Source organism: Muscardinus avellanarius (genome assembly GCF_963383645.1).
Source record: "Muscardinus avellanarius genome assembly, chromosome: 4".
Classification (NCBI taxonomy): domain Eukaryota; kingdom Metazoa; phylum Chordata; class Mammalia; order Rodentia; family Gliridae; genus Muscardinus; species Muscardinus avellanarius.
The window spans coordinates 142520132-142591980 of record NC_137789.1 but is presented as its reverse complement, the minus strand read 5'-3'; the positions used below and the strand labels follow the sequence as shown (position 1 = coordinate 142591980).

Below are 71849 nucleotides of genomic sequence, written 5' to 3'. Positions count from 1 at the left end.
CCTGCCATCCTCCTGTCTCATCCTCCCAAGTACTGCTTTACAGGCATGCGTCACCATGCCTGGCTCTTCAACAATATTCCTTAAAACTGTCTCCAAGCCCCCTCTTCCCAGGACACTAATTCCCCCAACACTGTGCCCTCTCAGCTGTTACCCACTTCCATGACCATCAGAATCAACAGAAACATAGGGGAAAGGAAACAATTTCCTTGACTGTAGAGGGATCTATTAAATCATAATTCTTTTCAAAAAATTATAAAATGTAAACCAGGTATGATGACACATACCTGTAATCTCAGTATTTGGGAGGCTGAGACAGGAGGATCACAGACTGGAGAAAAGCCTTAGCAATTTAGCAGGACTTTCAACAACCTAGCACGACTCTGTTTCAAAACAAAACAAAACAAAACAAAACAAAACAAAAAAAGCCAGGCGTGGTGGCTCACACTTGTTATGCCAGCATTTGGGAGGCTGAGATGGGAGGATCTGGGTTCGAGGACAGCCTCAGCTACTTAGGCCCTTTGCAACTCAGTGAGACCCTGTTTCAAAATAAAGAATAAAAATTAGGGCTTGGGGTCTAGCTTGGAGGTAGAATGCCCCTGAGTTCCATCCCCAGTACCATATACAAAAAAAAAAAAAAATTCTTTATAAAGGGGCTAGTAATATAACGTAGAGGCAGAATGCCTCTGAGTTCAATCCCCAGTATCTCCTACATACACATTTTTTTTTTTTTCTCGCAGTACTAGGGATGGAACCCAGGGGCATTCTACCACTGAGCTATACCCCCAGCCCTATTTTTTATTCTTTATTTTGAAACAGTGTCTCATTGAGTTGCAAAGGGCCTCACTAAGTAGCTGAGGCTGGCTGTGAACCCGGATCCTCTTGTCTGCTGAGCAGCCTCCCAAATGCTGGGGTTACAGGCTTGCGCCACCACACACAAATTTTAAAAATAGTTTAATAATAAGCATAAAGTAATAATAAGAACCATCTTTTTTTCTTTTTGTTTTTATGCCAAGCTCCCTTTTAAGTGCTTTCCATAGAATACCTTTAAATATTCATCGTACAATATTCTCAACATACATGGGAGATTCTTCTGCAGCTCCTGTCTCTCAAGGTGTCCCCTGGGTTTCCAGTGGCTCTGCTAAGGCCCAACAGCATGGGGCGGCTTGTGCCTGAGTAGGGGTTCAGTCATAGGCCGGGATAAGAAGTGTGAGTAGGCAAATACTCCAGGTGGTGGGGGGGCCAAGGAGCCAGACACATTCGGTGAGGTTGTCCACATCTTCCTGAGGGAGCACCTGCCCCCGGCTTGTATCTGATTCCTCCGGTTTCAGTATTGGCCTGAGGGTAGTTAGCCACATCCAGTGTCCAGTCTGAAACCCTTGGGGGACATTCTCATGCTGGTGGGTTCTGCACCACCCTTCCACCCACGCTACACTCCGTCCTGGTCACTCACCACTTCCTCCCTTGGCTTCTGACCTTGTTTCTCTTACAATGACAAGCTCCACTGCAATTTTCCCCCATAAACCCGCTGTGTCATACAGCTGCCTTCTGTACAGCTCCTGCCCTGCTCTGAAGGCTTCCCTCGGACAGCTTGTGCCTGAGGACATCCAGGGAGAAGCCAACAGATCCTCCAGCTCTATCTCCCAAGACTACACTGGGAGTCCCTTCAAACAGGGACTGCTGAGCGTTGTGGCACACTCCTGTAATCCCAGTGCTTGGGAGGCTGATACAGGAGGATCACAGGTTCAAGGACAGCCTCAGCAAGTTGTGAGACTCTCATCAACCTAGTGAGACCCTATTTCCAAATAAAAATCTAAAAATAGGGCTGGGGGTGTAGTTTAGAGGTAAAATGCTCCTGGGTTCAATCCCCAGTACCACAAACAAACAAACAAGGACTGGGATTTAGTCTTAAGAAAACTTCATTTAAGCTGGGCGTGGTGGTGCACGCTTGTAACCCCAGCATTCAGGAGGCTGAGACCGGAGGATCGCGGTTTATGGACAGCCTCAGCTACTTAGTGAAGCCCTCTGCAACTCAGTAAGACCCAGTTTCAAAATAAAGAATAAAAAGTAGGGCAGGGGGTGTAGCCTGGAGGTCGAATGCCCCTGGGTTCCATCCCCAGACCCGACAAAAAAAACAAAACTTCATTTACAAAAATAGGTTGTAAGTCTGTGAGCCGTAGTTTGTCAATTTGATTTTTTACACTTTACATTCAAATATTATTTATCTCTCTTTTTTTTCAGTACTGAGGTTTGAACCCCGGGGTATTCTACCTCTGGGATAGACCCCCAGCCCTATTTTTTATTCTTTATTCTGAAACAGGGTCTCACCGAGTTGCAAAGGGCCTCACTAAGTAGCTGAGGCTGTCCTTTAACCGAGATCCTCCTATCTCAGCCTCCCAAATGCTGGGATTACAAGCATGGCCACCATACCCGGCTCAGAAGCTTTCAATTATATCCCAAGCCTTCTCAAAACTTGAACATGAACTTGCTGTTATCATTTTATAAACCAGTTAACAGAAGTACTCACACCACGCACTGATGCTGGGCTGTGGAGAGCCACTGGGCACCAGGATTTCCACCCTAACTGGCATTTACTAGCTCTGTGTCCCTGGGCAGGTTACTGGGCCTCTTAGGACCTCCCTGACCTCCTCTGCTGAGTGGTAATGACAGCTAACAGCTCCCCTACCTCACCGCACTATTGTGAAGGTGACTGGAGATTGCAGGACAAGTCCTTTTAATATTGATGACTGCCTGCTTAGAGAGCCCATGGGGATGTGGCCCCTGAGGGCTCATGTGCTCTCCTTCCTGCCCCCACCCTACACCGTTTCCCCAAAAGGAATAGCAACTACTAACTGCCTTGGACAGTGAGCCCTGCCAGGGGAAGCTTTACTTTCAGTTGACGTCACAGCCTTAAAGTTAAGTGAGGAGGAATTTCAGGTGCTGGGGAACAGGAAAATGTGGGGTGGGAGAGAGGCTCTCTGAGCCATTGAAATCACAGCCAATACACACAGCACAGCCGATACACCTAGTTACGCTGTGGTATGCAAAGCGTGTCCAAAAGCTCCAGCTACTCTCCTCTTTGGGTTACTGCTCAGAAACTCAGGTAGACCAGTTCACTTTCCTTGGGCCTCAGTTTCCTTCTTCACAATGTGAGGGAGATGGACAATTAGACCCCTGAGCCCCTCTTTCTTTTTCCTTTTCTTTCTTTCTCTTTTTGTGTGTGGTACTGGGGATTGAACCCAAGGGCTTTCTATCTCCGAGCTGCACCCCCCCCCAAGCCTCTTTTTATTTTTTGTTTTGAAACAGGGTCACTCTAGGTTCCTGAGTCTCACTGCTTTGCTAAGGCTATCCTGGAACCCGTGAGCATCCTGTCTCAGCCTCCTAAGCTGTGTTGCTAAGCTTGTCCTTGAACCTGCAATCCTCCTATCTCAGCCTCCTAAGTACTGGGATTACAGGTGTGGGCCTCCAAGCCCGACTACCCTCAAGATCTTTCAAGTTCTAATGATTCTTTGGAAGGTGAGGGCCTGAGAAGAGACGGTCTCATCCCACCCACCCCCAGGTGCCCTTCTCCCACACCAGCGACCTGGGCAGAGCTTAGACACCCAGTGCCAGGCCTTGGGGCAGGTTAGGGTAGTTTCAGGACCACGTGGGTGTCCCTTGCAGGAGACTGGGGGTGCGGGTAAAGATTGGTGCTCCGCCCCACTGTTGAGTTTGAACACGGGACTAGACTGGGAGCATCCTCTGCCTGTCCCGCCCTGGTGAGCAGGTCCTGTGGCACAATCACCGCTGAGGGAATGCAGCTGGGGCAGTTCCTGCAGGGGCCCCCGGCTCAGGGTGGGATCCCCTCCTTGGCAGGGCAATTGGAATCACACCCGGCAAAGTATTAATTATTGTTGCTTCCAAAGCCCCACCAGCGGTGGTGGCAGCCCTGCCCAGGAAGTCCTAATACTCGGCATCCCTGGCCTTTTAGTCACCCGGTGGGGAGCTGGCACCTGACTTCCTACATGCAGAGCCACTTCCAGGAGCGTGTCAGGGAGGAGGAGAAGGGAACTTGGGACTCTAAAAGAAGACTGAAAGGAAAAACTTGCTATCTAGATGCCTTTACATGGGTCTCCCTGATCCTAGAAGACAGACACAGCTCATTTGACAGAAGAGGTTGAGAAATGTAAGAAAATTGCCCCAAGTCCCAAACCTGGGGCACTTTTCACTATACTAATGGCAGGTCATTTCACAGGCAGGAAAAACTGCCCCGGCCTAATCAGTGGTTGAGTGTATTGAGACCGTGAGAAAGTAGTGGGCAGAGGAGAGGTGTCAAAATGACAGTGGAAGCCGGGCGTGGTGGCGCACACTTGTAATCCCAGCATTCGGGAGGCTGAGACCGGAGGATCATGGTTCGTGGCCAGCCTCAGCTACATAGTGAGGCCCTCTGCAACTCAGTGAGACCCTGTTTCAAAATAAAGAATAAAAAATAGGGTGGAGGGTGTAGCTCGGAGGTTGAATGCCCCTGGGTTCCATCCCCAGACCCGTGGGGGAAAAAAAAAAACAACAGTGGATGGACGCGGCTTTCGTGCTCCTTCCTGGTTATATGTAAATACCTCTGCAAGGCTCAGAGCTTGGTGTGGAGGCGCACGCTGGGAGGCTGAAACAGGAGGAGGGCAGGTTCCTGGCCAGCCTTAGCAACTTAGTGAGACCCCATTTCAAGATAAAAAGTAATAAAATAGGGCTGGGCACGTAGCTCAGGGTGCCCCTGGGTTCCATCCCTTGTACCACAAAACAAAATAAAACAAAACACACTGAGTTGTGTACATCCCTATATGCAATGCCCCTCCCCACCTGCATCAGAATTGTAGGAATTCTAGAAAACAGTTTTCTAAAAGTCCCAGAAGTGAGTGCTTTACTGATATCCATTAAGCATCCATGATTATGTCTTTCTTTTTTGGTATGTGTGGTGCAGGGGATGGGACTCAGGGGCATTCTACCTCCGAGCTACATTCCCAACTCTATTTCCTGTTCTTTGTTTTGAAACAGGGTCTCATCTCACTGAGTTGCAGAGGGCTTCACTAAATAGCTGAGGCTGTCCACAAACTTGCAATCATCCTGTCTCAGCCTCCCACGTATTGGGATTACAAGTGTGCTCCACCATGCCCGGCTATCAATTATTATTTCAAAGAAGCATTCCAGAATCTGAAAAGGGGTGTTGTTGTTGTTGTTGTTATTTACAATATTGTTGTTGTTATTCACAGGGGCCTTTTACCTCAAAGCTATACCCCTAGCCTTTTTAATTTTTTGTTTTCAAACAGGGTCTCGGAGGCTGACCTGGAACCTGAAATTCTCCTGTCTCAGCCTCCAATGTCCTGGGATTATATAGGCGCTTGCCACCATGTTTGGTTTTAGAAGTTCTTGGAAAAATGTTCATAATTTATAAATACATGTCCCCTTCCCCCAAAAAACCATAGGATATTTTGTAGCTGTTAAGAGTGATCACAAAGTCTCTGTGATAAAATAAGGAAATGTATATGTACACAGCTAGATACACAGGACTGGTCACAGCTGGTCAAGAGAAGAAGAAAAAAGAAAGAAAGAGAGAGAGAGAGAGAGAGAGAGAGAGAAAGAAAGAAAGAAAGAAAGAAAGAAAGAAAGAAAGAAAGGACCAAAGCCAATACATAACTGATACTTGGAAAACAGATTGTTGGGAACACGAAAATATTGACAGTGGTTTTCTGTGGGTGGAAGATATTTCCTTTTTCTTTAAACTTTTCTGTATTTTTAATCTTTTCTAGGTATGACATATATCACATTTAAAGTGAAAACTATATTTTATTTTAAAAGGAAGAAAGTGGGAGATACTAGTAACAACAGATAACAATAAAGTAATATTTACTGAGTATCAAGCACAGTGCCAAATGCTTTACTTTTTTTTAAGGAGAAGGGTACTGGGGATTGAACCCAGGGGCATTCTACCTCCTAGCTACACCTCTGGCCCTATTTTATTTTATTTTTATTTTGAAACAGTCTCACTAAGTTGATTAAGACCTCGCTGAGCTGCTGAGGTTGGTCTTGAACCTGCGATCCTCCTGCTTCTCAGTCTCCCAAGTACTGGGATTACAGGGCTGCACCCGTAATCCTTTTCTTAAGTCTTTATGCTGATACTTCATACTGCATACTGTGAGGTGGATATTGCTTTTGCCTCTATTTTACAAAGACTCACAAATGTTAGGGCATGTCTTGGACATCAAGGTGTTGGTTGTCCAGAAATCAAAGCCCCTGTTCAGAGGAAGGACTTTCCCTTGTACATAGGCATGCAGGAAGGGAATCCCCTCCTCCTACCACTGAGGGCCAAGGGCACATCCACCCCCTCCAGCTTCCTGGAATGGGCGTGGGCACATGACCAGGGCTCAGCCAGTCAGTTGCTTGAGCCTGGACCCCTGAGGTACAACCCTACTTGATGTGCTATTTGGCAGCAATATCCTAACTGTGCTATTCTAGGTCAAGTGATGGGTTTTTGGCCCTGTTGCTTTGGGCCTCAGTGGCTGCCTTAATTTCTGCCCCTTTATCAAGATTACCCCCTCTTGAATCCCTGCCAACTGTATGATAGTGGATTCCCTTCTATAAGATAGTCAGGGTCAGCTGGGCACAATGGCACACACTTGTAATCCCAGCACTAGAAAGCCAAGAAGGAGGATGGCAAGTTGGACAGCCTCAGCAAGTAGTGAGACTCTCACCAACTTAGCAAGACCCTGTTTCAAAAAAATAAAATAAAATAAAGCCGGGTGTGGTGGCACATACTTGTAATCCCTGTGCTTGGGAGGCTGAGACAGGAGGATCGTACAGGTTTGAAGCTAGTCTCAGCTACTTAGTGAGGCTATCAGCACTTAATGAGACCTGGTTTCCAAATAAAATATAAAATAGGTCTGGGAATATAGCCCGGAAGTAGAAAGCCTCTCAGTTCCACCCCCAGTACCACAAAAAATTAAAAAAATAAAAAATAAAAAAATAAAGCTGGGTGTGATGGCGCACGCTTGTAATCCCAGCATTTGGGAGGTTGAGACAGGAGGATCATGTTTTGGGGACAGCCTCAGCTACTTAGTGAGGCCCTTTGCAACTCAGTGAGACCCTGTTTCAAAATAAAGAATAAAAAATAGGGCTGGGGGTATATAGTCAGGGTCCGTTCTGTGGCTCGTCACTGAGAGCCCTGACTCTTAGCGGTTGTGTTCAATATCCCAAAGCAAGTGGTGGATGCAGGACTGTGATCTGATCTGTCCATCAACCCCAGGCTCTTACCCAGTCTTCAGTGCTGCTGCCTATTCTCCCCCACAGATGTGATAAACATTTCTTGATCTCAAGAAAACAAACCAGAATTATTTTACTGAAAATATTCTCAGAAGCTGCTGGCCCACCACCCACTCCCTGCCGTGGGAACCTACAAAGCCGTGTGTGAGGGCAGGAAGCTGGGGCAGAGCCAGGTCAGGGAGGAGCCAGCCAGGCCTCCAGTGCATGGGCGCAGGCCGCCCAGGGAGAGAGAGGCAGAGGCGGCTTGGCCTCCTTGGCGCTTCCTGGCTGGTGCCAGAGAACCGACTCAGCACGGCCCTCCTCCTCCTCCTTCTCCTCCAGGAAGCCTTCCTTGACCTTTGGAGTCTGGGAGAGGAAGCTGTGAACCCCCATAGCACCTTGCATGTCCCTCTCCCAAGCCAGTGGTGACAGTTTGTTGACACGTTTGACTCCATGTGACTATGAACTTCTAGAGGACAAGTACTGGGTCTTTTCCACCCGAAGTGTGATACCTAGCACACACTTGTATATTAGAGCGAATGAGGGAAGGAAAGAAGGAAGGAAGGAAGGAAGGAAGGAAGGAAGGAAGGGGCTCTCCCATTCCCAGCCAAACAGTATGTAATCATAACCTGGGCCGGGAGCTGTGACACATACCTGTAATCCCAGTACTTGGGAGGCTGAGGTGGGAGAATCGCAGGTTCGAAGCCAGCCTCAGCAACTTAGTGAGACACTCAGTAACTTAGCGAGACCCTGTTTCAAATCAAAAAAATAAAATAGGACTGGGGGTATAGCTTAGAGGTTGAATGCCCCTGGGTTCAATCTCTAGTACCAAAAAAACTAATAAATAATAAATAAATATAAATATGCTGACTAACTGACTAACCCTGGAACTTCTCCAGGACATCTTGGCATCTTGGCAAAACAGAAAAGCCACGGGCTTTGAAGTTGATCTTGCTTCAACCCCTGGCTCTCTTAGCTATAAGCAAAGTTCTCTTAAGCTCTGTGAGCCTCAGTATCCTCATCTGCAGAATGGGATGGTGCTTAGTTCTTACCCTGAGAGGTACAGCTATGAACACGGCCAGCATACAGAAGGCCCTCAGTTTACCTACCCTAGCTTGCTTCCTCCTCCCCATACTTCCTTGACTCAGTTCCTTCTTCCTGCCCCTCACCTGAGTGAACGTCCAACAACAGGTAAACTAGAGCATATCAGTAAGGTAAAATGTAGACAGTCGATCCAAACAGTTTAGCCAGTGACTTTTAATGACATGGGAAATGTTCACGTATTCATGTGAAGTGAAGGAAAGACTGGATTTTTCACCCAGTATGACTTCAGTCATGTCAAATATGCATGCACGGCTGAGCGTGGTGGCGAATGCTTATGATCCCAGTACTTGTGGTGAGGCTGAGACAAAGGATCTCAAGTTCAAGGCCAGCCTCAGCAACTTGGGGGAGCCCTAAGCAACTTAGTGAGAACCTACTTATTTTAAAATAAAATATAAAAAAGACTGAGGGTATAGCTCAGAGGAAGAGCACCCTTAGGTTCAATATATAGTATTACATATATGTGCATACACATGCTTGTTCATGCAAAAGACAATTTCTGGAAGAATACACAAGAAGCTCTGAGCAGTGGTTTCCTTCTGGGTGGGAGTGGAAAGTTGGGGTGCACTCTAACTTTTCTTTCACTTTATAGCTTTCGTGTGTGTGTGTGTGTATGTGTGTGTGTGTGTGTATAATTGCATTTTGCCATGAGTAGATATTAATATTTAAATGAAAACTCAAAAACACAGACAAATATAAAGGATTGTCATAAGATTTCAGCAGTGATTATTTTTGGAAGTATTGAAATCATGGGATTTAAAACATATTTCTCTTTATACTTTCCTTCATTTTCTAAGCTGTCTACGATGAGATTCTATTTCTTCTATAATGACATTTAAGCCGAGCATGGTGGCACATACTTATAATCCCAGTACTTAGGAGGCTGAGATAGGAGGATTACAGGTTCACAGCCAGTTTCAGCTACTTAGTGAGGCCCTTCACAATTTAGTGAGACCCTGTTTCAAAATAAAGAATAAAAAATAGGGCTGGGAGCCGGGTCATGCTCCTAGTATTTGGGAGGCTGAGACAGGAAGGATTACAGGTTCTCAGCCAGCGTTGGCTACTTAGTGAGGCCCTTTGCAACTTAATGAGACCCTTTTTCAATGTAAAGAAAAAAAAAATAGGGCTGGGGGTGTAGCTCCAAGGTAATATGTCTCTGTGTTCCATCCCCAGTATCACACACACACACAAAAATAGGGCTGGATATAGTGTGTAGCTCAGAGGTAGAATGAATGCCCCTGGGTTCAATCCCTAGTATTGCAAAAAAAATATTATATATATATATATATATATATATATATATATATATATATATTACAAATTATATATATTGACATTTAAAGGTTATATAATTATATATATATATATATATATTTAAAGGTAAAAGTCATTTCAAGCTCCCCTCCGTGCAGGGTGGGGCAGGGCAGGTGACCACGTCCAAAGGGCCAGCGCCAGGCTCTACCTGGCAGAGGCTTCTGTATTTTGGAGCTTGTGGCTTCTGCTGAGTCAGCCAACTGATTGTTTGGTCCCAGCCTGCCGGTGGAGGCCGGAAATGCTCCCACTCTGCCTGGTTCATTCTTAGTCACCCTCTGGGAGAACAGGGTGGGGGGCAAGGGGAGGAGACCAGGCGGGAGGAGTCTCCCTCTGGCTCTGGAACCTTCTAGGCAGAGGTCCTGGGAAGCAGTGGAAGGCCCAGGCGCCCTATCCGGCTTGGCATCAGCCCCTGGGGGCTGGCAGGGGCTGGGGGCAGCAGCAAGGGCTGGGCACGGGCGCTGGGAATGGCCCCCGGCCCTTGGCAGGCACCATCTCCTGTGGAAGCTGCTGTGAACATTAATTACCATTTGTCCAGGGCTTTGAGATTCCCCAGATGAAAGAGCCGGCTGAAGGACAGTCATGATGAATATGTGTTTATGGTATTGACTTTCATCCCAAACACCGTCGTGACAATCACGTGCCCCTCCCTAACCTCCCACTGCCTCGGCATCCTGGCCCCAAAGTGCCAAAAGCTGAGCCTCAGGATTGAAGGGGTTGAATCGGCACTGACAGGGAGGAGGGAAGGGGAGGACAGGGAGGAGGGAGGGGGAGGACGCACAGGCCATCTCCATCCTTCTGCATTTCAGATGGGTAAACGGAGGTGCTCTCAGCCTCCCAAGTACTGGGATTACAGGTGTGCACCACCACACCGGGCTTGCTTCTGAGCACTTGATTAGAACTGAATTCTGTTGTCTCCCGGCTCCAGGAGCACTCTTTTGTTTTCTATGCTCTTTTCATTTTGTCTTGCCTTCTCCATCTCATACAAGAGGTGGCTGTATGTCTTTATTTCATAGCTGATCTGTAAGGCCACTTCAGTAGTGCAGAACAAATCCAACTAGAGACCTTGAAGGGCCAGCCCCTCCCTCAGGGACGATGTGTTCCCTACAGAGTTTGGCCTCTGCCTATGGGACATATAAACCACTAAGAGGAGCCGGGCATGGTGGCACACACTTATAATCCCAGTACTTGGGAGGTTAAGATAGGAGGATCCGAATTCACAGACAGCCTCAGCTACTTAGTGAGGCCCTTTGCAACTCAGTGAGACCCTGTTTTAAAATAAAGAATAAGAAAATAGGGATGGGGCATAGCTTGGAGGTAAAATGCCCCTGGGTTCCAACCCCAGTACTGCCAAAATAAATGAATAAATAAATAAACCACCTAAGCGGGCATACAGTAAGAGAAAAGGCCAAGCCCAGAAGGGCACCTGTGGGCCAGAGAGCTCAGGAAACTTCCTTAGGACCCAGGTATAGAGGTGCAAAGGGACCAGATGATAAGGAGACAGAGAAGAGCCCATCAGAATCAGAATGGAAGGTTCCCCTGAGGACAGGGGCAGGCAGACAGCCAGGCTGGCCAAGGTCGTGAAGGTCCTTCAGTGCCAAGATAAAGAACTGGCATTTTGTCCAGAGGGCAGTTGAAACCCACCGGAAGTTTCTGAGCCAGAGAAGGATATGAGGTCAACTTTGAGAAGAACATGAAATCTTGTACCAGGAGGCGAATCTTGGCACCTCTGAATCAGCAGCTCTGCCAAGGAGCTCACCATCCTCCTCCTGAGACCAGCTCTGACTTCTGTTTCAGCTAATCAGCACGGACGTCACCTCCCCTGGCGCTCACTGACACTACAGAGCTTTATTCTCCTCGTGGCCCTTCAGAAACGATCTTGTTTACATACTTGTTTACCTCCTCTTCCTCTTTCTCCCATACAACGTAAGCACACTGGGGTAAGTGAGGATCCTTATCTTGTTTTGTCCACTGTTGTAGCCCCAGCACCTGTGGCAGAAGAGCCCAGTGGCAAATGCTTGCTGTGTATTTGCACAATGAATGAACAGATGGATTGATGAATGGAGTGACGGCACCACTATTTCTCTTGTCCAGGTCCCAAGCCCCACGATAGCTTGTCCTTCCTCCTCTGAAGATGCTGCTCACTCCTGGGTCCCGGAACTTTGTCCCTCTCCTCTCCTGCCTTCCCCATGTGCACTTGGTCTCTATCCTTTCCCAAAACTCCAACCTCCTTAGGGCCAAGACTCTTCCTCATCGTTCCTACACAGGGCTCTGGGGCCTAGGCCAAGGCAAGTCCCACAGACGATCTTTATGATTTCTTGAGAACTTTTCATCCTGGAATACTTAGAGCAAATTCAGAACTCAAAGCTCAATCTTTAATTCTAACAGCACATTTAATCCATTCATGTTCTGAGTTACGCGTAATTTATGACGAATGAATGAACTCTGGGGTGTGCTCAAGATTGATTATAGTGGGAGAAACTGGACATGGGATGAGAAGTTGGGGGAAATGGCCCACGTTGGCACAAAAGTTCAGGAAAGCAAGTCACTGGGGTGAGGGACGTGGGGGCGAGTCGATAGCAGGGGCGGGAGAGGGCTGACTCCCCAGAGATTAGGTGGCCCTGTCCATGGGCATGTCATGCCCTCCTACCACAGCCTTGTTATTTCAGAGAGAAAGATATAGACAACCCAGGAGAAGAGGCCAGAGGCGATGCTAAAGGGGCACAGATTCTGAATTTAAAGAAGAAATTCTTTATTGGTTTGTGAGCTCCTCTTTCTTTCTTTCTTTCTTTCTTTCTTTCTTTCTTTCTTTCTTTCTTTCTTTCTTTCTTTCTTGGTGGTGGTACTGGGGATGAAACCCAGGGATAATCTATTTCCAAGGTCTACCCCAGGCCTTTTACTTTTTATTTGGAAACAGGGTCTCACTAAGTTGCTAAGGGTGTCACTAAATTGCTGAGTCTGGCTTTGAACTTGTGATCCTCCTCCCAAGTACTGGCATTACCAAATATGTGCAACCATATTTGGCTTGTGAGCTAACTATTTCTAAGCAATAAATACTAAAAATATAAGCATTTTATTTGAGCAAAATTTACAATGACAAAAGATAATGAAAGATAAACTAAATGTAGGCATGGTGGTGGTACCTGTAATTTTGACTACAAGGGAGGCTGAGGCAGGAAGATCACTTGAGCTCAGGAGTTCAAGGAGAGCCTGGACTTCTATCAAGACTGTGTCACAAACACAAAACAAAAAGAAAAAAGAAAATAATAACAAAACATAAATCATCGGTTATTTTAGCATTTAGGGAAAGACATTCTAAGCCAGGTGTGGTGGCACAGGCCTATAATCCCAGTATTTAAAAGGCTGAGACAGAAGCCGGGCATGGTGGTTCATGCTTGTAATCCCCGCGCTTGGGAGGCTGAGACAGGAGGAGCGCACAGGTTCAAAGCCAGCCTCAGCTACTTAGTAAGGCTTTCAGCAACTTAGTGAGACCCTGTTTCAAAATAAAATATAAAATAGGAGTATATCCCGGAGGTAGAAAGCTCCTGGGTTCTACCCCCAGTACCACCAAAATTAAATAAATAAATAAATAAATAGCCGAGACAGGAGGATCACAGATACAAAGCCAGCCTCAGCAATTTAGTGAGGCTCTCAGCAACATAGAAAGACTCTGTTTCCACACAATACAATAGGGCTAATGTTATAACTCAGAGGTAGAATGCCCCTGGGTCCAGTCACATATGTGCACGCGTGCACGTGTGCACGCGCGCGCGCGTGCGCACACACACACACACACATATTCTAAACCAGGCATGATGGCTGGTGACTATAATCCTAGTACTTGGGAGTCTGAGACAGAAAAATCTCATGAGGCCCTCAGCAACTGAGTGAAACCCTGTTTCAAAATAAAATAGAGTTGGGGGTATAGCTCAGAGGTAGAATGCCCCTGGGTTCAATCCCCAGTACCACACACACACACACACACACACACGCACACATACACACAATTATTCTAATATTTTTATGTAGATCTTTTCAGATTATATAAACATAATCATAAATACAATCATATTTTATAAGTTATATTTATATTAAGATACTTATATGTTATATGTACTTGCATATTAAGAATATAATATATCATATCTAGAGAGATATATACATTTGCTGTTATTAATAAAATGGGTTACATAGAGTTTTGTAACCTGATTTTTATTCCCTTAATAATATGTAGTGAACACAAAGATTTTGTAAGCCCAAAGGGCAGTTTAAAAAGATAACCTTTGGGATAAACAGGAAGCCAGGGAAGATATATGAGCCTAAAGTGAGTGGGTAAGCTCTGTGGTTTTGATAAATATTATGAAAGTAAATAAATCTTAGCTGTCCTGCCAGGGTAGGTAATTATTAGCTCTCTATCAGCAAAGCCACTAATTTGTAGACTCAGAGGATGTTGAAGGTGCAGAGGACCTGACGGAGCCTTTGAGGCTATCTAATTCAATCCCCTTCCCTTCCTATTGAGAAACTACAAGCTCAGCAACATTAAATAACATGCTAAAGAGATATGACTGGAAAGGCGCAGAGCTGGAAGGAGAACAGAGACCCCTGACTCCCGGTCCAGGGCTCTTGCCGCTAAACCACACGGAGCCCTTCAGCCACACACGCTGACTTGCAGACAGGAACAGGGAGAGGTAAGGCGCAAACCCAGTCAGTTCCCTCGGTGAGTAACATCAGTAGAAGTGTGGGTGCTGAGAGGACATCAAAATGTCTCTGGGCCAGCAATTGGAGAGACAGTAGAGCTCAGTGGGTGGCTCAGAGGTCTGACCACCGAGAACCGAGTATTGGTTCCCTTGTCAACCTTGCTGTAGGACTTTGGACAGTTGACTTAAATTTCTGTGTCTCCACTTTCTCATCTGTAAAAAGGGCTAGCAGCTACACCTACCTTATCAGGTTGCAGTGAGAATTAAGAGTGTCCACAGATGGCTCAGCAAGGTGTTTGGCTTATAAGAAGCGCATGAAAAATGTGAGCCGTTGTAATTACTAAAGCTCTGACACTGAGGCCAATGTCCTCGTAATCTTTTGTTATTGTTATGGTGGTGGTAGTGGGGATTGAATTCAGGGGCGTCTGCCTCTGAGCTACACCCCCATTCCTATTTGACTTTTTAGTTTGAAACAGAGTTTCACTAAGTTCGGATTCTCTCACCTCAGCCTCCCAAGTCTTTGGTTTACAAGCATGTACCACTATGCCAGGCTCCTTGTAACCTTTAAAAGGAGCTTAAGGTCATGTCACAATTCTTGTTGGCTCTGTTAAGGAGAGGGGATTAAGGAAGAAGCCCTTCTGTGAAGCTGCATCAGCCTGTGCATGGTGACGGCAGTCGCTAAGAGATCACTGCTGAAAATGACATGTGGTCCAGAGCAGAGCTGTAGGCAGCTAGAAACTCAGGGACCGTCTCATGTTCTGACCAGAGTAACCCCCAGATGCAGAAGTGGAGGCCATCCCCAAGTTCCTTGGGCCAGCCACTTATTATACAGATCAAGGGTCTAGAAAAGTTTTGGTTTTTTTTTGTGGTACTGAGAATTGAACTCAGGGGCATTCTAACTGTGAGCTATACTCCCAGCATACTTTATTTTTTAAAAAGGTCTCATTAAATTGCAGAGGGCCTCAGTAAGTGACTGAGATCCTCCTGTGATCCTCCTGTCTCAGCCTCCCAAGTACTGGAATTACAAGTAAACACCATCATACCCCATCTCATTTTTTATTTTACTTAAAAGATAAGGGCTGGGGCTCCGTGTCAGAGTAAATTAATTACAGCAGCAGCACAAAGATGAGGAAGGGGAACCCACAAGTATACCATTAATATTTCTTTCACTGTACAAAGGGTAAAATAAGAGGTATTGTTTGAAAGTAATAAAACAATGACAAAAGAGGTATAAAAATAAACCAGTCATGGAGAAAATATAAAATTATTTTTAAAAAATAATTTATCCAAAAGAAGGCAGGTAAAAAGGGAAAAGGGTGCAGAAGGAATGAATAAAGAGAAAAAAAACCATTAAATCGGGCGTTTTGGTGCACACCTGTAATCCCAATACTTGGGAGGCTGAGACTGGAGGATCACAGGTTCAAGGACAGCTTCCGCAAGTAGTGAGACTCTCATCAACCTAGCAAGACCCTGTTTCAAAATAAAAATATGGGGGTGTAGTTAAGAGGTAGAATGCCTTTGGGCTCAATACCCAGTATTGAGAAGGAAGGAAGGAAGGAAGGAAGGAAGGAAGGAAGGAAGGAAGGAAGGAGGTAGCTAAATAGAGTACAGCTCAGCAGTATCAATTGTTACCTTAAAGGTCACCTTAAAGACAAATGTATAGCCAGGCGTGATGGTGCATGCCTGTAATCCCAGTACTTGGGAGGAGGGTCACATGCTTGCAGGTTCACAAGTTCAAAGACAGCTTCAGCAAATAGTGAGATTCTCATCAACCTAGCAAGACTCTGTTTAAAAAAAAAAGAAAAGAGAGAGAGATAGAGAGAGGGTCAAAGGCAGATTGGATCAGATACGCTGAAGTTGGGCTCTGGGATGCTGTCCAGAGGCTGGTGTACTGCACAAAGGCTTGGTCCCCAGTGCCGCAGAGTGCAAGGTAGGGCTCTGGGGAAGGGATGGGATGAGGAGAAGGTGAATTCATCTGCTGAAGGACTAGCAGCTGGACAGACTGCTGCAGGAGAAGGGACCCAGCTGGAGGGAATGGTCCTGAAGGCGTGACGGGGGCCACCCTTCTCCCCAGGAGGCTGTTCCTCACCACAGTCCACAGCAACAGGGCTGGCCCATCAGGACTGAGACCACGAGCCAAAATACGTCTTTCCTCCTTTAAAGCTGTTTTTCTCGGCTGTTTTGTCACAGGGATGAAAAGCTGACTAACACACCTACCATATGCTGTTTATAAGAAAACAACTCTAAATATAATTAGACTAAAAGTAAAACGCAAGGAATGCCATGTTGACACTAATCAAAAGAAAGGCAGAATTGCAATGTTGATGCTAGACAACACGGCGTCCTATCAAAGAATGTGACCAGGGACAAAGAGCGACCTTTCGCAGTATTACAGGGGTCAGTTTATCAAGAGAACATGCCAGTCCTAACAGAACTTCAGAATGCATGAAGCAAAAACTGATAGGTCTGAAAAGAGAGAGAGGCAAATGCTCGTTTTTGTTGAATATACTCCTTTTACAGTAATTGAGAGAATGGTAGACAGAAAGTCAATAAGGGTGAAGAAAACTTGAACAACATTATCAATCAACTTGACCCCACTGACATTTCCTAACACTCCACCTCAAAGCAGCAGATTACACATTTGGTTTTTTGTGCACATTAAACATTCACAAAAATAGATATTAAATATATATATATGTGTGTGTGTGTGTGTGTGTGTGTGTGTGTGTGTGTGTGTGTGTTACTGGGGTTTCTGGAAACCCTTCTACCTCTGGGCTACACTCCCAGACCTATTTTTATACTTTTTTTAAAATTGGAAACAGGGTCTCTTAAGCCAGCGGCAGCTGGCTTCAAACCTACACGATCCTCCTGTCTCCACCTCCCAAGCGTGCGCCACCATGCCCGGCCTAGACTATATTTTTGATCATCAAATCTCAGTAATTTTGGGGGGGATATTACTGGAGATATGCTCCTAGCCATTTCATTTTTATATTTTGATACTAGAGATTGAACCCAAGAGTATTCTATCCTTAAGATAAACCCTCCAGCCCTTTATATTTATATTATGAAACAGGCTCTCTCTTTTTTGCTGAAGGTTTCCTAAGGCTGACCTGGAACATGACATCCTCCTTGTCTCAGCCTCCCAAGTACTGGGATTATAGGCATGTACTACCACACCCAGCTAATCTCAGTAAAATTAAAGAGGTTGAAATCACACAAAATATATTCCCTAACCACTACAGAATTAAGTTAAAAATCAATAACAGAATGATATCTGGAAAATCTTCAATTTAAAAATTAATGTCAGCGCTGGGCGTGGTGGCGCACGCTTGTAATCCCAGAGTTTGGGAGGCGAGGCAGAGACAGGAGGATCACACAGGTTCGAAGCCAGCCACACTGGCTTAAGAGACCCTGTTTCCAAATAAAAATAATATAAAATAGGTCTGGGAGGTAGAAGGGCTTCCAGAAACCCCAGTAACACACACACACACACACATACACACACACACACACACACACACACACACACAAATTAATCAGTCAGGTAGGCATGCTAGGACATGCCTGTAATCCCAGTACCTGGGACGCTGAGACAAGAGGGTGGATTATGGATTCAGGGCCACCCTTGACAATGTAGCAAGACCTTCAGCAATTTAGGGAGACCCTGTTTCAAAATAAAAGATTTTAAAAAGGGCTGGGAGCTAGGCATGGTGGCATACGCTTGTAATCCCAGTACTTGGGAGGCTGAGTTAGGAAGATCCGGGTCTGTAGCCAGGCTTAGCAACTTAGTGAGGCCCTCTGCGACTTAATGAGACCCTCCCTGTTTCAAAATAAAGGATAAAAAAAAAATAAGGATGGAGGTGTAGCTCAGAGGTAGAATGCCTCTGGGTTCAATCCCTAGTACTGCAAAATAATAAATAAATAAATAAATAAATAAATAAATAAATAAATAGCTAGGGATGTACGGGTAAAGTGCACCTGGGTCCAATGCCTAGTATCAGAAAAAGAAAGGAAGGAAGAAACAAACAAACAAACAAACAAACGAACAAACAAACAAGCAATCAAACTATGAATTGCTTGTGCTTGTCCAGATGCCGAATGGCCAAGGACACTCCCTGTATCCCTGAGCCTGTCCGCCCTGTGTGAGATCTGTATGAGGCTCCGAGGCTCCTGGTCTCCCTTGTCACAGGGCCTTTCCCACCGGGTCTCCCTTGGACGATGCTCTCTTGCCCACCCTCCAGCTCTTATTACAAAGCGATGGTAATCTAGAGAGTATGGTAATCTAGAGAGTATGGTCATCTAGAGAGTATGGTAACCTAGAGAGTATGGTAACCTAGAGAGTATGGTAAGACTTTAAGGATAGAGATCAATGGAATATGTTCAGTGGAACACCATGAGGAGAAGGGCATACATCTGGATCAATGGAATGACTCATGAAACTTAATAATAAAACAAACTAAAGAAAAATATCAACAATGCTTTACCAAAGAAGATATATGAATGGCCAATAAGTATATGGGATAATTCTGAATACAGCATTGGTAATAACTAAATGCAAACTTTAAAAAATTCATAAAGTACTGCACAAATACTGAAACAGCTAAAATTAAAAATAAACAGAGATAACCTGGGCGTGGTGGCACACGCTTGTAATCCCAGTACTTGGGAGGCTGAGACAGGAGGATAGTGCAGGTTCAGAGCCAGCTTTAGCTACTTCATGAGGCTTTCAGCAACTTAGTGAGATGCTGTTTCCAGATAAAATATAAAATAGGTAGCCAGGTGTGGTGGCGCACGCTTGTAATCCCAGCATTCGGGAGGCTGAGACCGGAGGATTGCGGTTCACAGCCAGCCTCAGCTACTTAGTGAAGCCCTTTGCAACTCAGTGAGACCCAGTTTCAAAATAAAGAATAAAAAATAGGGCAGGGGGTGTAGCTCAGAGGTCGAATGCCCCTGGGTTCCATCCCCAGACCCGCAAAAAAAAAAAAAAAAAAAAAAAAAAAATATATATATATATATATATATATATATATATATATATATATATGAAATAGGTTGGGGATGTAGCCCGGAGGTAGAAGGCCCCTGGGTTCCGTCCTCAGTACCACACACACACACACACTCACTCACTAAATAAATAAATAAAAATAAAAGTAAAAGTAAAAAAATAAAAAAAGCTAATCCCAGTATGAGCTATGATACAAAGCAACTGAAACACTCATTTCATTACTCATGGGAATGCAAAATGTTGTAGCCACTCTGAAAACTAGCGTGGCAGTTTCTTATAAAATTAGACATATGCTCACCACATGACCAAAAATATGTCCGTGGAACATCCATCACAGTTCACCCACTAACCAAAAACTGTAAAAAAAAAATGTTCATCACAGGAGAATTGATAAGTGCTGTGGCATGCGCCTGCCATGAATACGATCACAGCAATAAAAGAGGGATGCAATATTAGAGTCTCAAGGTGTTTCGCTATGTGAAACAAACCAGACTCAAAATCAGCCGGGCGTGGTGGCGCACGCTTGCAATCCCCGCGCTTGGGAGGCAGAGACAGGAGGATCGCACAGGCTCGAAGCCAGCCGCGTGCGCTGGCTTAGGAGACCCTGTTTCCAAATAAAAATGTAAAAAAATAGGTCTGGGAGTGTAGCCCGGAGGTAGAAGGGCTTCCAGGAACCCCAGTACCACACACACAAAAAAAATCTATGTGCTATATGATCTCATTTACATGAAATTCTAGAAAAGGCTCGGTTACAATAGAGGAAAACAGATCAGTGATAGCCTAAGGCTGGGGTGGAAAGGGAAGGGAATGCACAGGAACACGTGGACATGTTTAAGGCGAAGAAAATAGTCTCCATCTCGATTGTGGTGGCGTTACATGACTGCATTTGGCATTTGCCAGAACTCAACTACAAATTTAAAGCAAGAAAATTGACTGCAATGGCGAAGTAGCTCAGTGGTAGAATGCTTGCCTAGCATGTATAAGGTATAAGGCCCTGGGTTTGATGCCCAGCACCACAAAAAGAAAAAAAAAAAGTGGGTCAATTTTTATGGTATGTAAATTACATCTCAATAAAAATGTTTTTTTCTTTGTGTGTGTGTGTGTGTGTGTGTGTGTGTGTGTGTGTGTTGCTGGGGATTGAACCCAGGAACATTCTACCTCCAAGGTACCCCCCCAGCACTATTTATTTTTTATTCTTTATTTTGAAACAGGGTCTCACTAATTGTGGAGGGCCTAAGTAGCTGAGGCTGACCGTGAACCTGGATCTTCCTGTCTCAGCCTCCCAAGTGCTGGGATTACTGGCTGATTTTTTCTAATTTTGAGGAGTGTTGGGATTGAACCCAGGACCTTGAACATGCTGGCAAGCATTTTACTACTTGAGCTACAACCCAGTCCGATACAGCTGGACTGTAAAGATTACACGCATCTTTAACTTTCATTGTGATGGTGTTGCAAAAGGAAGACGTAGGTACCAGTAGGGCATTTAATATAGATTCCTAAAAAGGCTTTCCCACGGAAGAGAGGTCATGAGCGACATTCCAATGAGGCCCATAAATGATCAGGATAAAGAAGAGAAGAAATGTGGCCAGGGAGGAGGTATCCAAAGGCTCCGAGGCTCGAATCCTCTCCACCACAGCTTTTCCAACAGAAATCCCATCGGTGCGTGCCCAGCCCGCCCCACAGCTGCAGTTACAGTATCCCATCATACCAGCCTCTATTCATGGAAGAGTCAGAGTCTTTGACACATTTACTTTTCCGAATTGTGTCCGCATCATAGATTCGATTAGTCTTCCTATTTTGAGGGTAAAAACTTTGGCACTTAGATGAAGCGATTCATCTGTGTCCACACAGCTCCGTCCTCAGTGACGGAGCCAGAACTGGAGCTCAGGGTTACGACACTCCACTGCCTGGGCTCGGATGCCTGCTTATACGACTTCAGTAAATCTTCTCTTCAGGATGCCTGTCACTCCCTCTCCCAACTCTTGTTCATAAAACACGGCCTCTTAATCCCTTCATTGCCCTGTTTGACACTATCTGTAAGCACTCCAGCTCCTCCACATCTCACTTGAAATTCAGCTCCCAAATTGGTATGCAATGGTGTTGGAAGAGAAGGCTTTGTAAAGTTAATAACTTTTATAATGAGATCACTTGAAACCCTGCTCCAAAGAGTAAGTAGGTTTCATAACCGTTGTTAGAGTTTGGATTTAAAATGTCCCCAGACCTCTTGTGCTGGAGGGAGCCAAGTTGAAGATAGGACAGGACTGGATGGAGGCGGGTGCCCAGGGGCATGGCCGCGCACCTGTGCCTGGCCAGCTCACGCCGCTGCAGGGTTTCTCTGACCTTTGCTCTCTCTGCTCCTTCCCTGATGCCCTGAGGACCTCCAGCTCTGGCTCCTGCTTGGAAGCTGGTGTAAAGTGGACTGTATATATAGACAGAAATCTCTAGAACTGTGAGCAAATAAGCTTAAGTGTGTGTGTGTGTGTGTGTGTGTGTGTGTGTGTGTGTGTGTGTGTGTTACTGGGGTGGAACACAGGGGCTTTTCTACCTTCAGGCTATACGCCCAGACCTATTTTATATTTTATTTGGAAACAGGGTCTCACTAAGTTGCTGAGGCTGGCTTCGAACTTGTGCGATCCTCCTGTCTCAGCCTCCCAAGCACTGGGACTACAAGTGTGCGCCACCACGCCCGGCACAAATAAGCTTCTTCCTCTTAAGTTCTGAGTGTCAGGTGTTTGTGTCACGGTGGTGAGAATGCTGACTGTGACAACCATGTGCAAACGACATTACACGTGGAGACACCTGAGAAGCTTTTGACCGTCCCCATCTGGAAAACAGCGTAGGTAGTGTAAGGGGAAAGAGCCTGTCCTCGGGAGTCATAACCCTGACTCCCAGGCTCTGCCCTCAGCAGCTCTGACCTTGGTCGGGAGTGTAACCTTTCCACTCTCCCACACACAGAATGGGGCTAGCAACATGCATCGCACGGGTTCTTGAGTATCATAAGTGAAAGAACGTAAGAGAGTGCCTGGTGGGCAGCCTGCCGCGGTACTGCTCGTAAGCTTCACCTCCCTTCCCTGCTTCTCTGTGGCAGGCAGTCATTCTGGTCAGTTTATGAGTGGCTTTTCTGAAGGAGGAGACCAAAACTACATGACACTTTATTTTATTTTACTGTATATTATTTGTGGTACTGGGGATTGAACTCAGGGGTATTTCTAAGCTATACCCCCAGCCCTATTTTTTATTCTTTATTCTTTTCTTTTCTTTTGTGACACCGGGAGTGGAACCCAGGGGCATTCTACTTCTGAGCTACACCCCTAGCCCTATTTTTTATTCTTTATTTTGAAGCAGGGTCTCATTGAGTTGCAGAGGGCCTAAGTAGCTGGCTGCGAGCCATGATCCTCCTATCTCGGCCTCCCAAATACTGGGATTACAAGCATGCACCGCCACGCCTGGCATTTTATTCTTTATTTTGAAACAGGGTCTCACTAAGTTGGGTAAGGCCTCACAAGTTGCTGAGGCTGGCCGCGAACCTATGATCTTCCTGTCTCAGCCTCCCAAGTACTGGGATTACAAGCATGCGTCACCATGCCTGGTTTCTACATGACCTTTTTTTAAAAAAAAAATTATTGGTGCATTGTATTCATACATCATAATGGGGTAAAAAAAACTTGTGTAGACATACATGCACACATCACCCAGTTAGCCCCTACCTTTTGAAGTTACATCCAGCTTGGTATCTCTGGGTCAGTAGGGGGCCTGTTTTCTGCCTCTTCCCTACTTACCCGACAACACCTGCACATACTCACACACATGTGCTCCCTCTGGGGACATCTCTCCTTTGAGACCCCAAGCAGGGAGGTTCCCCAGAGCACCTGCAGTCATGTTTCCTGATTCTAAGTCTACCTACCCCTCTCTCTCTCTCTCTCTCTCTATCTTTCCATCACTATTGCACTATTGGGGGGGGATAGTTCTTCTCAAGCAATACCTTTTTCTCCTTGCTGCTGGAGAAACGGAGAATGGGAAGTGCATGATGCTGCAAGGATCTACTTTAAGGCCCCATTTGGTGGCTTCTTGCTTTCTGTAAACTTTTTAAGTGCATGAATGTGTGCTGGAGGGTGGGAAGGAAGAGAAGGAATCTGATCTGCTACTACAAGTAAAACTAGAGGAAGCATGGTTCCAATATTTAATTACTAAGCCGGGTGTAGTGGCGCACGCTTGTAATCCCAGCATTCAGGAGACTGAGACTGGAGGATCGCAGTTCGCGGACAGCCTCAGCTACTTAGGTCCTCTGCAACTCAGTGAGACCAGGTTTCAAAATAAAGAATTAAAAAAATAGGTCAGGGGGTATAGCTCGGAGATCGATTGCCCTGAGTTCCATCCCCATACCCGCAAAAAAAAAAAAAAAAATTTAATTACTATCATCGTATTGGTCAGAATCCATGCACTGTCCATCTCATTGGTCACTGGTCAACCTATGGGTGGTTTGCCATTAGGTTACCGGGCTGGGGGAGTAGCTCAGTGGTAGAGTACTATGGTTAGGAGGTACAAGGCCCTAGGTTCAATTCCCAGCATAAAGATAAACAACACCCCCCAATAATTTTTTAAAAAGTAAAATTAGCTTACCATTAACCAATTGCCTTGGGGTGCTACTAGAGGTGGGACAAGAAGAATTAAATTGGGTTTATAGCAGTTTCCTGGGCTTGCTTATGGGACACTAGAATAAAGGAAATTAAAATTAATTGCGCACTTTTTATGGTAAGTTCGCCATAAATGTAGCCGGCCACCCCCTCTAGCCAAAACTGTCTTATTCATAGACCCTGCTCAAGAAGTCCCCAGCTAGGCAGAGCTCTGAACTTAGAGGAAACCTGATTGGTCCCAGGGTAGACACCTGAGCCACAGGCAAACTACCCATAGGTTGACCAGTGACCAATGAGGTCTACTGAGCCATAGATTCTGACGAATAAGAGAGCAGTAATTAAATCTTGGAGCCTTGCTTCCTCTAGCATTGGAGAAGGATTGGGTGTAGCCTAGAAGTAAAGAAGCTCACATGTAGAGACATGAAAGGACTCTGAGAGACGAAGAGAAGTTGCTGGTTCTAACAGTTTTTCTAGTATGTCGTTCCTTTACTCTTTTGGTTGACCAATTCTCTTGAACACCTAATATAAGTTAGATCTTATGCTAGGACACATCTAAAATCCAATGCAATTCCTGCTCTCCTGGTGCTCATAACCCAGAAAAGATAGGCATTAAAATAACCACAAATAACTGGGTGTGGTGGTGTATCGTGTGTGTGTGTGTGTGTGTGTGTGTGTGTGTGTGTGTGTGTGTGTTACTGGGGATGGAACCCAGGGGCATTCTACCTCTGAACTACACTCCCAACCCAATTTTTCATTATTTATTTTGAAACAGGGTCTCACTGAATTGCAAAGAGCCTCATTAAGTAGCTGAGGCTGTCCTCGAACCGCAATCCTCCTGTAATCCAAATGCTGGGATTACAAAATTGAGCCACTACTCCCGGTGTGGTGTATCTTTATAATCCCAGTACATGGGAGGCTGAGTCAGGAGGACTGCAGGTTTGAGGACAGTCTTAGTAAGTAATGAGACTGCCATCAATCCATCAATTTGGAGACCCTGTTTCCAAATAAGAAATAAAATTGGGCTGGAAGTGTAGCTCAAAAGCAGGATGCCCCTAACTCCAACCCCAGTACCACATACAAAAATAATAAAATAACCACAGATGGCTGGGTGTGGTGGCACACACTTGTAATCCCAGTACTTGGGAGCTGAAACAGGAGGATGGCAGGTTCGTGGCCAGACTCATCGACTTAGGTCCTCTGCAACTTCATGAGACTAAAAACGAATAAAATAGGGCTGGGAGTGTAGCTCAGAGGTAGAACACCCCTGGGTTCAATTCCTAGTACAAATACGTACCAAAATAAGTAAATAAATAGACAGATAACCACAGATAAGAGGAGCAATGTTTAAACTTTGGCAAAATAAGAAGAGAAGATACAGAGAACGATGAGATTCCCATTGGGACTTTTGAACTAGTCTGGGAGCCTGGGAGGGCTTCCCCGGGGAGCTGGGAAGTGAAGGGCCAGTTGGAGTTAATGAGTTGAAGGGTGATTTACAGGCAAACGGTGTTCCAGGCAGAGGGACCAGCATGTGCAAAGGTACTGAGGCAAGAGAGAGTATGTCATACTTAGAAATGTCAGAAAGTCAGGCTGGAAAGAAGTATAACTGGGCATGAAATGCCTTTTGTACCTATCTACACATGCTTTTCCCTAATGAGGCCTGAGGGACTCTTCGGTATAAACAAAGCCCAGTGGGCAGAAGCACCTATTAGATATTCCAGGTGTTCAGAGAGATGCAAGATCAATGAAGTAGCTTTATCCTGGCTCTGCCATTTACTGTGTGACCTTGGGAAAGTTACTTAGTAGCTCTGAGATTCAATCTGTACATCTGCAAACAGAGATAATAAAAATTTCCATGTAGGGCTGTGATGATATTTAAATGAGATGATGCCTCGTGTGCCTGCCTGCCTGATGGAAGGCACATAAAAGATGCTTACTGCACACCTGTGATATTAGCTGAGTGCCTGAGAAAGGGCCAGGGTTCAATAAAAAGTCTTTTATTTTTGCATTCCAGTGGGGCTAGAAGTGAGAGCAAAATGGAAACAGTATTCATTTTAAAATACAGAGCTCAAAAGATGTCAGAGAGCCCGTGAGCTGAGCCAAGGCAAGGTTCTGGCTGTCTGCACAGGTGGAGGCCATGTTTACAGGCTGCAGTGGCTAGGCAGCTTGGACATGAAACTTGCACAGAGGACACCTGGAGCCTGGAGGAGGGGCAGGGCTGGGGAAGGGGACTGTGTGGGACTGGGGACATTGGTCCAACTGCCCAGGCCAGCTCCAGCCTGGAGCGTAAACTCCAGCCAACAGTGGGCAGCATCATGGAATCCTCGAGGGTGGGACCATGTGGCTCTTGTTTCTTTCTGGCTCCCAGGTTCTAGATGATGGTTATTGAGGTACAAAAATCATATCCATCACATCCAGGGAGGCAGAGGGTCTGTGCTGTAGCTTTGAGCAATCTGTCCACCCATGCCAGGGCTTGCCCATAGACGTGTACCAGTAGCAGGACACGAGGGTAGAAGTGGAGGGCGGCACTAGGGATTCCGGGGCAAGGGGGCCAGGGCCTCATCCGTGGTGCTAAGGTTCTGAACAGAATCTATCCCATAAAGGAACACAGAACCTTCAGCCAGCCATGGTAGACCTGTAATCCAGCCCTTTGGGAGGCTGAGACAGGAGGATTGCAGGTTTCAGGCCAGTCTCAATAATTCAGTGAAACCCTCAGCAACTTAGAAACCCTGTTTGTTCTCTTTCTTTTTCTCCTCCTGTTTGTGGTGCTAGGGATTGTACCCAGGGAAATTCTACCGCTGAGCTACACTCCCAGATCTATTTTTTATTTTGAAACAGGGTCACATGTCGGGTGTGATGGTGCACACTTGTAATCCCAGAATTTGGGAGGCTGAGACAGGGGGATCCAGGTTTGCGGACAGATTCAGCTACTTAGTGAGGTCCTTTGCAACTCATTGAGACCCTGTTTCAAAATAAAAAAATAGGGCTGGGAGGTAGAATGCCCCTGGGTTCCATCCCCAATACCGCAAAAACAAACAAACAAAAACAAACACAAAAACAAAAAACTGGGTCACACTAAGTTGTGGAGGGCTTCAACAAGTTGCTAAGGCTGGCTGTGAACCTGCGATCCTCCTGTCTCCACCTCTGAAGTATTGGGATTATGAGCAAGTGCCACCAGGCCTGGCTAAGGAACTGAACATAAATAAATAAATAAATAAATAAACAAACAAACAAACAAATAAGGTTTAGGGTGTAGTGGGAAGTAGAATGTACAAGAGTGCAGTCACCAATACCACACATGAGAAAGAAAGAGAGAGTAAAAGAGAACAGACAGATCTGGCAGAGTCCTGAGAAGGCAAAGGAACTCAGTCCCATAAATGAAGGCTTCAGGTGAGATCGAGAGTAGCAACATGCAGGCTTCTCTCTGGATATCCATTCTTACCTCATCATGGCATCTTCAAATAGAGTTTGTTGTTGCTTTTTTTTTTTTTTAAGTCACTGAAGAAATCAAAGTAAAAAAAAACAAAAAAAACTTGGGAAGTTTTAATGGAGACAACTTGGAATCAACACCAAAAACACATGCTGTCAACTCCCATAAAACTGCCCGAGGTAGTTCTGAGCTTCCTAGTTACCTGAGGGAAATAGTCACAGTCACGAGCTTTATGGTGTTCAGAAGAGAAACCTCCAGCAATAAGAAAGGTACAGCTGGCACTCAGGGAGACATTTTTTCCTGGATCTTCACACAAGAGACCCATGGGTATACAGGTTCCTTCCAGCACGCTAGGTACTGGCTTGAGGCTGCTCATACATCCTGTGTCCCCACTGAGCTCAGTTCGGAAGCTGGGATGGACTTGCTGAGTTCCTGCACAGATGCAGCTGGGAAACAGACGATGTCTCTTCTCCCAGATACATCTCTACCTGCAAGGATGCTGGAGGCCACCAGTGTTTCTCAGAACCCAGGGTGCCTGGCGTGGTGCCGCAAGTTTGTAATCCTAGTACTTGGGAGGCTGAGACAGGAGGATCGCGGTTCACGGACAGCCTCAGCTCCTTAGTGAGGCCCTCTGCAACTCATAGAGACCCGGTTTCAAAATAAAGAATAAAAAATAGGGCAGGGGGTGTAGCTCGGAGGTCAAATGCCCCTGGGTTCCATCCCCAGACCCGCCAAAAGAAATTATTTAATTAATTAATGAAACCTTGTTTTAAAGTAAAGAATAAAAATAGCCCTAGGGGTGTAGCTCGGAGGTAGAATGCCCTTGGGTTCGATCCTCACTACTACACACACAAAAAAAGAGCCCAGTGTGATGGAACTGAATGCCACCGGCCTGAGCTCCCCACCTGGCAGTAGAAGCCAGTGTCACGTCTACCCCGGCAAAAACCAGAGATGGAATGAATGAAGGACTAGCAAGTGGGGAGTTTCAGAGCCTTCCCAGCTGTGGGGCTTTGCCGCCACCCTGCCCCCCTCAGTGACTCACCGGCTTATGAGCAATCTTCATATGCCTGATTTAGAGGACTTACTCACCCTTCAGAGAAAGGCTTTAATGCAATAAGGCAAATGTCAGCAAGTGGGACACGGCTTAGCCGTCGCCCCAGCCTGCACCGGCTTCCTGCTCTCTGGCTCTCCCTGCTGAGGTCCCTCCAGCCACGCGGCTCCAGGTCAGGCCCGCAGGATGAGCAGGCTGCCAGGTCTTATTCCAAGGCTAAGAGGCTCAGAGATGTGAAACCAGAGGGGATCAGGGATCAGCTCGTCTGCTCCCTGAATCAGGTCCACAGAGGGTAGAGATTAGCTTGAAAACACGGAGTCAGGGTAGAGTGAGGGTTGGACCCAAGACTCCTCACTTCTGGTCTCCTCTGTGCTCCACTGGGGAAACTCCGTGTGGGATGTGCAGCTGAGGGGACGGCTTCCGCCTTCCCGGTGTGGGTGTGCTGTCCAAGGAAACTGGAGGGCGATCTGGGGAAAGGTGTGCAGAGAGGATGTTTAGAGAGCCAGGCTACCCTGGCTACAGCCCTCTTGCTATTTGCTGGGCTGGTGCACCTTTCTGAGGCCTGTGTTCAGCGCCAGCTGAATGGAGGGGTATGAACCCCTAAATCAGTTTCCTGTTCCCCCAGGTCAGGATACAGGCACCAAGAGTTAGGCTGGAGTAGAGACAGCTCCGGCCGTGGGGAGGAGTTGGTACTGCTCCTTCCTTCCTCCACCAACACAGCACAAATGACTCAGAAGGCAGGGATTACCTAGGAACTCCTGAGGGAATGATCTGGAAGAATTGATTGCAAGGGGAAAAAGAGGGGGGGCCGGATCTTAAAACAAGCCTTCACCAAGTCCACATCTCCGTCCCTCGGCCATCTGTGCAGGCTCATTAGAGTTGACCACACGCCAGGCAGGGCAGAAGGCTGGCCGTAGGCTCTGCACTCAGCTTGATTGGAATCCAGAGGCTTCAGCTCCCAGGGGCTTTGGGGATCATCTCGCTCAGTCCACTCACTTCACAGATGAGGAATTCGAGGTCCAAGCTGAACTTGCTGCCTTGGGGTGATGGGGATGAAGAGCTCAGTTGGCAGATGGTCTGACCACATCCCCACGAGGCTGTGCCCAAGGACTTCTCCTGTGAGATGGCTCCAGGAAGCCCCTCAGTGGGAAAGCAACATTCTGAGTCCTCATTAAGACCATTAATTTGGATACAAATGTGGTGGCACATCTCTGTAACCCCAGGACTTGGAAGGCCGAGACAGGAGGAGTTCAAGTTTGAGGCCAGCCTCAGCAATTTAGTGAGACCCTGTTTCAAAATAAAAAATAGGACTGGAGGTATAACTCAGAGGTAGAATACCCATGGGTTCAATTTCTAGTACCAAAATAAATAAATAAATAAATAAATAAAATAAAAACAAACAAAGAGCCAACAAGATCACTGATTTGTGAGCAGACACAGGTGCACACCTACGGCTACACACCCTCCATCTTCACCCTAGTGTCAGGAAATAGAACCCAGCAAGTGGGCCTCAAGGTAGAGATTCACCCAATTGACCACCACCGAGGAGTGCTTTTCTCTTTTGCTATTTTTATTTTGCACTATAAAAAACAACAACAACAACAACCAGTAACATACCCCCTTTTCTTCACATTCACATGGGTATTAAGAAATTATTGCCTTTTCCCCTGGAGAGATAACCTACAGACAGAAAAGAAGTAGTACCACATTGCAAAACCTGCAAATCCCGTAAGTCAGTAGCTTGAAGACAACCCCCAGGGGCTGGGAGGAAAACAGGTGTCACAAGAAACAGACACAAAAGCACGCAGAGGGACAACGAGCTGAGAAACAAGTGTTTTCAAAGCCACTGACCGAGAGTGTGGCAGGCATCCACTGCCACCTCCAAAGGGTGATTTGGGGCCTATGGTCTGAAAACTCTTTCCAAATGACACCCCAGCTGCTTTAAGAGAGGTGCTACGAGACAGCTTCAAGTATGAAAAAGAAATCATGCCAACGTCCAAGGTTGGGGAGGAACCCACAGTGAAAAAGAAACCGGAAGAGTCAGCTCTTGCTACTGCAACCACCAGCTTCCCCGGGGCCCAGCAGGGCCTCAGGAACATTCCAGGGTCCAAGTCAGCATGTACATGGTGTCCCTGCCAACCCAGCAGGGACACTTTCCTGGCGAGCTGGTGGTCGGCTTAGACTCTGAAGCAACAAAGACAGACATGGAGACTGCCAAAGTTCAAAACAGAAGGCGGAAATTGTGCTTCCTTCACAATGCACTGGCTTCATAACTGCCTTTTCTCCTGGTCCAGCAATTTCTCTCTTCCAGGTTGCTGCAGGTATTTATTGCCTTATGCTTGAAATGGAAAGGCGAACTTTGAGGTGCAAGGACTAGGTGGTCCTGAGAGGGCAGGGGGTCTGGAAGTACAGTAGTCGGCACGCACTGTGCTCTCATAATGGCTTGGCCTTCCTTCGGTCCCGAGAACCTCTCCCGGAGGTCAGTCTGAAGTTCGTTTGCAAGCCTGGCGACCACTCGCTATTTCCCCGGGGCGGCGTGACAGAGAGAGGCCTTCAGTATTGCACAGGTATGAAATGTCCACAAGTTTAAAAAAACAAAATCACAGTTGCTCCTGGGACGAGGCTGGCACCCCGCCCCAGGCTTAGCAGGATGTGGCGGTGGCCACAGGACTCCTGTGGAGCTCTACGACTGTCGAGCGTGTGGGCACTGGTGCCAGCACCGAGGTAGGCAACGTACAGTAGGAACCCTGCACATCAGGGTTCAGTGTTCGCAAATGGTCTATAAATGGGGAGCCCACTGCCTCCCCTTGGCAGGAGGGAGGCTGCGGGTTGGGCGTGGAAGGCAGGATCTCTGATTCGTACTGCAGGAGCTGGCCCATGAAACCAAAGTTGGGTGAGATGACACTCCTCCTCTGCTTGATATAATCGAAGGCCTCTTGCAGGCGGAACTGCTTGGTCCTCATGAGGTAAGCCATGCAGATGGTGGGCGACCGGGAGACCCCAGCCTCACAGTGGACCAGGACCTTGCCCCCCTTTTCCCTGACACAGTCTGAAAGAAAGAAAGGAGAGTGGGAATGAGTGGAAACTGGAATCTGAGGGCATTTCAAGACACGAAGATTAACAGTAATGTGAGCAGTAGTCACCACACCATTATGCCTGCTCAAGAGCTACGGCCCTGTGCTAGCCTCTTGCCAGTCTCTCTCTCCCACTGGTTAGGACACAGTGTTTGGGGCTCTGCTGATGTCTTGTAAGACTTTTTCAACCCAGAAAGTTGTTCCCCCAGTATTGCCCAGGACACTTGCAGATTTTGCCACTGGAGGCACTAGATCTGGAGGAAGCCTTTCGGGGGATGCCATTTCTTTTCTTTTCTTTTTTTATGTACTGGGGATTGGTACATTTTAGCTCTAGGGAACACCCTAAGCACCTCATTGAGTTATTGAATGTTTTGCTAAAGTGCTAAGGCTGGTCTAGAACCTGCAATCCCGTCTCGCTCAGCCTCCCAAGTACTGGGATTATAGGCATGTACCACCATACCCAGTGGGGGAAATACCATCTTAACTTGGGTTCCACTTATGTGTTCAAGTGGGCTTGGAATATTCTTGAAGTTGTATGTAAATTGTTATTGGATGTGCACAATTTTCTGAGAGCAACAAGGCTCAAAGGCTCATCAGAGGTAAAGAAGCAATTCTTTACCTCTCCAGGTCTTTTATTTTTAATCTTGTGGCACTAGGGATTGAAACCAGGGGCATTCTACCTCTGAGATATACTCCCAACCCTATTTTATCTTTTTTTTTTTTTTTTTTTGAAACAGGACCTCACTAAGTTATTGAGGCTGGCTGAAAACCTGTAATCCTCTTGTCTCAGCCTCCCAAGTACTAGGATACAAGTGTGTGCCGCCATGCCTAGCTTCCAGGTCTGATTCTAATGACCCAGCCCCCATTCTGATAAAGACCTTCCAGTCTCCCTGTGCACCCTGTCTTTCTGTGCCGGGGTGGGATGCTTGGCTCAGCTCCCAGGGCTCTCACCACCAAACATACAATAAATAGCACACGGCTACTAATTATAGCCCTGGCTAAATGACGTACTAGGCAGAGGACAGAAATGGCTTTTACCAATTCCATGTTGCTCAACAATGGGAGTCAGTACTATAAAGCTGCCACTGTCAGTCAGCATCCTTTAGCTCAATGTGACAAGAGGGAGGCCCTTCTTTCCTGTTTAACCCCTTACAGCAAATCAAAACTACAATGGTTCAAAATGTAAAGCAGGTGAAAGGTGAACACACACACACACACACTCTCTCTCTCTCTCTCTCTCTCTCTCTCTCTCTCTCTCTCACACACACACACACACACACACACACACACACACACACACACACACATCTTTCCAATTCCCTCTCTTGCTAGAGAGGAAACAATTACATCACAGGAAGTCGATGTAGCTGGCTGTATGTAAAGAAAGCCACAATATGCAAAAACAAAGACTTTTGTAAAGGTGGAAACCCAGCCCTCTTACCACCACCCTCTCATCTGTAACATCTAAAAGATAAATTTGTAAGGGGTCAGGAAAGAACACTAGAGATTCTAACTGCACCAAAACCCCCCAAAGACCCTGGGCAGCTCCTTAGAGGCAACCCAATTTAATCAGTTCAAAATGAACATCAAAAGAAAATCCCAAAACCAAGTCTCTATAAATTAGTTCAAAGGGGAGACCCCAAATCCCTGGGATTATAGGGTTGAGCCTCTTGTTTTCCTTTGGTCCTCTGTAGTCCAACTTCAGTGCTGTAAGAATGCAAAGGGCCCAGAGTACACTGCTTTGGGAACCCTCTCTCCACCCCAGGGATCTGCCTTCCACAGAACCCTCTTCCCTTAGAAGGGGTCAGTGCATATTTCAGCATAGGGTCCACTGAGAGGCTCTGTCCTCCTCCCACTGACAGGGTAGGGCATCCAGGAAATGTATTCTGTGCCTTTGGAACACTGGATTGTGTGGCCGTACACAAACACACTACACATGGGATAGGGAAGGCTGGTTCTGAGAACTGGATGGGGGCCGGTTTCATGACCTCATTCAGTAGCTATCTAGGTAATTAAATAAGGGCAGGGCTTTCCCAGAGACAAGGAGAACAAGCCAAGGGTTTCCCACCCCAACCCATCATTTTAGGCCCAAAGGGATCGTGTCCGCCTGGAGGCTCAGGGAACAATGAGGATGGGCTTGACCTTTTGCCTCCGTGAGTTTCTCATCAAGGTTTCCTATGGAGCAGCAATTGTGTGGGGTAAGCACAGGGCCCACCACGTGGCTGGAGGGGACGGGCCTTTTAATTGCTACCTGCACTGAGTCATTACTGCTGTACCTAACCCTGTCTTTCCCCCTCCAAAAGCTTTTAGAACAAGGCACAGGAAAAATCACATCTCAATTCTAACAACTAACAAGTTAAAAAGAAAAAAGGCCTCTGCAAAGGGAGGCACCACCAAAAAATAAAAAAGTCAGGCCAGTCCCCCAGAGAGAGTGAGGGGAGAATATACCGGGCAGCACTTAGTACCTGGAAACTGTAAGGCTAAAGCCCTTTTCAGGCAGAGGGGCCAGAGGCCAAAGCCTCAGGTTTTCCAGGCTTACACAATGGAGTATATGACAAGTGCCTCATAGGAATGCACAAAGATGCAAAAGAGGCCAAAATTTTCTGTGTACAAAGCGCGGAGCTTGAGTCAAGTGGTATCTTTAATCCAAAATTAGCTGAAAATGCAAAACAAATTGCCTCTAAAGCTGTTTGCCAAAACTGTGGAAAGCTGCCGGGGCCCTTGAGGCTCAGTGCGTAAGTAGTGCTCTCTCCATCCCTCTGTTTGCTTTTAAAAATATCCCAACCTACGTAGACGCACAGTTAGAAAGGTCTCCCCCCTCCTTGTGCAGAGCATTACGCACTGACACTCTCGGCTCCCGCCCAGCTAGAAACAATAACAAGAGTGGCAGTGAGTTCTGCCATAAAATTATATTAATTCGTTTATCTTGCAAATCAAAGCTCCTATTAATAGCAACTCGAGTGCTCCCTTCTGTCTTTTTGGTGGCTTGCATCTGTTCTTGGCTCCGATTTGTAGTGGTTGCATACGTAAAACACTTTTCTTTCAGAGAGGGTAGCCCCCATCAGGACAAAAAGCCAGGAACACATGCTCGGAGGGGGCTCCCATAATAAGGGAGGGGGCACTGGACCTACCAATGAAGTCTATTGCTTCTTGGAAGTGGGAGCTAATGTCAGCCGTGTGGCTGTCTTCCACAGGGATCCATTTGTAATGCAGGTGGGTGGTGCAGGCCTCGGAGGTCCGCCGGGAGACATTCAGCAGGGCTGTGATGTGCAGGTTGGCGAGGAACTCGCACTTGGATGCGTGGTAGGCACTTCCAAGGTAGAGGAAGGGAAGGATTTCAACTGGGCCACCCTGGCGGCAGGGACAAAGGACAACGAGGAAATACTAGATCAGTTTGCTCAGTGAGGAGAAGAAAAAAAACAACTCTGACCTATTTATGCCTTAAGATAGGAGGTTCCCTTTCTGGTTTCTAGGTAGAGAGTTCAGAGCCAGGACAGTTCAGCCAAGAGAGTGGGCAGCGCCTCCATCCTGACAAACTCTCGATCCGACGTGACTGCCTTGTGACTCAGTGACAGCAGAACCCACACGGCCGGAGTTTCATTTCTTTGCACATATCAAGGAGGTAGGAAGTGCCTACGGCCTTCCTGTGCTAACCACATGAAACAGTGTGGTGCGATGGGAAGGCTCGAAGGCCCGTGCTAACGTTCGAGCTGCCCAGGGAAACCAGGGCAAGCCCTTGAACCTTGGGGCAGCCCCAGTGTTTCTACCGCTAAAAGTGGAAAACAGTTCAACAAGGCAAGCTTTCTCTTCTTTACAGTCTGGATTTTTTTTTCTTTTTTCTTGTTTTTCTTGTTTTGCAATACTAAGGATTAAATCCAGGGGCATTCTACCTCTGAGCTGTACACCCAGTTCTATTCTTTATTCTTTATTTTGAAACAAGGTCTTGCTACTACTTTACTAAGTAGTTGAAGCTGGCCGCAAACTTGCGATTCCCCCGTCTCAGCCTCCCAAGTACTAGGAATACAAGTGCGTGCCACCACGCCTGGCTCAAAAGTATGTTTTTTAGAATTGAAAATAACCACTACCAGCTGGGCGTGGTGGTGCACGCTTGTAATCCCCGCGCTTGGGAGGCGGAGACAGGAGGATCGCGCTGGTTCGGAGCCAGCCTTGCTGGCTTAAGAGACCCTGTTTCCACATAAAAAAGTTAAAAAATAGGTCTGGGAGTGTAGCCCGTGGGAGTGTAGCCCAGAGGTAGAAGGGCTTCCAGGAACCCCAGTACCACCAAAAAAACAAGAAAAACAAAAAAAAAACAAAAAACCCCACTATCTACCTGTAATCTATAGACTAAGAAAAGCTGTTAGACCATGCAGAGGGCCTTCCCCGCCCCTGACCTCCTTCACAGGGGGTGGTGGTGCTGGGGAGAGGAGCTTATGTCATCACCCCCACATCTAGTTAGGAGGATCCAGACAATAGGAGACCCAGAAACTAAAAGGAACTGCTAGCTAGTGGGACTCTGGCAATCTAAGTATTTATAGAGTTCTAAGGGGCCAAAAAAAGCCCTGGGACAGTCAGAACAACAGGAGTCCCTGGAGATGCAGAGAGGAACGCTGGGCTGGGGGACAGGGCCTGTGTCTTTGGAAGCCTTTCCCATACCATCCCTCCAGCTTCCTGCGTTCCCATTTCCTGTCCTGGAATAAAAGTGGAATGGAAACTCTCAGCCAGACCCATTATGTGGAAAGGGGCATGTGACTGGGGGTGGGGTCAGCAGCAGGCAATTCTCAATTTACCCAGCACTTGATGTTTGCTTTTTCTTTCCTGAGAACTCAAGTCAAGTGCCCAAGAAAAGGCCAGTTCAGCCACTTAGAAGAACGTTATAGAGGATCTTACCTAAGGCTAATACTAATAACAACTATTATTTTTATTAGCAATTACAATAGCTAGTATCTGAGCTTAACACTTGATTTTATTTTTGGTACTGGGGATTGAAATCAGAGGCATTCTACCTCTGAGCAACACCTCCAGCCCTATTTTTTAATTTTTATTTTGAAATAGGGTCCCACTAGGTTGAATAGAGTCTCACTACTTGCTGAGGCTGTCCTGAAACCTGTGATCCTCCTGCGTCAGCCTCCCAAGTACTGGGATTACAACTGTGTGCCACCATGCCCAGCACCAAACACTTTAGATGCACCTATGTGGCACTAGTTTCACAAGTCTGTAAAGCAGGTGGCATGATTCCCATTTCGCAGATGGGTGAGTTGAAGCTCAGATGGGATTGGAATAGCTTACTCATGAATCAGAGCTAATCGTGGTAGAATTGGAAATGAAACCCAAATCTGATTGCTTACTGTGTGGCACTGATCAGTATGACAAATTAAGTATTTTAGGCAAAAATACTCTTCCTCAGCCAGGCATGGTGGTGCACACCTGTAATCCCAGTACTTGGGAGGCTGAGACAGGAGGATCGGCAGGTTTGAGGACAAACTCCACAACCTGGCGAGAACCTTGTTTCTAAATAAAAATACAATAGGGCTGGGGGAGTGTAGCTCAGAGGTAGAAGGCTCTGGATTCAACCTCAGGAACACACACACACACACACACACACACACACACACACACACACACACTTTCTCTCTCTCCCCCCCCCTCTAAAAAGTAAGTACATTTGCATCCCCTTTCTGACTCTTCCTCAAACCCTCATACAGAGAGGCCTTCTCAGTGCACTGTGGTACAGAGGGCGAGAGCCAGACTTGGATATCAGAGAATAGCTCTGGGTCAAGTCCCAGCTCTGTATTTCCTAGTGAAATGACTCTGGGCAGCTCCTTTAACCTCAGAACCTTTATCTATAAACCTGGGATAACTGGTAAGGCACAAATGGGATAATGGATGCATTAAAATGTGACACATAGCCGGGCATGGTGGTGCGTACCCATAGTCCTAGTACTTGGAGGCTGAGACAGGCAGATGGCAGGTTTGAGGATAGCCTCAGCAAGTAGTGAGACTCACATCTACTTGGCAATGAGAGTCTGTTTCAAACAAAAATAAAATAGTGCTGGGATTGCAACCTGGAGGTAGAATGCGCCTGGGTTCACACACAAAATAAATAAATAAAACCTGAAACATTATGTAGCTGCCATTTCTCATCTGAGGCTGAAGAATAAAAAACTAGAACAAAGATCCTTTCCCCGGGGGAAGACGTAGGGCAGGTACTGAGAGGCCAGCCATCCCCTGCAAGTCTGGTACTGCCCTGAGTGAGACCTACTCCTTGGGCCCAGCTCCCTGTTGGTTAGAAACCAGGAAAATAGCAGAGGTGGTAGGGTTCTTTAAAAAGGAAGAAGTGATCCACGTCCAGTCCCACTCAGCCACTGACCAGCTACACATTCCCACCAATGGCCACCTGCACAAAGGAGCAGGCTGGAGAGCTGACGACCAAGGTCTCTCCTTTTCCTGAGTGCCTGGAAAAGGTGACATACAGGGCTGGGGCCCTGTCCAACGGCCCCTGGAGCTTAGTCCAACACGCCCCTGAAACAGTATTTCTTTCCCTTTCTGAATCTTCCGTTAAGCCTCAAGAGGAAGACACCAAAGGCTTTCAGAAACCCCAAAGGTTAACACGGCGACGCCTGGCTTCTCTAAGTGCAGAAGTGTTTCTAAGCAGCAGCACTTGGGAGTTCCCCAGATGACTCTTGAAGACACATTAGGGGTTCCCATCCCTCACTTGGCCAAAGGTCTGCTGTGCTTTCACACACTCTACCAATTCTTATTTCTCTTTCACTTTCTGAGAAATGGGGAAACACAACCCAAACAAACAAACAAACAAAAATAGAAACTCAGCTAGGCCGGACACCCACGCCAAGGGTTCCTCATACACTGAAAATCACAACCCTGGCACCTGGCCAAGCTAACAGACTTCCTAACCAAAGGTCCCTTTCAAGAGCACGTCACCTGGTTTTACTGGAAGTCTGTCCCCAGGGGCAGAGTTCTGCCCATCACAGGGAGATGGCATTTCTCAAGAGCATCTATAGAAGCCTTTCTTCTTAGGCTGAAGCTATGTTCTTAGTTTGGGGGGAAAGTTTGAAAAGCGCCTCTCACCAGAGGAGTATATGAAAAACAGAGGTCCTAAAAGAATCAGAGCAGTGAGCTAAGAGAAGGGGTTTGGGAACTGGGAATGTAGGAGAGAGACACAGACAGAGATAGGGTTCTAAGCCTGGGTGCTATAAACCATCTGTGTGTGGGACTCTGCAAATCAGTTATCTCACTGGCCACAGCACAGCTTTTCTCTACTCTGTAAAATGGCGAGGTGAGTTCTGACCTCTAGTTTCTGCTGGGACTGGTTTCTTTTTTTTTTTTTTTTTTTTTTTTTTTTTTTTTTTTTGCGGGTCTGGGATGGAACCCAGAGGCATTTGACCTCTGAGCCACACCCCCTGCCCAATTTTTTATTCTTTATTTTGAAACAGGGTCTCACTGAGTTGCGAAGGCCCTCACTAAGTAGCTGAGGCTGTCCGCAAACCACGATCCTCCGGTCTCAGCCTCCCAAATGCTGGGATTACAAGCATGCGCCACCACGCCCGGCTTGGGACTGGATTCTTACCTGCCTTTTCCCCATCCTCCTCCAACCTGCCCAGTAACCCTCAACCTTTAATGAGTGGTCACAAATCACAACTTATTGAAGAAAGGGAAATCTCACACATTTATAGGAACATGAAGTTCTCCAGGGTTTCCTGATCTCTGGTACCAGAATTGAAAGAATTTTAAGCACCAGAAACCCTCAGGGGAGCCGGGCATGCTTGTAAACCCAGTACTTGGGAGGCTGAAACAGAAGGACCACAGGTTCCAGGCCAGCCTCAGCAACTTAGTGAAGTCTTCCACAACTTAGTGAGACCCTGTTTCCAAATAAAAAATAAAAAGGCTATAGAGCTCAGAGGTTTAATGCCTTGAGCTCAATCCCCAGCATCACACACACACACACACACACACACACCCTCAGGAGAGCCTGCCTACCTACTCTGTGGTTTCTTTAGAACACCAATCCTTCTTCCTACCCTCCACTCCATTTCAGTTAAAAATACCAAGACACAGCCTGACAGGTACTGGGCTGCTGTACAGAAACTGCAGCTCACGAACAATTACGAAGAAGACAGGAAGTGTGAAAGTCAGCTCCAAGATTCAAGACATCTTCAGGGAAACCCAAGCCAGTATTTCTAAGTTTCTCTGAACCTCTGAGGCCCGTTAATAAGAATGTATCTTTCATTTCCCCTTTTCTCCAGAAACCACCCAGCATCCTGTGGCTCCCTTGCCCTTGTCAGCTTGCTTGCTGGAAGGATGCCCGTTTACTCTTGGACAGGAACTTCAATTGGCAAGCGACAATCTCTCTACACTCAAGGATGATGCCAGCACCTTGATCCACAAAGAACGGGCCACCGTTACTGAGCAAGGAGAGGAGCTGGGGCACCGAAGCAAGGAAGAAAGGGAGGGAGGGAGGGAGGGAGGGAGGGAGGGAGGGAGGGAGGGAGGGAGGAGAAGGAAAAGGAAGGGAGGCAGGAACTGGAAACCACCTACCTGGTCATAAGCTGGCCTGTAGCTGAGGCTCAGCACTGGCTTTCCACACTGGCTGATGAGGGCTCTCTCGCTTTCAATCTTCTCTTGTGCAATGGGTTTTACATCTACACAACACTCAGGATACTCTGAGTAGAAGGCCTCATATCCTCCTTAAAAACAAGCAAACAAAAAGAGAGATGTAAGAACTGGTTTCTCAGGCTGTCAAAAAATACCCATAATGACTCAATACCTGGCATTAGGAATAGCAAAGTATATGTGTAAAATATAATAAAATTGTGTGTGTGTGTGTGTGTGTGTGTGTGTGTGTGTTAAGCTAGAATAGGTATTCAGGTCATATAAAAATTGAGCAAAACCATTAAGCAGTTTTAGGACAGAAATTGGCCACACACACACACACACACACACACACACCCCTACCTAAAAGGCTATAAGTTCAAAGAAGCAATAATTAACTTTTTGTGTCAATCAGAAGCAGCTTAAACTGTGAATTTAACTATCTGGCATCTGATAAATATTAACCAAATCCTGCCAGAAAACAAAAGCTCTTTTCTCTCTTCTTTATCTAAAATGAAGGTGTGATTATGCAAATTTTCATTAATTATGAGAAGAAAGACTCCCAAACTGGTATCTTCCCCAGCCCATCTGCTCTAAGCAGAATTAAAGATGACGCCACTCTATTCCTAAGGAAATAGGCGCTCCAAAGACATTTCAACTCAGGGCAGTAAAACAACCATGCCCCTTCTCACCCCAAAGTGCTAAAAACTCTGCCAACAATCCTTTCCACAGGTCCAATTTAGAATCATCAATCAAGTTAATTACCTCCTAAACCAAATGGGAAGAATGAGGGCTTCTGAACTGAATTTTCAGCCCCATAAGTAAAAACTGTCTCTGCCTCCTCCTGACCACTACCCTTTCTATGTTATTTATTAGCCTCCCCTTTTGACCTTTCTCCTCACAGCTTCCAAATGGATATGTCACCTACTAACATGCAAGAATTCAAGTATTAGCCAGGTGTGATGGCACAGGCCTGTAATCCCAGTATTTGGACAGCAAAGATAGGAGGGTCACAGGTTCACAGCCAGCCTCAGCAACTTAGTAAGACTCTGTTCCCAAATAAAAAATAAGATAGGGTAGAGCTGGAGTGTAGCTCGGAGGTAGAATGCCCTTGGGTTAAATCTCCAGTATCACAATAAATAAATAAAATAAAATTTAAAAATTTAGAAAAAAAGAATTCTATTAAGTTTAGACTTCTCCAGACAGATCACTTGGGGTTAGAGGCTACTCTCTACTCACAAAACCGTGCCTATATAATAAATAAGCCTTTTCAGACCCATTATTCTCAGAGGGGAAGAGCCAAATGGAAAATGCCCAAGGACCCTCAGAAGCCAAGGGCTTGCGGGTGAACACACCAGCCTTCCTTGGGAGAGCAACCTGAGGTACCTCTAAGAGCTTCCAGAAAACCCACTTCTTGTCTTTTACTAGCCCAGAGAATTCTCTTGGTGTCAAATCATTAACTAAGTAGACAGTCTGAGTAATGTCATTTCCAAAAACACCACCTTTTCTCTTCTGTCTTTTGGTATGATGAAAGCCCCTCAGTAGAAGGCATGCTGGCTTTTTTTAAACAACAAATGGTCAACAAATGGTTAATGGATTACTCGGCAGACTCCCTCCCAGAAGCAGCAGCCAATTCCTAGAATGAGTCATCTTGCCATCACTGCTTCCTCTCAGCTTGCTGGAATTGCCCTCGCCCCCGTTTAGTACACCCAAATCTCCCGTGGTCACTGCAACCAGGCGCCCACTGCACCTCGCAGATGAGCTCTGGCCCTCAACAGTGACCCCGTTCCATCAGGATGACAGGGGCCCACGGAGGAGGAAGAGGCAGAGGTGGAGGCTCTGGTGGCCTAGCTTCTATCACCTAGCCTCCAGCACCTCTTCTAGCAGAGAGGCCAGACTTACACTGACCCACACCTTCCTCGGGGGAGGTGTCCCTAGTAAGTAAGCATTCTGTTCACTTCCCATGCCCAGGCCTCAACATTTTGGTTCTGGAAGGGGAAAAAAACAGTGATTTTGCCTGGACATTTGGATTCAGAGGTGCCCGGGCCCTCTGAAACTGCAGGATGAGGCTTGAGGAAGAGAAGCCTTCAGGCCACCTCATCTCTAGGCTTTAAATAGACCACTTAAGAGCTGGCTGTCAGGAGGGCAGTTGGGGAGGCATGGTGTGGGCTGGATCCTGCCTGCCTATTGACAAAATAAGGCAAGCAGACAGACTCTCCCTGCAGTTGCGGGACAGATAAACAGGGCCCTGCCTCTTCCAGCTGGGGTCAGGAGATTAGATGGTCTCTGTCTTCCACCCACTCCCATCCAAGGTGTGGAGACAGAACATTCCTCTCCCCTGCCTCACTTGCACTGCATCCTTAGGGCTGCTTAAGCCTTCTACAGAGTGAGTCTGCTTTCAATCACCACCACATTGCCAGGGGAACAGAGGCAGTGCGCGCACACTATATATAATAAGCACTGGCTACACGATTCCATCAAAACCATCTCATCTTAGTGGGTCTTGGTTGGAAGCGGGGTGGGGGCGAGGGGAATTATGGGGGATACAAAATGTACTGCCCCAGGATCTGAATGTCACTCCATTCAAACCTAAACATGAGTGAGGAAGGAGATAAAGGATTTTTCCTGTGCCAACAGTTGGAAGTTCAGTAGTGCTGTAAGGGTAGCCATTTCTTCTGAAATCTCAAACACACCTAAACTTTTGACTTGGCAAGCCTCATGATTTTACTTAAAGATAAGAGAGTGCACATGGCAGGGCATGTGGCTCAACAAAGAGGTCCTCTGCCTCACTGCTTCAAACAGTGAGACTGGCCGAAACCTGCCGGCCATCACCAAGGTCATCACAGGTAGAAGCTCTAAGTATCCTGATGGGCACAAATCTCCAGGAGCTAACCTCCTGAGTGAGGCAGGAAGAGAGAATATACAAAACTGATTTATTCATTTATTTATTGTGGTACTGGGGATTGAACCCAGAGGCATTCTACCTCTGAGCTATACCCCCAGCACTATTTTATTTTTATTTTGAAACAGGGTCTTGGGTCTTGTTAGGTTGAAATTTTCCCCGCTTGCCAAGGCTGTCTTCAAACCTGCAATCCTCCTGTCTCAGTCTCCCAAGTACTGAGATTACAAGCATTCACCACCATGCCTGGTTTAAAACTGGTTTATATTTTAAAGATACTATGGAAAGCCGGATGTGGTGGTACATGCCTGTACTTGGGAGGCTGAGACAGAAGGATAGTAGGTTCAAGGTCAGTTTCAGTAAGTTAGCGGAGACCCTCGGCAACTTAGGGAGACCCTATTTCAAAACAAAAAATAAAATAGGGAGCTAAGCATGGTGGCACATGCCCGTAATCCCAGGATCACAAGTTCAGGGACAATCTCAGCAAATAGTGAAACTCTCAGCAAACCCATGAGACCCTGTTTCAAAAAATAAAAAAAATTAAACGGGCTGGGGATATAGCTCAAGGATAGAATGCCCTTGGGTTCAATTCCCAGTAAAACACACACACACACACACACACACACACACACTCTCTCTCTCTCTCTCTCTCTCTCTCTCTCTCTGTGACCTGGGTGTGGTAGCACAGGCATGTAATCCCAGTTACTTGGGAGGCTGAGACAGGAGGATTTCAAGATCCAATCAGCTAGACCCTGTTTTCCCAAAAATATTAAAAAAAAAAAATAGGACTGGGGGTGTAGCTCAGAGGTGGAATGCTCCTGGGTTGAATCCCCAGCACCACACACACAAATAAATAAATAAATAAATAAATAAATAAATAAATAAGGACTGGGTGTAGCTCAGAGGTAGAATGCCTCTGGGTTCAATACTCCAAGGTTCAATCCCTCAATGCCTCCCACCCACACATTATTTAATATTCTGTGGAAAATAAAGACCAAAAAAAAAATTGTTGGTAGCTGATTGGGGGAGCAGAGTTAACTTTCAGGGTATTCGGAAAACCCAATTTCCATTGTATAACCAATAAAATCTTCAAATTTCTCACCTGGATGTTACTTCACTTTAAAAAAAAAAACATTTTAAGCATAATTTTCCTGAGTCTACAAAACTGCCTACTTTCTGTAGCAATAACTTGCAAACTGCCCCTCAGCTCCCTTGGAGAGGGTTGGGGAGAACTAGGAGGGTTCCAGGGACATATCTTTCAAGCGGCAGCAGACAGAAGGTTTTCCTGTATGCATTGCTAAGTACCGGAGACAAAAACCACAGCAGGAAGAGAAAGATACCAGGAGCCACAGATCTCGGCAGAGCTTGGAGACAGCCAGCCTTCCACCCCCTGGGGGCAGGGGTTGTCAGTAGGAGGATTACCATCCACCTTCCTTATCTCCTCAACGGGATCAACAAGGGACAGTCAACAGAGGTGCTAATAGATGGGGCGCTGCCCACGTGCCTCTGGAATCTTCCCAGCCTGCAGTGTGAAATTCCCCAAGTTGCAAGGCTTTGAAACCGGGTCCTAACTCTCTTTGAGTTACCTTAGTGCTAGCTCCCAAGGTGTCCAGTAACAGGTTTAGCAGAGCCGATGGGGCCCTGTTGGGGTTAAGCTCTCTTCTCTGCACCAGGACCAGGGCTCCCACAAGGCAGGCACAGTCACAGCAAGTGACCCAGAAATCAGTGCTTTTGAGTTTAGAGTCAATCACCCACCTACAATCGGAAGTTAAAGTTACCTCCCCAGCAGGTGAAATAACTCGGCCTGGTGGCAGCTCTTGGAGGCCTCTAATCAAAGGCCATGGGCACTGCACACCACCGCGACCCGTCTCCTGGACACTGGCTGGCTGGCGGGCTCTCACCCGAGAAGGCAGTAGCCTCGGCCCAGGACCAGTCCCAGGGGTCATCCCAGCCCCAGGAAAAGAGAAGGTGAATGGGGTGGGAAGGCTGTCACCTCCAAATTGGGCTTGAGAAAGGCCCAGGAGGGGAGGAGGCCAGAGGAAACCAATAAAAAGCAATAAAATGAAATGGAAAGGAAGGGGAGGGACTCGCCAGGGTCAAAAAGGCCAGAGGGGTCGGTGAAGACAAGGCTTATTAACCTACTGTTAATTGTCTAGGCGGGAGGGAAGGAGATACCGCTGGCGCCACACTCCAGGGGCCGGGGTGGGGGAAGGTCTCGACCTGCCGATCGTGCCAGATCTATCAGGAAGGCTCCAACCCTGCCCCCCGCGACAGAGGTGAACCCAGAGTCCGCCGGAGCCCACGGCCCCCACGCTGCCAAGGTGCATCCCGCAGCACGGCCACGACCCGTCCCACCCGGCCCGGCGCTTTCGAGGAACGCGGGTGGGGAGGGGGAGCTCGGGGCTGCCGCTTGCAGTGCCCTCGCCCAAGCGCGCCGCCGGCCCGGGTGTGCAGACCCCGGCCAGTGGTGACTTCCCCAGGCCCAGGGTGCGGGAGGGCGGGCCCCGCGCCTGGAGGGGACCCCAGGGCCCGCACGGCCGGCGCGGGCTGGAGGGGGGCCAGCGGCAGGGGCCGCAGCCCAGGCGCTCACCTTTGAGGAAGTAGACCCGCGGGCCGGCGGGCAGGCAGGCCAGCAGCGAGGTGAGCACGACGCGCGCCGCGCTCTCCTCCCGCAGCTTCTGCCAGTGGCGGCTGCCCTGGTCCAGCACCACCACGGCCGCCACGCCGCCGCCGCCCTCCTGCAGCAGCCGCGCGCGCGCCGCCTCGTCGGGCAGCACGTAGCGCGCCGGCACCGCGCCGCCCCGGGCCCGCCGCAGCACCACCGAGTTGAGGTTGACGTTGAGCGAGCCGCGCACGCTCGAGGCGGCGAAGGCCAGGTAGGGCCGGCAGTCGAGCACCACGCAGCGCGCCGCCGCCTCCTTGCGGAGCATCTTGCGCAGCTGGCGCCCGTCGAGCGACGTGACCTTCATGCCGCCGCCCAGCGGCGCCGCGCGGGGCGCCGGGCAGGTGCCCACGGCCAGGGTGCCCGCGGGCCAGGCGCGGGAGGGCCGCCGGGGCTGCGGCCGGCCGACGGAGCCCGCGCCGAGGGGCCGCTGTGCCGCTGTCCCGCCCCGCACGCCCGGCTCTCGGCCCCGCCACTCGCCGCCCCAGAAGCCGGGGATTCCGTCGGCAGCGCAGCGTTTTATCTGAATGAGTGCGCGGCCGGTGACGTGACTGCCCATATAAGGCCAAATATGGGTATTTCCCCGCCCCTCGCTCGTGGCCACGCCCCCGGGGCGGGGCTTCCGCCTCCTCCTGGGGAGCCGGACCCGCGGAGCCGGAGCGGCGTTAGTCAGAGGGAGAAGGAGGAAGTGCCGGGCGCCTCTCGGTTCCTTCCGTGGCTTCGCGCGGAGGGACTCACTCGCGCATCACCCCGGCCGCCGGTGGGGTGGCAGGAACGCGGGCGAGCTCAGTCGGCCCACGCTGTGCGGGAAGGGAGGAAGCAGCGGAGGGGGCGGCGCGGGCGCCGCGCAGTCCCGCTTTCGGCTTTCTGGACGTGGGTTGAGAACCTGCTGGGGCCTGTGCCAGGCCGTAGCCCCCAGAAAAATCCGAAACGGAGTGTCTAGGCGTGTAAGGAGATGATATCTGAGATTTGCTTTGTGGGGTGGGGTATAGATGATGTGAGATCCGGCCTGTGAGATGAGAACCTGGGGGTTCGTTATACAGTTCCACTTTTCTGTTTTAAAAAATTCACCTCAATAAAAGTACCTTCAAGAAGCCGGGCTTGGTGGCGCACGCTGGTAATCCCAGCATTTGGGAGGCTGAGACCGGAGGATCGCGATTCGCAGACAGCTTCAGCTACTTAGTGAGGCCCTCTGCAACTTAGTGAGACCCTGTTTCAAATAAAGAATAAATAGGGCTGGGAGTGTCGCTCGGAGGTAAAAACCCTCTGGGTTCCATCCCCAGTACTGAAAAAAAAAAAAAAAAGGATTGACAGTCTTTTTCTCTGTCACTCCTCTCCAATAATCATGAAAATCATAAATTTTTTTTTTCTTAGAGGAATCTTTCTCTGGCCCCTGTAAACCCATCATGAATTCAGCAGCAACATCGCCATGCATCCGATGATGGCATTCAGTCCAGTAAACTGTCCAGGTGGCTTCTGGATTTGAGGGATTATCTGTGATCAAGTATAATCCCGAGCTGTCTGCCCCCATCTCTCCCATGAGCCGCACCACCCTCCTTCCTGGGAAACTAGACACGATCTTACCCTTGGCCACATTGTTTATTGAGGGTCATCTCCGTGCAGGGCTCTGCGACCTGCAGGGCTCTGCGACCTGGATAGACTTGTGGAATTCTATCCCCCCAAACTCAAGGCCGCCATTTTATTGTTAGCTGGGCTGAGGCCACTTGCTGGAATGCAGCCTGCCTTAGCTAGAGAGGGGCTTGTTTACAATTGACAGATAGGATGAGGGTTTCCCTTTATTTTATGGTCCTGGGGTTTGAACTCAGGGAGTATTCTACTTCCAAGCTACACCCCCAGCCTTTTTTATTTATTTATTTATTTTATCTTGAAACAGGGTCTTGCTGAGTTGCTGGAGCTGGTCTTGAACCTCTGATCCTCCTGTCTCAGCGTCTCAAGAACTGGGATTACAGGCATGTAATCCCATGGCTGGGGATGAGATTTTTAGAAGAAAGCAGAACTCAAATTCTAAAACCAAGTGCAGTGAACCCAACACCAGCATGGCTGTCCTTGCTTCCTGGGCACAGCTGCATTTAAAGGCACTGACTGTCCTCACCCCAGTCTTGACAGTGACATGATGCTAGGGTTTTCTTCCTTTTTGGGGTTATCATGCCAGCCTTCCCTGCCACCTCCTCCTCCTCCTGCCTGGGCGGTCTCTGTTACTGGCTTTAACTACCCCCAAACATTTCAGCCCAGAGCCGCACATCTGTGGAGCAGACACATGGACCAAACTTTGTCCTGGGTGCTGAGGACCCCAATGTGAACAGGATTTGCTGTCTAACCCAGCCCAGAAAGGAGACTTGGCCCACTCACGGGCCTCTTTAGGTCCTGGGGGTCAGTGAAGAAGAGTACCCAGGGTATGTGGAGAGGGGGAAGGGAGCTCGAGAGGGCCCCCCCATCCCCAGAGGAGATGAGCGCTGAGGTGGATTTCCAAGAAAGAACTGAGGTTAGCCAGGCCATGGGAGAGGAGGGTAAGGCCATTCCAGGACCGGTAAATGCTTGCGGTAAAGGAAAACACAAACAAAAGCCAACCTCACATGGTAGGTGCTGGAGGCTTGTAGGAGACATTTCTGGCATTTATTAGAAAAGAAAGCAGGATCAGGTGGTCCTTCCCAGAGGACCTTTTACACCATTTGAGGCATTTGGATCTTATCTTTTGGGTCTTAGACAGTGACCTGGTGAAGTTAGCATTTGGGGACATCACAGAGGCGGACTGTGAAGGATAGATTTGAGAGTGGGGGTGCAGCCCAAATTTGAGTCAGGGGAGGGATAGGAGACTTCTCCAGGTAATCCATGCCTGGGCTGAGAAGGACCTACTGGCAGTGATGGCTGATGGGAAGAGGCCGCACAGGTGCAAGAACATTTAGAAAGTAAATTGCCTTGAAGGGATGGGTTGGGGAGAGAGGTGACGCCACTCTTCAAGTGATGTGTGTGTGTGTGTGTGTGTGTGTGTGTGTGTGTGTGTGTGTGTGTGTGTGTTAATAGGGATGGGACCCAGAGGCCTTCTACTTCTGAGCTACACCTCCAGCCCTTTTATATTTTTTGTTTTAAAACAGTCTGGATAGGTTGCTGAGAGTCTTAGTAAGTTGCTGAGGCTGTTCTTAAACCTGCAATCTTGTCTCAGACTCCCAAGTACTGGAGTTACAGGCGTGCACCACCACACCCAGCACAAGTGTTTTGTTTTGTTTTTCTTTAATTTCTGTGGTACTGGGGATTGAACCCATGGACAATTTTACCTCTAAACTCCACCCACAGTCGTATTTTATTTTTATTTTGAAGCAGGATCTCTAGGTTGCTGAGATTCTCACTACTTGCTGCGGCTGTCCTTGAGCTTGCAAACCTCCCATCTCAGCCTCCCAAGTACTGGGATTACAGGCATGTGCCACCAAGCCTGGCTTGAAGGATACATTTTGGCCCTTCTGTTTATTTACTTCTTTGTTTCTCATTATTAAAGTATCACAGGCAAGCCAGGCGCCGGTGGTGGCCCACGCTTGTAATCCCAGCATTTGGGAGGCTGAGACCGGAGGATCGCGGTTCGCGGACAGCCTCAGCTACTTAGTGAGGCCCTCCGCAACTCAGTGAGACCCGGTTTCAAAATAAAGAATAAAAAATAGGGCCAGGGGTGTAGCTCGGAGGTAGAATGCCCCTGGGTTCCATCCCCAGACCCACAAAAAAAAAAAAAAAAAAAAAAAGTATCACAGGCTTGTTAAAAATGTGGAAAATGACCCAGGCATGGTGGCACACTTGTAATCCCAGTACTTGGGAGGCTGAGGAGGATCTCAGGTTCATGGCCAGCCTCAGCTACTTTGTGAGGCCTTCCTCAACTTAGTGAAACCCTGTTTCAAAATAGAGAATAAAAAAATGGGATTGGGGATATAGCTCACAGGTAGATTGCCCCTGGGTTCAACCCCCTGTACTACAAAAAAGAAGGAAAAAAAAGTGGAAAATGAGCCAGGCACGCCTGGCTTATCTAATATTCATAGAATGTATGTTCTTTTCCCTGGGCTCTACCATCACTCTTGTCCATAGATTTTAGGATGGAGCAAATTTGATGTTCACTTAGTATAGGCAGCACTTGCTGTGTGGCTGTTGAGAGTCACTCTCTTCAAGCCATGATGGCGCTCAAAGTCACACAAGACATCCAACAAGTAACCTTAAGCAAAGATTACCAGACTGAGTGACGGTCCCTTCTCTCTCCTGCACCCAAGCCCCTGTCCTTCTTGGTTACACTTGGTTATGCTCCCCGCCCTCCCGTTGACCGAGGAGCAGCTCCTAAGGCCTCTGCTGCCACGTTGCCTAGTCTGGCCCTCAGCTGGACCTAGTTAAGACAATTCGCTCAAAAAATACAGGTAATTGAGACAGGTCATAGCACCAAGGGCTGGGTGGACAACAGTGGCCCAAGACTAGTTCCTGACCCCTGAGAGGGCTGGGGCAAAGGTGGTGGTTGGAAGCCTGGGAGGATCTCCTAAGGCAGAGGGAGGGGAGAGATTCTGTGGCTGGGGGGGGGGGGTTAGGAAGCAGCCCATTTCCTGGGAGGAAGAGACCACCAGTGGGGGCAGGGAACTGCGGGCAGTAAGAAGATGGGGGAGGGCAGGTGTGGGGAATAACACTTCCTTCATGCAATCAGGCATTATTATGTATATGAAGTCTAAAAATGTTCATTACCCTTTGACCTAGTAATTCCACTTCTGGAAAACAGAGAGAGAGGAGAGAGGAGAGAGGAGAGAGGAGAGAGAGAGAGAGAGAGAGAGAATGAGAATGAATGAATATGTGTTTGATATTGGGCCCAGGGGAACTCCACCTCCAAGCTACACACCCAGCTCTATTTTACTTTTTATTTGGAAACAGGGTCTTACTAAGTCGTGGAGGGCCTCACGAAGTTGCTGAGGCTGTAAGCCTCCTCTTGTCTCAGCCTCCTAAATATTGGGATTACAGGCGAGTACCAGCACACCAGGCTGGGAAATAATCCTAAGGAAAATCTTCCCAGTAAGGGGGAGGTAAAGCTATATTCACAACAGTGTTCATCGCAGGGCTATTTATAAGAAGGTAAAAATGGAAGCAGCCAAAACATTTCTCTTAAGACAATGACAAAGGAAGCTAGTATATACAGCAGCCATTAAGTGTGATGTTTTCAAAGACTGAATGACATTTGAAATCAAATTATGCTAAAATGTTAAGGGACATGGCAGGTGACAGTAATGACAATAGCTGTCACTAATTATTACTTCCTAAGCACTGGCCTGGGTGCTTTCCATATTTGGTCTCATTTCATTTATCTGGAGAGAAAAGAATTACTGGTGTGTAACAGAGTTAGAGACTAAGGCTCACCGAGGTAAGGGGCAGAAAAGCTGGGGGTTTGAGCCTGGTCATGCCAGTGTTTTTTGCTTTGTAATGGACATTGAACTCAGGAGTGTTCTGCCTCTGAGCTACATCCTCAGACCTTTTAAAAATGATTTTTTATTTTGAAACCAGCTCTCGGTAAATTGCTGAGTGTGGCCTTGAACCTGTGATTCTCCTGTCTCAGCCTCCCGAGTACAGGGATTACAGGTGCGTGTTCTGACCACCACGTGCAGAACCATGTCCAGCAAGGAGACCCAAGAGAAATGCAGCAAACAAAGCAATGCTCTTTTCTTCTTTTAAGTGGGAGCTGCAAGAAGAGGCGATTCCTCCCATTTTCTGAATTTTCTAATTCTTTCCGTAGGAGGTGTGATACTCTTTCTGTACCCTTTCCTACTTTTCAGTTACTATGCCTATCATTCTGCAACTTGTTTTACATTGTCTCACTAACAGTGACCTTATCATCTTCCAGATGCCCTTAATCTTTTCTTTCCTTTTTCTTTATTTTGTGCTGAGGGGAAAGCTGTCCCATGATTTGGATTTGGTATGATGTATATATGTACCTGGCTCTCCCCTTGATAGACATTTAGAAGGTTTCTAACTTTTCACTAATACACTCAGTTCTGCAAGGGGGAGCATCCTTTCTTTTTTGGGGAGAGGGGTAACTGGGGCTTGAACCCAGAGGCATTCTACCTCCAAGTTACACCCCCAGTCTTTTCTTTCTTCCTTCCTTCCTTCCATTCTTCCTTCCTTCCTTTCTCTTTCTTTCTTTCTCTCTTTCTTTCTTTCTTTCTTTCTTGTGGTACTGGGGTTGGAACCCAGGGGCTTTCTACCCCCTGGGCTACACTCCCAGACCTATTTTATATTTTATTTGGAAACAGTCTCACTAAGTTGCTGAGGGCCTCACTAAGTATCTGAGGCTGGCTTCGAACCTGTGCGATCCTCCCGTCTCAGCCTCCCAAGTCCTGGGTTTACGAGCGTGTGCCACCACGCCCAGCTCCTATTTTATTTGGAAACAGGGTCTCACAAAGTTGCTGAGGCTGGCCACAAACATGTGATCCTCCTGTCTCAGCCTCCCAAGTACTGGGATTATAAATGTGTGCCACCATGCCTGGATAAGGTACATCCTTTTTCATACCCTTTTGGGGAAGCATTTTGTTTTTAACCCAAAAGAATGGAGTAAAAAGGACTTCCAGGGAGCTATACTTGTGGCTTTGGTAGATTGGAGGTGCAGGGATTGAATTAGAGGCCCTAGATAGAAAGAAGGTCCCTGAAAATGGAGGCCTAAGGGCTGGGGGCTAACTCAATAGTAAGGCACTTGTCTAGCATGATCCCCAGTACTATTAAAAAAAAAAAAAAGGAAAATGGGAGTGGTGAGTGAGAATCTATTTAAAGGATCAGATCTAAAAGTGTCTTACCTCTCCCCTGAGGATCAGCAGACCCTCCTGGACTGGTGGGCTTTTCTCTTGGGAGGAAGTTAGAGATTAGGGTCTCCCACCCTTGATTCTTGGTTCTGTTTGGCTTTGGGCAAATGCTTTTCAGGGAGAATGTGATTCCAGAGCCTGCGAACACCAGGATGCAGGACTGACTGCAGTTCATTCACAGTCCCTGGATCCCCCGAGGTATTTTAAAGCAAATGTCATTTGAAAAAACTGGAATCTCAGCCAGTTTGTTACACCTGCTGGGTGGCCTGCAGCCAGCTTCCTTGGGGTTCGTGCTGATGTAATATATATATGGAATAAGGGACGGGAGTCAGAAGATTTCAAACAGCTCCAACTTCTGCTGTGATTCCTTAAAACCTAAGAAAGATGCAGCCAGAGTGGTGGCACGTGCAAGTAATCCCAGTACCCCAGAGGCCGAGACAGGAGGATCACAGGTTCAGAGCCAGCCCCGGCAATTCAGTGAGGCTCTCAGCAACTTACTGAGACCTTGTTTCTAAATAAAAAATAAAATCATCTGGGGTGTAGCTCAGAGGTAGAACACCCCTGGATTCAGTCTCCAGTTACACACACACACATACACACACACACACACACACACACACACACACACACACCAATGTGAGAGAGGGGGAGAAAGAGAGAGAGCTCTAAAAGCCCTCGGCCCCATAATTTTCTGCTCTTCTCTCAAGAAGAGCATTTAAAGAAAACTGTGGTGTAGGAAGGAAGTAACTCACACTTAGAGCCCCCCAACATGGGTTAGCTGGTGAGGGGCTGAGACATTGACTGAAGTCGTAGAGAAGAAATAAAAGACATAGGTAAGTGGGAGCCATAAAGGAAGGATGAGGTAAGTGGAAGTTTAATCTGAAAGCCCGGTGCTAAAGCTCCTCCTGCCTCCGATCCCTGAGCCAGTTTCCTCCCAGGCGTATCACTCCCAAATTTCAGGGAAGTCTACACATCTTCACCCACAATCTTAAGGTTACTGGAAATTCTCTGGTGACAACTACCTGGTGCCCTGTCAGTTATCTCACCAATAAATAGATTAAGCAAAGAGAGAGAGGACATTTTAAGAAACCTATCCTCTAGGGGACTTTCCAGGTTATCTATTAGCCAGAATATAAAGACCACAATCAGCCCAAGGATTCCAAAAAGTGACCCATCCACTACAAACTATCTCACGGTCACTGGACTGATGTTGTCCTCACAGACCTTCCTAGATCTACGCGTTACCAAGTTTCCAGAAGAAGGCCTGGCCAGGTGTGCTGATACACGCCGGTAATCCCAGTGTTTGGGGGGTTGAGGCAGGAGGAGCGCGGGATTGAAGGCAGCCTCAACAACTTAGCAAGACCCTGTTTCCAAATGTAAAATAGAATAGTGCTGGGAGGGGAGGTAATAGCTTTGAGGTAGAATGCCCCCTGAGTTAATTCTCTAGCATCCCCCCAAAACACACTCGTACACACACACACACACACACACACACACACACACACACACACACACCATGAAGCCGGGCATGGTGGCGCATGTCTATAATCCCAGTCCTTAGGAGGCTGTGACGGGAAGATTGCAGGTTTGAGGGTAGCCGTTGCAGAGGACAGCCTTTGCAAGCAGTGAGCTGCTCATCAACCTAGGGAAGCCTTGTTTCAAAATAAAAATAAAATAAGGCTGGGAGGTAGCTCAGAGGTAGAATGCCCCTGGGTTCCATCCCCGGCACCACTACCACTTACGTACTTTACATCTCCTTTCCCTGTCCTCCCTCCCTCGAGTCCCCTCTGTCACGCCATCGGTGTCTCTGCTTCTTTGGCTGAGGTCTCTTTTCTACCTAATTGCTCTCTAGCTTCCACATATGAGAGAAAACAAACAGCTTTCTCTTTCTGTGACTGGCAGATCTCACTTGGCATAGTATTCTCTAGCTCCATAAACTTTCCTGCAAATGACATAACTTTGTTCTTTTTTATTTTTTATTTTTATTTTTATTGGTGCATTATATTCATACATCATATTGGGGTAAAGAACTTGTGTGTACAGGCATGTACACATCACTAATTTAACCCCTACCCAATTCCCTCCCCGTCCCTCCCCGTCCCTCCCTCCCTTGCTCGGCTTAGTGGTTGACTCCGATATGTTTAACTACATTGTGTGTTTTAGAGATTTTCCTCTTCCTCCCTCCTTTCTCCTCCTTTAGGTTGTCTTGTTTGCTCCTCCATAGGATTTCCTTTTTCATCTAGAGTTCCTCCTATGACCCTAACTCTCACATATTAGGGAAAGCATCTGTTCTTCTTTATGGCTGAATAAAATTCCATTGTGTGTTTATACCACAGTTTTGGAATCCATTCATCTGCTGATGAACACCTAGGCTGGTTCCGTAATTTGGCTACTATGAATTGTGCTGTTATAAACATGGATATACATGTATCACTACAATATTCTAACTTTACTTACTTTGGAAAGATGCCTGAAGCCGGGCGTGGTGGCGCACGCTTGTAATGTCAGTACTTGGGAGGCTGAGACAGGAGGATCACGCAGGTTCGAAGCCAGCCTCAGCTACTTTGTGAGGCTCTCAGCAATTTAGTGAGACCCTGTTTCAAAATAAAATATAAAATGGGTCTGGGAGTATATCCTGGAGATAGAAAGCCCCTGGGTTCCATCTCTAGTACCACGAGAAAGATGGAAGGAAGGAAGGAAGGAAGGAAGGAAGGAAGGAAGGAAGGAAGGGAAAATGCTGAGAGTGATATAACAGGTATACCATATGGCAGTTCCATTCCCAGTCTTCTGTTAAACTATATATTTCTGGTCCCACCACTAACCCCTTTGCCTCACAGCTTCCTCAGGGGGTCTACTGGGTACTCCACCTGGGGATGCATGGCCCTCAGATAGTCTGAGACAGAGGCCTTACCTTTGACCATGTTGAGCTCCCCTTTAAGCCCCTAGAATCTCAAAAACACTGAGCCCCACCTGGTGTCCTGCCTCCTTATTTTAATCATAATAGCTATCTTTATTCATCTCTTCCTGAGTGTAGGGCTCCATGCTGAGCACTTTACATTTACTATCTTTCTTTAAGCCTCATATCCTGGTACAGGAAGTAAAGCTCTTATGAAGAATCAGAGGCCTAGCAGTCACAGGACCAAGGCTTGCTGACCCCAAGCTCAAACTCTTAAGCTCCCTTCTGGTGCCCAGCTGTGCACTCTGCTGCGGGTTCCTACAACAGGATTGGAAACTACTTGAGGCGGAAGTGGGATCGTAAATTGTCTGTATTCCTCAGATAAAAGTTCCCAGAGCCAGGCATGGTGGCGCATACCTGTAATTCCAATACTTTGGAGGCTGAGACAGGACGATTGCAGGTTCAAGGCAATGTGAGGCTCTCGGCAACTTAGTGAGACCCTGTTTTAAAAACAAAAACAGAGCTGGGGTGTATCTCGGAGGTAGGACACCCTTGGGTTCAGTCTCCAGTACCTCCCCACCCCCACACACACAGTTTCTCAAAATAACTGGAATTGACTCTTAGAGCCCTAAGAAGCCAAGTGTGGTGGCGCACCCTCGTAAGCCCATTACTTGAGAGGCTGAGACAGGAGGATGGCAGGTTTTCAGCCAGCCTCAGCAACTTAGTGAGGCCCTCCACAACAGTGAGACTGTGTTTCAACACAAGAAATAAAATAGGACTGAGGGGGTAGCTCAGAGGGAGAATGCCCTTAGGTTCTATCACCAATAACACAAATACACTCACACACACACAGCCATGAGAACCCTTCCTCTCTAATTCTTTCCAGCCTGTACAATACCAACCCCAAATAGTTAAGCCCTCTGCCCTGCAGAGCTTACCAGAAAGGCCTTGCAGATGTGTTCTTAATCTTCCCTTCCTTTTGATAAGTCCTCCTCCCTCTTGGGCCTGAGTTCCAGGAATTATGTGGAGCCTCCCACTCCCCCCTCTGAGGCAGGAGTTCCCTGACTCAATGAACTAAGAAGCGCTGAGATTCCCGACTCCTATGGACATAAACCAAGGACTGTCTTTCTCTTTCTCTAAATCTCATGCATTCATATTTAATTTCTGGAGACTCTACTTGGTTTCCGTCATGGGCTCAGGTGCTAGAAACTCTATGGTAGACCAGGTAAGCAAGTGCCCTGTAATCATGGAGCTTCTTCTTTCTTGTGGGGAAGACACAGGTTAGAAACAAACTCTTAGCAAAGCTAGCTTCTGTGGCAGGGGAAGAAGGAGGCCAGGGAGAACTGGAGGCCAGAGAGATCTTTCTGAGGAGTCAGCATCTGAACTTATCATCATGGATGGATCAAGATGAGCCAGCCTCGCATGAACCTGAGAAGGAAGGCACCGGCAACCATGGGCCATGAGAAGGCCTCAGCGTGGTGGCCCGGCAGGCGCCCGGTAGGCATTGTCTCCACCAGGTCATCCCAGGACTCTGCCCTGTGGCAGTGGTCAGAGCACTCTGTCCTCACCTTAGGCCTGAGGTGGATCTGCGGCAAGCTCTCTGCAAATAGTGATTAATAGAGATGATACATTTCTTAGCTGAGCCCCAGCCTGCTAGCCCCAGCCCTACGTGGAGGTTCTGGGTGGTCCACATGAGTCCAGGGAAGGCCAGCGTGGAATTAGGTTCAGGAGGTGGTGCCCAGCTCTGGTGTCTCTGGTGGTGACCTGAACAAGTACATCACAGCCAGGACCCCGAGAAGCCAGATCACAGCCTGAAGGCTGGGGTGATACGGAGCTTAGAGTCTACTGTCTCTGGACAAACTCAAGCTCTCTGGGTCTCAGTTGAAATGCAAGGCTTGCAGGAGACCAGTCATTGTTATTCATCCCATCAGGATGTACACATGTGTCAGCTGGGCGTGGTGGCGCATGCTCTGTAATCCCAACATTCGGAGGCCGAGACAGGAGGATCGCGGTTTGCAGACAGCCTCAGCTAATTAATGAGGCCCTCCGCAACTTGGTGAGACCCTGTTCCAAAATAAAGAATAAAAACTAGGGCAGGGGGTGTAGCTCAGAGGTCGAATGCTCCTTGGTTCCATCCCTGGACCCACACACACAAAAAGATATATACGTGTGTCATGTGCCAGGGTAGGCTAAAGATCTGGAGTGAAACAGGTGTCTGTACTCAGTGAGTTCCTGTTTGGGGAGGGGTCAGACAATATGGTAAAATGCGTAAAATTAATATCATAAACGAGGAATGGGACAGAGGGCAGAGAGGCTGAGATAGGAGGATCACTTTTTTTTTTTTTTTTTTTTTTGGTGCTGGAGATAGAACCCAGGGGCATTCTACCTCCATGCTACAGCTCCAGCCCATTTTATTATTAAATAGGATCTCGCTAAGGTTGGCTTTGAACATGTGATCTTTTGTCAGCCTCCCAAGTACTGGGATTGCAAGTACCATGACAAGTACATGTACCACCATGTCCAGCTAGGAAGGTTACCATTGTGTGTGTGTGTGTGGGGGGGGGGTACTGGATAAGTAGATCTACCACCCTGTCCAGCTAGGGAGATTACCTTTGTGTGTGTCTGTGTGTGGCACTGGGGATTGAACCCAAGAGCATTCGATCTCTGAGTTACACACCCAGCTCTATTTTATTTTTTTTGTTTTGAAGCAGGGTCTCACTAGGTTGCTAAGAGTCTTGCTAAGTTGCTGAGCCTGGCAACAAACCTGCGATCCTCTTGTCTCAGCCTCCCGAGCACTGGGATCACAAGTGTGCACCACCATGCCTGACTAGGGAGGTTACATTTTTAGGTAAGGATTCTTTGAGAAGGTGACATTTATCCTAAGCCTAGATACGAGGGACCAGCCACATGGGGATGCAAAGTCACAACGCATGTGAGGGCCCTGCGGTGGGAAGGTGCTCCCAATATAACGTGCAGTGTCCTGAACAAGGGGTCATTTAGGCCCTGTGCAGTCTGAGGGCTCACAGCTCTGACCTTCAGCTCTGTGATCAGGAAATCATGACTGTAACTATGGCAAAGCTCTGTTGGGTAGTTAGATGAGAGATGCGCCAGGCAGGGAAAGAAATGGGATGGAAGGTATCCGGCCAGCCTTCTGAGAAGACATATGGAGATTGCCCTGCCCAGCTACCATCAGAGACTTCCAGACTTTACATTGTAGCTTTAGACACCAGCGCGAAAATCCCAACAGGCCAAGTTAGCGCAGTTACACTAAGCTGTGCTGGAAACCCAGAAGTGACCGCCTCAAGTTACTGTGCATGAGGAGGGTGGGATCTGGGCAGGATAAAGGCTCACCATGTGGCAAACCCTTTCCTTTTTTTCTTTTTCCTTCCCTCCTGGACCAGCCAGCTCTTGTGGCCTTACCCAATAAAACCCTTTCTGCTAACTCTTACCTGTATACTCCAAATGAAACCATTCTTTTGGGTTCTTTTGACAAGGACTGAGGGAAATTCACCACCCTGTAACATGCCTGAGCCTCAGGCAGATCCTACCACTACTGTCCTGGGGGTATTTTACCGACTAGAATGCTGAGATTAAGAGTAAAGCAAGTTGCCCAGGTCATGCTACTCATTGTCAGAACAGGGACTGAATCCAGGGCAAACTCATAGGGTTTGGTTTGGTTTGGTTTCAGTCCTGGGAATTAAGTTATACCCTTACCCTTCTTTTTTGTGTGTGTGGTACTGGTTGGTGATGGAACACAGGAGCATTCAACTTCTGAGCTACACCCCCTATTTTTTAACTCTTTATTTTGAAACAGGGTCTCACGAAGTTGCAGAGGGCCTCACTAAGTAGTTGAGACTGTCTGTGAACCGTGATCCTCCTGTCTCAGCCTCCCAAATACTGGGATTACAAGTGTGTGCCACCATGCCCAGCTTCTACCCTTATTTTTCCTTTGGTATTGGGGATTGAACCCAGGGACATTCTACTATGAGTTACAGCTACAGCTATATTTAAGTTTTTTTTTTTTTTAATTTGTTTTGGGTGGGGTTTTTTTAGACAAATTGTATTTATTTTTATTTTATTTTATTTTTTTATTTGGAAACAGAGTCTCTCAAAGCTGTCCAGCCAAGCCCAAAACCAGTGTGTGATCCTCCAGTTTCAGCCTGCCAAGTACTGGGATCACAGGTGTGCGCCCCCACACCCAGCTTTACCACCATCCTTTTTACTTTTTATTTTGCCACACGGTCTTGCTGAATTGCCCACGTTGGCCTTGAATTTGTGGCACTCCTCTTACTTCAATCTCCCAAGTCAGGGATTATATAGGCTTGGGCCTGCACACCCAACTAGAGGCCCTGGACTCTTAACTGTTACTTGGCATTGTTAATCAAATATGATTTAGCACCCTTTCCCTACAATCCCATTCTTTTCTTAAGCAGGAACTCTAGAGCCTCTCATGCTATTAAAATGGCCACTGTACCTGCTAGGTGTTGGTCCACAAGCTGTTTGTTTTTGTTGTATTGAGAATTGAACCCAGAGGTATTCTACCTCTGAGCTACATCTCCAGTCCTTTTTTAAAATTTTTGAGACAGGATCTCACTAATTGATGAGACTCTGACTACTTGCTAAGGCTGTCCTCGAACCTGCGTTCTCCCTGCCTCAGCCTCCCAAGTAGGATTACAGGCAAGTACCACCAGACTGAAGGAAGCTTCTCTGCCACATCAATCCAGGGCAGGATTGTTGAGGACCACATTCTGGGGGTGGTGAACCAGATCCGCCTGGCTAGAAGAAAGAGTTCCTGGCCCAGAACTGTGTTCTGTTCCCAGCCTGCCTGCCTCCAGACTGCCCCCTCCATAGCCCCAGACGTCCGCTTGAGTCAGCCCCAGGCCTATGTGGGGGCGTCTGGGTTTCTGCAACATCCTGTGTTCTGCCTTCTGTGTACCTATTTCCCATTCACAGGGAATCCCTCCCATCAGGGTTTACACCCTGGAGCCTACCAGCCCACAGAACAATTAAAATGGCTTCGCAGGGTCCCTCAGAGCCACTCAGCTTTACAGTCAGTCCTGTGCCTCCAGGGTCTGGGCCTTCCTCCTTCCCTCCCCAAAGCCTCCAAGTTCTCCTCTAGCCTCACTATTAGGACCTTCTCTTCCAAAGCCTCAATCTGTCCCCAGTCCTCCATACTGAGCTACTTGAGCGGGGTGGGGTCACACATCTCACAGTCTCTCTTCTCCTGGCCACAGTGATTGGCCCAGGGATAGACACGTGATACAAACCAGGCCAATCAGAATCATTTCCTGGAATTTTGTACATGGAGCATAGACAGAAAAGAAGGTCTCTTTCTTGCCTTGAGGTTTGCTGAACTGGCATGAGGCAAGTCAGGCTGGAGCAATCTACAGCCTGCTTCAGATCTTCTCCTCCCCTTACCAGATGGAGGCTGCCCATCACAGTAGGAAGAAATTAGGCCAACACACAGAAGCTGAGAGTAAAGAAGTGAGCTGCTTATTACTTGTCAAGAGTCCCCAGACCAGACCCATTTATTTGCTTACCCATAACTTTTGCTTGAACTAGTTTGACTTTGGTTTCAGTCACTTGCAATCAAGAGTCCAAACACGTGCCCACGTCCATAGGGAGCCTGTCTTGTGTTGCAGCAATACCAAGCTCTTTATCACAGTGCTCTCCTACTGAAAACCCTCATGATCGAGCCAGGTGTGGTGGCACGCACACCTGTAATCCCAGAACTTGGGCAGCTGAGACAAAAGGTTAACAGGTTCAAGGCCAGTCTCAGCAGTTTAGGGAGATTCTCAGTGACTTAAGTGTCTGGTCCATGGAGTAATAATAATGATATCACTTAAAGTAAAAAATACAAAAGACTTGGGGTGTAGCCTGGAGGTATAGTGTCCTTGGGTTCTATCCCCAGTCCAAAAAAATAAAAACATTCTGAAGGATCAGTACTTCTGTCTTCTCAGGTAGGTAGCAATCTCCTTCAGAGAAGGAGTCATGCAGTATTTCTCTCTTTAAAATTGTTTATCATGTCTCTTTGGTATAAAAGAATATATATATATATATATATATATATATATATATATATATATATATATTTATGAAACAAAGACTTGTAACTCACTATGTGGCCCAATAATTAGAATGTACCTGAGACCACTGGCCCTACCTGTCTGCCGCAGGAGGTAATAAAGATCATAAAGGTGTTTATTATTCCTTGCTCAAAAACAAAGTTATTTGTATGATTTTTTTGGGGGGGCAGGATGTTGTATAGCTTTGGTTTTTTAAGCTTTAGAAAAAATGTCTTAAGAGTGTGTGTGTGTGTTACTGAGGATTGGACCCAGGGGCATTCTACCTCTGAGCCACACCCGCAATCCTATTCTTTAAATTTTTCCTTTAAACAGAGTCTTGCTAGTTTAATAAAGAGTCTTACTACTTGCTGAGACTATCCTCAAACCTGCAATCTTCCTGTTTCAGCCTCCCAAATCCTGCCACCATGCCTGGCAAAACTTTTTTTTTTTAATTTTTAATTTTTTAATGTATCATCTGTTTCTAGGATGATTCTGGGTTTGTCATGATTTCATCATTCTTTGTTTTTTTTATTTTTTTGAGGTACCAGGGGTGGAACCCAGAGGCATTCTATCTCCAAGCTACACCTTCAGCCCTATTTTTTATTCTTTATTTTGAAACAGGGTCTCAGTGAGTTGCAAGGGCCTCCCTAAGTAGCCGAGGCTGTCCTCTAACCACAATCCTCCTGTCTCAGCCTCCCAAATGCTGGGATTACAAGCGTGAGCCACCATGCCCGGGTGTGATTTCATCATTCTGAACATGCTTCTCTGAGCATCCTTGTACATACCCTTTACACATGTGTAAGAGCTCTCAGAGCACATACTTAGGAATGGAAGTAATTGCCAGATCATTGGTGTGTTAGAATTAGACTTTAGAGACAATGCTCAATTGTTTCTCAAGGTTGCCACACACACTTGTACTCTGAGACCCCACAGGGGTCCTCGTGGCTTCCTGATTCTGACCCTTGGTACTCACTAAGCCCTCTATGTATGGACACAAGCTTCGAGGATGTGCCTGCTTTCGGAGCTCAGGCCTGGCCCTGCCTCCCTTGGAGTACTCTGAAGGGGTTTTTCAGACTGCTGACTGGCATGCACCAGGAGCCTAAGAGGCTAACCTTGAAAACCCACTCCTTTGGCCGGGCGTGGTGGCGCACGCTTGTAATCCCCGCGCTTGGGAGGTTGAGACAGGAAGATCACACAGGTTCGAAGCCAGCTTCAGCTCCTTAGTGAGGCTCTCAGCAACTTAGTGAGACCCTGTTTCCAAATAAAATAGAAAATAGGTCTGGGAGTATAGCCTGGAGGTAGAAAGCCTCTGGGTTCCACCCCCAGTACCGAAAAAAAAAAAAAAAAAAAAAAAAAAACCCACTCCTTTGAACATCCTATATCTGTATAATGCCACTCTGCTCTGGTGGGCCTGGATTTTGGTTTTAAAATCTTACTCTTACCTGCCCTTTAACTTTTTTTTTTTTTTTTTTTTTAGTGGTACTGGGGTTCCTGGAAGCCCTTCTACCTCCGGGCTACACTCCAAGACCTATTTTATATTTTTGAAACAGGGTCTCTTACGCCAGCGTGGCTGGCTTCGAACCTGCGCGATCCTCCTGTCTCCGCCTCCCAAGCGCGAGGATTACAAGCGTGTGCCACCACGCCTGGCGTGCCCTTTAACTTTTTTCTCGAAAGTTTTAAGTAGGCAAGTCCTAATAACATGGGCTAACTTTCTTGCTGTTTTCAGCCATACTTGAAATTTATAACACACACACACACATACACGCAGGCATGCACACACACACACACACACACACACACACACACACATACACGCCATTCATGTATCCCCTCTCGGAGCTCACATTCCTTCCTTCTTTTCAAGTCCAAGGCCTGCAATAATTTTTTGTCGAAGGTCAGCAGCTCTGATTGCATTTCTTTATTTAGAACATTGTTTTTGCTGAAGCTGATTCCATTACCTTTGAGTGCACGGAAGTGGAGCCCATTAGAAGAATCGGCAGTCAAGAGGCTCCCAGGCCAACTTGGAGAGCGAGGCCAAAGTTGGGCTCATTTGGCTGCTGCGGGTTATTGACAGAGCGCCTCTCTCTCTCTCTCTCTCTCTCTCTCTCTCTCTCTCACACACACACACACACACACACACACACACACACACACTCAATGGAGTCTGCATTTTCCTGCTTTGCAGCTGCTAACCTGCCTATGGTGGGAAGAAATGAAACTTGTGCTTTCAGTCTTACTGTCAACATCCATTCTTATCTCTTCTCCTAAACTCCCTACTCCTCCAGCATGTGGCCTACTTCCCATCGCCCTGATGTGTCTCATGGACACCCACACACAGGCCTGCAGCTGGCCCAGGCAGGAGGCACAGCGGCAGCCCTCTGTCCCGGTCCCCGACCTGCCCTGCTCCTGGGCTTCCCACCTGTGCACCCTCCGCCCATCTTGCCTGCCTGGGTCTGAGTGTCTGCGAGGTGACCATCCCCTCACCCAGCCCCTGCTTTCTGCCTATGCTCTGCCAGCCTGTGCAAAAGAATGTATGTAATTACTCCCAGGTTTTTGCTTCTACGACACTTACATATCTCAAATAGTGGTCCTGACAATGACCAATGGAAAATGTCCTACACTTTAGGGAATCAAAGAAGGATATGGGATTGCCAGAGTGTGCCCACATGGTGCGGCCCCAGAGCTGTGCCTTAAGCCCAAGGAAGGCCGCACATCTAGCCCCTAGTGCTCCTCCTCCACAGGCCTCAGCCCATCACTCCTGGCATGCCAGGCCTGGGGCTGTGTTTCTGATGCATTGGTACCAGTCTGCCTGCCTCCTTCCTATGGTCTCCACAGCTGGCATGGCAGTCCAGGCCACCAGAGCTTCCTAACACTTGGTCTCCGCCTTCTATTCAACCATCACATGGCTGCCAGACCAATCTTTATAAACAATAAAAGCTAACGGTCATCACCTGCTTAAAACCTCCTAACTCATTGCCATTAGAAAAAAAGTTCAGAGTCAGTGAGGGCGGTGTTGCACACCTGTAAATCTCAGTACTTAAGGCTGAGACAGGAGGATTGCAGGTTCAGTTACAGCCTCAGCAATGTAGCAAGGCCTTCAGCAACTTGGTGAGACCCTGTTTCAAAATAAAAAATAAAATAAGCTGGGCGCTGTTGTGCACACTTGTAATCCCTGTATATGGGAAGGCTGACACTGGAGGGTCGCAGTTTTGTGGTCAGCCTCAGCTACTTAGTGAGACCCTCTGCAACTTAGTGAGACCTTGTTTCAAAATAAAGAATAAAAATTAGGGCTGGGAGATGTAGCTTGAGGTAGAAGGCCTCTGGGTTCAGTCCCTAGTATCTAAAACAAAACAAAATAAAATAAAATAAAGCTGGGGGCATATTGCTCAGAGATAGAATGCTCCTGAATTCAATCCCCAGTACCAAAAGAAAAGAAAAAGAAAAAGAAAAAAAGTTTAAATTCAGTACCATGCCTGAGGCATGATCTGCCCTCAGCCCCTCTCCTCGTCTCTCCCATTGCCCCCACTCACTCTGCTCCAACCATCCTTGCCTTCTTCCTATGCCTTGGAAGAGCACAAGCACATTCCTGACCCAGCACCTTTGCATCCCCATTCATCCTAGCTGGATGATTCTTCCTCAGCTCTTCTCATAACTGTGCCTTATCATCATTCAGTTCTCAGCTCAGAGTCTCCTTTCAGAGAAGCCTCCCTGACTACTCTAGATCCAGAGGACACCCACACCCTAAATCTAACTACCCTGATGTCCTACACCACTCAGATTTATTCTCCTCATAGGATGTGCCCGTTCCAGCAATAACCTTGTGGACTTGTTTGGGTTCCAATGTCAATGCCATGAGCATGTGGGCCTTGTTGGTACTGATCATCCCAGTGTCCCCCGCACCCTGACCATCGCCTACAGCGGGATGTCGGCAAGGAGAGGGGTGGGGAGCTGGCTAAGTGAACGGCTACTTTGCAGGTGCTCTCTGTCCATGGGATCTTTGCTGCCCGCTTGCCCTGTGGCCTCGGGACAATCACATTGTCTATCATTGTGAAGCGGGGCCTGCTGGAAGCAGCAGTGGGGCCAAACAGAGAGCTGCTTCCCAGTGGAGACTTGCAGGTTTTTCTAGAAGTCTTTTTTACTCTAAAGAAGTTGTGCAGGCATGTGTACTCTGATTTTCCAGCTGGGGCTGTTCTCTGCCCACCTTCCTGCTCTGGGAAGCAGCACATGTTCCTGGGAGACTCTCCCTGGGGAGAGGCTTGGCCTGGAAAACCTCCTAGCGCCTGGGGGGAGGGGAGGGGCACTGAGTGGGGGAGGGCGCCTCTGGGAGGGTGTGGGAAGAAAGACTGGATCCAGGAGTGGGAGGTGGGTGTCAGAGAAGCCTTCTCCCCACAGGGTCTGAGGCTCACCGTGTCCATACAGCGGAGAAGATGAATGGTTGCCATAATGGTTAGTATCATTGCTATTGCTGGACTGTCTCCATTTCCATAAAGGGACCAGAGTAATTATAATAATCTCTGACTGCACAGTTTTCTGCCTCATTTGCCTTTCTCAAGAAGTCCTTTTGGTTACATTTTTTTTTTTTAAGACAGGGTCTCACCGTGTTGCCCAGTCTGGCTTTGAACTCCTGGACTTAAGCAATCCTCCTGCCTCAGCCTCCTAAGTGGCTGGGACTAAGCCACAGCCACCATACCCGGTTCGAGCTGGGCATACTCTTGCTATGTCCTTCTTAGAGTTGGGGAAACTGAGGCACAGAAAGGGTGTCTTGCTCAAGTTTGCACATGGCTGCAGAGTTGGAATGAAGGCCCAGTTGGGCTCTTCTCGCTACAATGATTTATTTATTTTTAGTATTTATTTGGGGCGGTACTGGGGGATTGTACTCAGGGACATTCTACCTCTGAGCTACACCCCAGCCCTTTTTGATTTAATTTGTTTTGTTTTGTTTTGAAGCTGAGTCTCGCTAAGTTGCTGAGAAGCTCTCTAATTGCTGAGACTGGTCTCGAACCTGCAATCTTCCTGTCTCAGCCTCCAAGTACTGATATTACAGTTGTGTGCTACCCTGCTCAGCCCTGCTCCAATACCGAGGTTCCTTGGACCTGCCAGCATTCTTTTATTTTGTTAGGCTAGCCTCTTTCCTCACAGTTACCAGCAGTACAATGACCACGGAGAAAGGAAAGTGTGCTGTGGGCTTGTTTGGAGGGAACCAGGCCAGGAAGAAGTCAGGATAGCAATGCCTGGCTCTGGGAGAAATTAAGACAGGTAGACAGGTGGCCAACAGGAAAAGCCAAATCCCAAGGCTCGCGTCAGCTAGGTGGCAGGTAGGTAAATCTCTGTTCCAGCTTCCGAGGTCTCTGGGAGGCTGTGGAATAGGCCCAACCTGCAGGTTTCTCCTTGAAAGCCACGTTTCAATGGCTGAGCCACCTTGAGTCCAAGCAACAGGTGCAAGAATGGGACCTGGAGCTACTACTGCCCAAGACACCCAGTGCAGCGAACAGCCTTGACCCTGCCATGGGGGCTGGGCAATGTTGTCTCCCCACGGACGCCCCCTTGCCCCAAATGAGACCTGAGGTCACACCATCACTGCTAGTCCTTTGGGGTAAGCGCTGGGGGTCAAGCCCCTTGCTAAAGGCTGCAGAGGGGTGACATGAGATCTCTAGGGCCTTTGGAGGACCTCATCCACAGCCCCACAGGAGCCACCAGGGGTTGGCGGAGGTGGAGGGGGCACAGGAAGAAACTCTACAAGTGGAATGCACTGAGAAGCAGACCCTGGTGTGGCCTGGGGTCTGAGCCTGGAGAACCGGTGGTAGATCCTAGAGGGAAGAGAGACTGAATTAGGGGCATTTCAATTAGGCCATTTATTTGAGGTCACGCCTCAGCTTTAAGAACCGGATGCAAGCAGTGTTGTCTGGGCCACCTGGGGTCTGCACGTGTCTCTCCCTCCACCCACTCCCAGCAGAGCCCCTTCTCAGCACCTCCCTCCCCGGCCAGGTTCCGGAGTAGCCACCCACAGAGCAGCGGTAGGCGGGTCTGGCTGAGTCACAAGGCTGGGTGCCTGCCAGGGGTGTGAGGGTGGCAGATGGCTCTACGCAGGCAGGAGTGGGGGAGGCAGATGGAGCGGGCAGTGACCCTGGGCCCAGCGGGGATTCAAGGAAGTAACCTGGGAGGTGGGCCAAGTCCTACCTCCCAGCTCCAACTCCCCCTTTTCTGGGCTCTTATTCCAGGGACGCCCTCCTGCTGGGGTTCCTGCCTGGGTTGCAGGCCTAGGCCAGGTGGGGGTGGAAAGTGCTCCCAGGGGGACCTGCGGCCTGAGGCCTAGGGCTCCCCCCTCCCTGCCGGGCTGGTCTGCCTGTGGGAGGCAGAGCCTGGCTCTGTTTATCCAGGCCCGGCTCTTCCGGAGCAGATGGGCGCCTGTCAGTGCTGCCAGCCAGGAACCAGGCTGCCGTCCTCTCATTGCCAAGTGGCAGGTGACTGGAGGGCCTGGAGGGGAACGTGTGTTTGGTTTGGCTGCCTGCACACCTGAGGAGCACAGCCTCCAGGGACTGTGGGACGCGGTGCAGGCACTGACCCGCAGCGGCCTGGCTTCGGCAGGCCTTGGCTGGAATCCGGGGACGCTGGGACTTGAGGGTCTCCTGGAAGCCACTGTTGCTGAGCTGGGCTTTTTGCCACCCCTACCTTGGTGTCCTGAATTCCTAGGACTGCCAGAGCAAAGCGCCCCACACAGGGTGGCTTAAAACTCACAGCCGGGGATAGCGTTTAAACCAGGAAATCCGCAAGGCTGGCTCGCTCTGGAGGTCTCAACGGGGGGGGGGGGTGCCTCAGTCTACCCTCTGCCTCCATCTTCACGTGGGTGGGTCCTGCCCCCATGCCTGTTCTTGTCGTGTGTGTGTGAGTGTGTGTGTGTGTGTGTGTGTGTGTGTGTGTGAGCGCGCACGCACGCGCACACGGTTCTGGGGATTGACCCCAGGGCATTCTTCTTCCAAGCTAGACCCCCAGCCCTATTTTATTTTTATTTTGAAACAGGGTCTCGCTAGGTTGATGAGAGCTACCTCATCAGCCTGTTCTTGTCTCCTTGTGTAAGGACAGCAGTCAGCCAGATGTGGTGGTACACACCTGTAATCCCACTCCTTGGGAAGCTGAGACAGGAGGATTGCAGCATTGAAGCCAGCCTCAGCAATTTAGTAAGGCCCTCAGAAACTTAGCAAGATCCTGTTGCAAAATTAATACTATTAAGGGTTGAGATGTAGTTCAGTGATAGTGTTTGCCTTGCAAGTGCAACCATCCTGAGTCCGATTCCCAGTACCAAAAACAAAACAAAACAAAAATACATGAGCTGGGCATGGGAGGCTGAGACAGGAGGATCACAAGTTAGAGGATAGCCTCCGCAAGTAGTTAGGCTTTCATAATCAACCTAGCAAGACCCTGTTTCAAAATAAAAATAAGCTGGGCGTGGTGGAACATGCCTGTAATCCCAGTACTTGGGAGGCCAAGACAGGAGTGAGATTCCACAACTTAGTGAAATACTGTTTCAAAAATAAAAAATAGTGCCGGGGTTATAGCTCAGAGGTAGAATGCCCCTGGGTTCAAGCCCCAGTACCCCACCACGTAATAATAATAATAATAATAATAATAATAATAATAATAAATAAAAGGTGAATGTCTGCAATTCTATTACTTGGAGGCTAAGATAGGAGGTTTGCAGGTCTGAGACAGCTACATAACTTAGTGAGATCTTGTTTCAAAATAAAATATATAAAGGGTTGGAGGTATAGTTGAGGTACTTTTTTTTTTTGGTGGTACTGGGGGTGGAACCCAGGGGCATTTCTACCTCCGGGCTATACTCCCAGATCTATTTTATATTTTATTTGGAAACAGGGTCTCACTAAGTTGCTGAGAGCCTCCCTAAGTAGCTGAGGCTGGCTTCGAACCTACGTGATCCTCCTGTCTCAGCCTCCCAAGCGCGGGGATTACAAGCGTGCGCCACCACGCCCGGCTCATCCCAGCCCTTGTACTTTTCATTTTGAAACGAGGTCTTGTTAGGCATGAAATGTACACAAAGACCCAAGAGTCAACCCATCCCGGGCAACAGTGACAGCTTCTGTGGAACTGAGGGCTAGTGATGGGGCATCATGTTGCTCCTTCCACGGTAAGGTTTGAATGTTTCTAACAAGAATGCATCCTGATATCAGTTGTGCATTAAATAAATTAAAAGCTTTACGAGGAAAGACCTCACATTCTGGGGGTTTCGGATCCCCCAGAGCATCTGCTCGCCACACCAATGCCCCAGCCGGGGGCGGGCGGGGCGCTGGACCAGGGCTGACTGCCCGCAGAGGAGCTAGCCTGCGGCCACCAGCCCGGCCACCGATGTCCCCTTCCCGCTCTCCCCGTTCCACAAATCGTGCTCCGGGAAATTCTAGCTGAATTGTTCTCTGGCCATTTATTTTTATTTATTTATTTATTTATTTTTTGGTGGTACTGGGGTTCCTGGAAGCCCTTCTACCTCCGGGCTACACTCCCAGACCTCTTTTTACATTTTATATTTGGAAACAGGGTCTCCTAAGCCAGCGCGCGCGGCTGGCTTCGAACCTGCGCGATCCTCCTGTCTCTGCCTCCCAAGCGCGGGGATTACAAGCGTGCGCCACCACGCCCGGCTCTGGCCATTTATTGAGTTTGGTTCTCAAACTCATGGTACCACCCTGGACTTGGGTGGCCTAAGGTTACCGTCCTCACAGGCAGCCAGGTGACCTCTGATGGAACCGACCCTCCCGCTGTGCTTTGGGTGGAGGTGTTTCGCTGTGACTCCTAGGGTGTACCTGCAGTGGGTAGGGCTTAGAACAAAGGCTGGCCTCTCTTCTGCGTGGAGGTGAGGAGGACTATGCCTGGGAATCAGCTGGGGCTGGGAGGAGGGAGACCCTCTTAGGGGGTTGGCAGAAGAGGTCTGTTGCACTGGAACACTGCCACGGTCTCAGTTAGAGGGACCCCGGGGCCGTCCCTCCTCCTCCAGGGCCTGGAGGGTCAAGGGAAGTGGGCAGCTTCCTTCAGTTTCCTCACCAGGCCTTGGTGTGCCTGGGGCTCTGCTCCTCCTCTGCCCTGACCAGCCTGGCCTCTTCCCCACTGAGATAGAGGCCGCACTAGCAAGGCCGGGGTGGAGCTGGAGGAAGGACTCGTCAGTGCCTCAGTTTCCCATTACGCCCTTCCAGGCCCTGCAGTTCTTAGATATTAAAAGAAAAAGACTCTGACCTTATCCACACCTCGGGGGACTGAACTGAACAAACTGGGTGTCCCTGGCCCCCGGCCCACCAGCTGGCATGCAGCCAGCGCCCAGTAAATATTTAATGAAGGAAAGCCGAGAGGATGCTCAGTATGACCCGCTGGGTGGAATCAGAGGTGCCAAGGAACGGAGTCCTGCGGTACTTTTCCACTCCCTCCAGCCAGTCCCCGGTCCCCACTGGTCCAAAGGCATTCGGCTGTGGGATTTGTCTTCTGCTCCCTACAGTAACTGTGCCCCACCCTGGGGCATTTTCATCTTAACTGAGGACTCAGAACCCAGTGAATTAAACCCCAAGGATGGAATGTGGAGCCTCTGGGAGGGGGAGTGGTGCAGGCTGGGGAGTCAGGAGCAGCGGGGGCCCTAGCCTGGCTCTTCCCAGCTCAGATCAGATCAGCCCTCCCTCCTGTGTCCTCAGGCTTTTGAAGGGGTGATAAAGGCAGGCACAGGTGTGTGTGGGGGGGTGACTGTGGGGGAAGTGCCCCGGGTACCCCCATTCGCCCCCTGCGCCTGGCGCTGCTGTGGGTGAGCTCAGCTGCTGTGTAAACATCTTGGCTGGACTGCCCTCACCGTGATGAAAGAGGGTCAAAGGAGCCAAATCCTTCTAGCAGCTTCTGTGATAAGAGTCCCTACCAAACTGAGGGGGCAGCAGCTCTGCTGAGTTTGGACCTGTGAGAGGAGTGGGTCTGCCCCTCGGGAGCTCAGCGAGGACATCCATCTGCCCCCCTTCACCTGCTGCTTGACAGATGTAGAGGTAGTGACCCGTGGAGGGGACAGGGGCACCTGCTGCAGCTGTGAGGCCCACCAGCCATCAGGACTTCTGCTGAGACGCACTGCTCCTCGGGCTCTTCCTTCGTCGCTGTGGAAGCCTGCCCGTGGTCCAGGCCTTGCATTCCTCTCATGGTCTGACGAGCTCTCATGGGGACTCACGCCGTGCTGGGCCCGGGATACAATGGGGAGGAGCTCAGCTTCTGTGAAGGAGCCCCCAAGGCCTGGAGACTCTAGCACAGCGGACTGCGCATGAAGGAGCCTCTCCCTCCATCATGTTTGCCCTGGCCTCGGTCTCTGTCCCCC

At 48.1% G+C, this 71849-nt stretch overlaps 1 protein-coding gene across 1 annotated transcript; it reads right to left on the bottom strand.

Moving 5' to 3' along the window:
• Positions 1 to 31134: 31134 nt before the first annotated feature.
• On the bottom strand, positions 31135 to 46041 carry DUSP5 (dual specificity phosphatase 5; the record flags this gene model as incomplete). Its single annotated transcript, XM_080695211.1, has 4 exons — positions 31135 to 31541; positions 34698 to 34917; positions 40120 to 40268; positions 45663 to 46041. 4 exons carry the CDS (start codon positions 46039 to 46041, stop codon positions 31135 to 31137), a joined length of 1155 nt encoding a protein of 384 aa, XP_080551337.1.
• Between the last annotated feature and the right edge of the window lie 25808 nt (positions 46042 to 71849).